This window comes from Miscanthus floridulus, chromosome 18, assembly GCF_019320115.1.
Source record: "Miscanthus floridulus cultivar M001 chromosome 18, ASM1932011v1, whole genome shotgun sequence".
Taxonomy (NCBI): Eukaryota; Viridiplantae; Streptophyta; class Magnoliopsida; order Poales; family Poaceae; genus Miscanthus; species Miscanthus floridulus.
Genome location: NC_089597.1, coordinates 3,425,586 through 3,497,674, shown reverse-complemented (window position 1 = coordinate 3,497,674; position 72,089 = coordinate 3,425,586). Strand labels below are relative to the sequence as shown.

At 44.5% G+C, this 72,089-nt stretch overlaps 3 protein-coding genes and 2 pseudogenes across 3 annotated transcripts; 2 read left to right on the top strand and 3 right to left on the bottom strand.

Moving 5' to 3' along the window:
- The first annotated feature begins 12,702 nt into the window (after positions 1-12,702).
- On the top strand, positions 12,703-14,732 carry LOC136523026 (putative UPF0481 protein At3g02645). Its single transcript, XM_066516808.1, has one exon. It carries the CDS (start codon positions 12,758-12,760, stop codon positions 14,525-14,527), a length of 1,770 nt encoding a protein of 589 aa, XP_066372905.1. The 5' UTR covers positions 12,703-12,757; the 3' UTR covers positions 14,528-14,732.
- A 5,503-nt stretch (positions 14,733-20,235) lies between these two features.
- LOC136522955 (putative UPF0481 protein At3g02645) lies at positions 20,236-22,301 on the top strand. The gene has a single exon (XM_066516751.1). The coding sequence runs from the start codon at positions 20,328-20,330 to the stop codon at positions 22,095-22,097; it is 1,770 nt and encodes a 589-aa protein (XP_066372848.1). The 5' UTR covers positions 20,236-20,327; the 3' UTR covers positions 22,098-22,301.
- A 13,901-nt stretch (positions 22,302-36,202) lies between these two features.
- LOC136522868 (probable protein phosphatase 2C 54) lies at positions 36,203-46,601 on the bottom strand (annotated as a pseudogene).
- A 7,013-nt stretch (positions 46,602-53,614) lies between these two features.
- LOC136522073 (putative glycerol-3-phosphate transporter 5) lies at positions 53,615-56,255 on the bottom strand (annotated as a pseudogene).
- Positions 56,256-56,681: 426 nt separating this feature from the next.
- LOC136522514 (hydroxyproline O-arabinosyltransferase 1-like) lies at positions 56,682-60,264 on the bottom strand. Its single transcript, XM_066516325.1, has 8 exons — positions 59,821-60,264; positions 58,601-58,668; positions 58,312-58,513; positions 58,129-58,226; positions 57,927-57,996; positions 57,757-57,828; positions 57,562-57,675; positions 56,682-57,107 (listed from the first exon to the last, which is right to left on the bottom strand). The coding sequence occupies exons 1-8, from the start codon at positions 60,205-60,207 to the stop codon at positions 57,036-57,038; spliced, it is 1,083 nt and encodes a 360-aa protein (XP_066372422.1). The 5' UTR covers positions 60,208-60,264; the 3' UTR covers positions 56,682-57,035.
- Positions 60,265-72,089: the final 11,825 nt, after the last annotated feature.

Sequence of the window (72,089 nt, the reverse complement as noted above, 5' to 3'; positions counted from 1 at the left end):
ATATGGCGAGATGTGTATGGGCATTGGAGAGCGAGGAAATCGTCGAACACCTCAGCGAGATGCATGAGGAAAACTCAAGTGGTTGGTTGGCGAACCTGTTTGAAACAATGTCCCATGCCGATCTTATTCAGGTGTTGGTAACTATGTGGGCAATTTGGTATGCAATAAGGAAGGTAAAGGCCTCGAAAATGAAGGCCTTGCACATCGAGATGGTCCTAGAGATGAAGACCTGCGCGCCGAGAGAAGCCGATGAACCATGTTACAGATGGCAGCAGGAGCCAAAGCCCAAAGATGAAGATGTCCGAAAGATTAAGGTGCTTGGAGCTAGAATTGAAGCCTTAGGAATTGGAACATATATAGGTTAGAGTCGTGCGCAGTGCTCTTTTCTCCATGCCCTTTTTCCCACAGGGTTTTTGGGATGGAGTTTTAGTGAGCCGCGCACGTGCAAGTTGTGAAGGGCGATCTTGCAACCAAGGTTTGAGTTGTATTGTGCCTCTTCTTGCATGAGTATCTACTATGTCATGTGGTATCGGCCATAACCTAGTAGCTAAGGGGCAACTGTTGGGGGAGCCCATATTCATATGGGCCAACTCCCCCTTAAGAGGCCCAATATGGGTTGATGTAGTGTCTTATGAATTCCATCCTCACCATGAAGACGATTGTAAAATGTCATTGCCTATATATAATGCTAAGAGCATGAGGGAAAGGAACTCTCCCCTCTCACTCATTTGCAAATCCTAATTGCCAACTCTCCTCTCTCTCTACCCTCTTAACATGTTCAAAACTATGTTAGTTTCAGTAAATAATTGTTTAATTCCTCATGTAATCAAGAAATTTGTCTCAAGAGAAATTAAATGGTTCACGACTTTATGCATTGAGGAGCAACTTTATTCAATCTCATATGCATAATAAATTAGTTTATAAAAATTCTTTTGTATATTTTTCATATATTTCTTGGTAACATTATTATATAAATATGAGTATTATTGATATGATACTTATAATAAGGGTCTCGATTTTATAGTGTCGCTCAAGGTCCTAGAGAACTCAGGACTAGGACTATGAGCTACTGGCAGTGGCGCGCGCGAGCATTGACGTCATTGGTGCCATGGTAAACAGAGACAAGGAGTGGAAACAAACAAAAAATTAGAGGAGAGAAATCTTCTCATGCATCTCACTAGTGCATTGACACCACGTCAAGGCGGGGCATCAATCTCAAGCCGACGGCGAGCGCAAACAAGTCAGTTGCGCTCGTTCAGCTGATAAGTGGGGCGACCGCTATAGCCACATGATGGGCCATGGCGCAACTCCACCAGCACCAGCGTACCCACGGCTGCGATCGATGGGAGCCCAGGGAATACTCTATGGTCTCTGCACAGAAGATGGGCCGGTGCGTGATGTGGGCCTAGGCCCACCTAATGGCCCCGTCTACATTTTTCGTGCATTTCATAGGAGACGTGTGGTGTGGCCACGTGGGCCATATGATGCAAGGCTACGATGCATAGCAATGACTAATTGTTCAATAGGATCTTCTAAAAAACGTTCAATAGGTAAAGTCTCTATATACAACTAAAAGTTACGGATGGGAATCGTTCACCCGGCTTTCACTTCATCTCCCCTCACGAAAGTCCACCCAGCTTATGATCGCCATTAGCTATGTAATGCTCGCCCAGCGTCGCGGGGTTCTCCGATTTTTCTTCCCCACCCAGCATGCGTCACGCAGTTCTCCCCCTCCCTCTTTGGTTTCCTTTCTCTCACAAAAGGAAGTTACGATCGCCAGATCAGGGAAAAAAAGAAAGTCATGATCACCCTACAACAATCACTAGTCTCAACTCGACAAGGCTGCGTGATTGCCTCACCATGCCTAGGAGCAATGTTGTTTCATTACACAGGACAAGATAGAGGTATAGAGAGGAAAAATAGTGAAACTACCACCACAATGACGGTCACGACCCTCTCACCCACCGCCGCCGTTGATACCGACGCTCACCTAATGGTCCGACGCTCCTAGAATTGCAATGGCTAGTTTCAACGGTAACCTACAGAAAGCGTCAAACTCTGAAGCAATGGTCCGACGGTCCATCAAAGTATGGTCCGACGGTTCATAGAAAGGGTGACCTTGTCCCCAACGGCCATATCTTTGCTTGGGCTATAAATAGGACCCAAACCGGCCAAATGAGGGGTGGAGGAGCAAGGAAACATATGAGGGGTGTTGCTACACCATTTTAGTGCTCTCTAATTGCATAGTGCTTAGTGATACACATGGTGATTAGTGTAGGTGCTTTGCGAAGTGCTTAGTCTAGTTAGACCCCCGCTTATGTGGTTGCTCTAGGCTTAGGCTTAGTTGCTAGTGAGGTTTGCATACATCTTGATCAAAGATGCTTGCGAGCACCATGTTTGTACTCAGCGGGGCTTGTAGTCTTGTGAGATCACACTAACTGCGTTTGTGGTGTGGCCACCACCGTGTACCGGAGGGAACAAGGGCCACGGTGTTTCGGCCGAAAGCTTGATAGTAAAAATGGCGGGGAGTGGTCCAGGAAAGGCTTGCCGGAAGACACACCGAAGACCCACTTGCACGTGGGGAAGGCCTAGGGATATCCATGGAGTTACCCAACTAGGAGCTTAGCCCTTGTGAGGGATTCCTTGCGAGGGGCTCTAATGAGGACTAGGGGGAAGCTTGAGCGTTTCTCGATACATTGGTAAAAATACCGGAGTCATCGACAGGAGTTTGCTTCTCTATCTCATCTTTACCTTCCGCATATATGTTGCTACCTTGGTTGTGTGCTTTACTTTCCTCACTTAGTTGATAGGATTATAACCTAGATTGCATAACTCTTTTGCGGTAGAGATAGCTACACACTTAGCAAAACCATAGTTGCACATTTAGATAGATTACTTTCTTGCATATATTTTGCTAAGGTGAAAATTAACGGCCATAGTTAGAAGTAGAATTTTAAGTTGCCTAATTCAACACCCCCTTCTTAGGCGTCACAGTCCCTTACAAGTGGTATCAAAGCTGGTTGGCTTTGTTTGGACCTTTGGCTTCACCGTCATTGAGCCGACGCTATTTAGAGTGGTTGGGATAGATACCTCTAGGCCTCCGCACTTTGACGGCACTAATTTTCCCTACTATAAAGCTAGAATGGCTTGTCACCTTGAGGCGGTAGACTTGAGAGTCACTCGTGACAGGATAAACCCACTAAGAGTGAAGCAAAAAGAAATTCATTTCAATGCTAGAGCTAAAATTGCTTGTTTGAATCATTTAGCATGGATATGTTTAACCAAGTGTTCACTTTAAATACGGCACATGAAACTTGGTTAAAACTTCAAGAGCTCCATGACAGCACAAGTAATGCCCATGAGAAAAAACATCACCTAGCTAAAGAAAGTTATGATTCCTTTAAAATGAATTATGATGAACTTGTTCGTGATATGTATTCTCATTTGAATCTAATTATCAATGAGCTCTATTCAATAGGAATAACAAAGCTAGATGATGCGGACATTGTGAGGAAGATCATCTCCGTGCTACAACAAAAGAAATATGCAAGCATCATCACCATCCTCCACAACATGGAAGACTTAAGCAACATGACCCTAGCCATAGTCATTGGCAAAATAGTAGGCATTTGAAATGTCACACAAGATTGGTCAAGAAGAAGCCTCTTCATCAAGCAAAGGCGAAGCTCTCACATGTGATGAGCATAAAAAGAAGATGAAGGGCAAGCAAGCTGAGACAAGCTCAAGCTCAAGCTCCTTAAGTGAAGATGAAGAAGATGATGATAAATAATCAAGTGATGATCAATCGTCCTCCTCCACCTCTAGCATTGATGAAGAATCACTCAAGCTCATAAAGAAGGTGGAGAAGATGATCCAATTGCTCAATGTCAAGGGTGTGCCCATCCAAATTCAAGATTGCATCTTCACCAATCAAAGAAGAGAGCAAAGAAAGAAGGATGTTATGGATGCGGCAAGAAAGGGCACTTTGTTGAAGTTTGTCCGAACAAGCCCACTCCCAAGGCAAAGAAGAAGGCAAGAAAAGAGAAGCACCAAACCCTCACCACAATCAAGACGTGGGATGATTCATCATGTGAAGATGAAGCCCAACACAAGAGGAACGGTCGCAAGCACTCATCATCAAGCACTTCACATGTGTGCCTTCATGGCATGAGGTAACTAAAGTTCTAGCTCAAGTGATAATGATAGTGATGATGAGCTACCGTTCTTATGATCAACTTCTGCAACAAAATCTTAATTATGCTAAAAGTTGTACTAGCCAACAAAAGAAGCTAAAAGTGTTAAAAGAAAAATTAGATAGCTCACAACAAGCATATAAGGCTTTACTTGAACAACATGAAACTTTTGTCAATCTTAATGTGGAGCTATCTACTAAAATTGAGCAACTTGAGGCTAGTGCAAACATAAATGAATGCACAATCAATGACGAGCAATTTGTAAAGAAAAATGAAAAATTAAAGGAAAAGTTAGCTAGCTCACAAGATGCTTATAAAAGATTGCTTGCTAAAATGGAAACCATGTGCAAACAATGTGATGAGCTAACTAATAAAGTTGCTAATCTTGAAGCCATCGGTACAACCCCCACCGAAGCACCTAAAAAGAAAATTTCAATCTTTAACATGCCTAAAAAGGATGCCTCTACTTCTTGCATTGATTTATGTTTAGACTCACCCTTTTGCGACCAAGTTCATTTTGAGAAAGTTGTTGTAGAAACTTGCACACAAGAGGTCGCAATGGAGAATCAGCAACTCAAGCAAGAAGTGGCTTGACTCACCAAGGACTTGACTCAAGTGAAATGCAAAATGGAGCAAGCCCTAACTTCATCAAGATAACACCAGTCAAGGGAGTGAAGAATCTTGATGAAGGACAAACCATGGTTTGCTACATATGCCACAAGGAAGGCCACAAGTCCTATGAGTGCAAGGAGAAGAATGGGGGAGGAGCAAAGAAGAAAGAGAAAAACAAAAAGCAAGCAAGCAAGCTTTCCAACACATACACCAACAAGGTGGACAAGAAGGCCTTCACACCTTATCTCTCTTGAAGAAGAAAAATGACAAGGTGGTGACCATCAAGGTGAACAAGCAAGCCAACAATAGGGACCAAATGCATTTGGGTGCCAAAGGAAATTATTTCAAACATGAAGAGCACCAAGAAGGTTTGGATCCCGAAGGGGAAGTGAGAAGTCCAATGGACTTCGGAGAATTTAGGAGACTTGGCAAAGTTTGGGTGCATTTCTTGGGGTGCATCACATCGGAACAAGGCCATTGCCAAGTGGGTTAGTGAATACTATAGACCCAAATTCCCCTTCCCATGTTAGGTAACTAGATTTAATTTCTTGTAATTTCAATTAGCATCTAGTTCCTTCTCATGCCTAGGTTTGCATTTGCACGTCTAATCTTTTGTCATACATAGACTAGGTAAACCATATGGTAGGATTGCTCGGTATCACTCTTACCCTTGGAGCAAACCTACAAGGATTTAATTGTTTAGGAGCACGACACATAGCTCATTTTACAAATATATCAAATATGTGCCAAAGTCCAAATTATAGATAATTTCCCCCAAATGTCATCTTTCAAAGTGACATTTTGATTTTAAAATCAATGTGCATGTCTCCTACAAGTATTCTATGCTTATATGCACAATTTTAGGGGGAGGTTATTTTACAAGTTGGATGCTTTGAGACTAACACCATGTTTCAAGTTTATCATGTGTGCAGTAGTCTCATTGCAAGGAAAATGGAGTCCTCAGAGATAAGCATCATGCTTTCAAAATCCACCACCCATTACAAGTGGTGATAATCCAATTGGTTTCTACATGTAGTATTCCTAAACGATATCATCATGTTGATTTCAATTTCGTATTTATATGCTTTCTCCATGCATTATATAGATTAAACTTCCTTGTGCATTAATTTGCCGATTATGCATATGCTTTTCATCCACCATATGTATGCATATATTTAGGGGGAGTTAGTCTTAATGTGAGAGTCAAGTTTTGTGATCTATTCCACTCCACATACAAAGGATCACAAAATTTGACCCTCCCTTGTGCTACTAATGTCTTCATTTTCGTTGTTTGATTCCGAAGGGCGAGAAATTGTAGGACCAAAAGCAAGCCCAATCCATAGATCAAAGAGGAGAACGCTTTTTGAGAATGGTCTAGAAAGGAGAGAATATTGGATTATGGAGTTAGGGGGAGGCTTAAGTCCATAATGCCACTTCAGGGACATTTGCAAGGGCAAGATAAGTTTTCAAAGATTCATACAAGTGTTATCTTTAGCATCAATTAAACTTGCCTTTGCATTGCATCCTAGCAAGTAGATAGTTTTTAAATTCCGCATTTATTATTTTCTTGTTTTGGTCATGTTGTCATCAATCACCAAAAGAGGAGATTGCAAGGAAAACGGACCCTTGGCCCATTTAGTTTGTATTTCGGTGTTTGATGAACCACATGACCATTTGGACTAATGTTATTTGCTAGTATAAAAGGTGTAGTTCAAATGTATGCAAGGTGGACTTTGACTTAAGGCAACGAGGTGATCTGGATGATCAACACCTCAAACAAGATATTAAAAGCTTTTTTGAAGACCTGCAAGACATGCTAGAAGTCAAAGACGCCAAGAAGTAGAAGCGCGGACACAAATACACAAACAAAGTTGAAGCCACTCAAGCCGAGACAAAGAGGTGAATGAATTGGAATTGTCTCATGATTTTGGATCTGCTCAAATTGACATGACACCAGATCAAATCTGTAGAGATTTTCATTAGCTTTCCAAAAAGTCCAAGATCACCAAAATTGGAGTTCGGAGCTAAAAGTTATGCTCAAAATACAGAAGTGTGTCTATGCTGAAAATGGAGCATCGGATGGTCCGACGCCTCTATCTTTGGTCCGCCGCTCCCTGAACCAAAGTGAACAGTGGCACCATATAGTCTGGCGCTAATGGTCCGACACTCACCTAATGGTCCGACGCTCCTAGAATTGCAATGGCTAGTTTCAATGGTAACCTGCAGAAAGCGTTGGACTCTAAAGCAATGGTCCGATGGTCCGTAGAAAGGGTGATCTTGCCCACAACGGCCATATCTTTGCTTGGGCTATAAATAGGACCTCAAACCGGCCAAATGAGGGGTGGAGGAGCAAGGAAACATATGAGGGGTGTTGCTACACCATTTTAGTGCTCTCCAATTGTATAGTGCTTAGTGATACACATGGCGATTAGTGTAGGTGCTTTGCGAAGTGTTTAGGCTAGTTAGACCACCGCTTATACGCTTGCTCTAGGCTTAGGCTTAGTTGCTAGTGAGGTTTGCATATCTCTTGATCAAAGGTGCTTGTGCGCATCGTGTTTGTACTCGGTGGGGCTTGTAGTCTTGCGAGACCACACCAACCGCGTTTGTGGTGTGGCCGTCACCATGTACCGGAGGGAAGAAGGCCCGCGACGTTTCGGCCGGAAGCTTGATAGTGAAGACGGCGGGGAGCGGTCCGGAAGAGGCTCGCCGGAAGGCACACCGGAAATCCACTTGCACGTGGGGAAGGCCCGGGGCTATCCATGGAGTTACCCGACTGAAAGCTTGACCCTTACGAGGAATTCCTTGCGAGGGGCTCTACCGAGAACTAAGGGGAAACTTGAGCGCTTCTCAAAACCTTGGTAAGAATATCAGAGTCGTCGACGGCAATTTACATCTCTATCTTCCGCATCTACGTTGCTACCTTAGTTGTGTGCTTTATTTTCCTAGCTTAGTTGATAGGCTAGTTGATAGGATTGGAACCTAGGTTGCATAACTCTTTTACGGTAGAGATAGTTACACACTTAGCAAAACCATAGTTGCACATTTAGATAGATTACTTTCTTGCATATATTTTGCTAAGGTGAAAATTAGAGGCCATAGTTAGAAGTAGAATTTTAAATTACCTAATTCAACCTCTCTCTTAGGCGTCACGGTCCTTTACATTCACCATCAACTTGTTGTCTTGCTTGTGTTTCATAATTTGGCAGCCTGACTAAATGGAGAAAAGGTTTGTTTTTACCCGCCAAAAAATACCTTTATGTTGTATAGTTGCATCAAACATTTTTTTTTCTTCTTTCCAGATTCTTGTTTCATTTGGCCGTACGCTCACCGGTGATATATCTTTTCAATTCATGGCTATCTATTTGCTCTTCTTTTTGTTTTGGTGTACAGATCATGTCGTGTTCTTAATCATTCATTCTACTGCAAATTACAATTGTTTACTCAAGATAAGATGCACCTGTCTAGCTATAAAACACTCCAGTTCATCTTTATTTTCCTAAGACCAAAAGCTCATGGAAGGTAGTATCTTTGTTATTCGTGCACATACAGCTTTGAGTTATGCAGACTCTGCTCTTACTACTTCATGTGTTCAGTTTCCTACTATCTTTTCTTTTTAAGAAAACACTGCAGCGGACATGCAGCTGCTATCAGATCTGAAAATGCGCAAGTACTATACCTTGGGCTGCAGAGGGTGATAACAAATGGACAGGCTGACAGGGCCGGACTGGCTACTCGTTCTCTTGTCTAACTATACAGAGGAGATAAAAGCAAATTTCTTAATGCTCATTTGGAGGATATGTTTTGTTAGGAAATAATGTTGTAAAAGCTAATGGCAATGATATCCATCCGTGGTTCAGTTGTTTTCCTAACCCGGTACATGGACTCTCTGTCTCTCTATCACTCGTCCAACAACAGAGGCAGCAGGTTGATTACGAAAGTTTGTAGTTACATCATTGTGTCATTATCTTTTCCGATTGCTTGACTTGCGTTTATGTGGTCGCTTGATTCAAAATGTTGTATGTAGATAGGCAGACAGGAGTGTTCACTTTGATATAACGGACCTAAAACAAAAGGTGTGCATGTTTTTTTAGAAAATTCCCAACCAATTGACCAATACAAAAAGCCTTGCATGTCAAGATGTATTTTACCACATGCAGTCATACCTCCTGTGAATTATGAATGATATTTAATTACCAAGAAATAGAGTTAGCCACATACAGTCACACCTACTGTGCGTGCTACCATGTTCGCTGTAACAGCTAATCAATGGACCAGGTTGCATATATTATATTCTTTTTTGATGAATTGCTTGATATGCTTTGTCCTGCTACAGGTTGCCAGGCTTTCCATGCAGTGGATAAAAGAGTTATTCTCTGCACATAATTAGTGGATGAATCCTATCTATACTAAGTGGGTACTTTGCATAGGCGTGGATGAATTCTATCTATTTTTAGTAGTTTAGCATTAGCATTTAGAACGAAACAATGACAAACTGAGAAAATTCAGTAGTTACGAATATATTTGTAGAGCTATGGCAGAAATGTTATATCCTGTGTTTTGAAAAGGCATTAGAAAAGCAAGATGCAGATGAACAATTTACAGTGACAGATCACTGAGAAGTAGGATATTGCAATGCTTTTCTGCTTTCCTCTCAGTCTTATGCCAATACGTCATGCCTTAGGTAGAATCAGGATTTATGTCGACCTTTCTATAATACTTGTAATTCTGCATTGATTTCAGGAAATGTGTTGTGAAGGAATCAATGCAAATCCAAGGTAACTGAATAACTGCCCTGACCTCTCTTTCTTCCTGTTTGATGTATATATGGCATAAGACTAATTCCAATGAATAAAAGTTTAATATCTGAAATATAAAATATTTGACAGGCTCTACAGAATTATTATCCAGGTTAATCATGGACTTGGATGGCATTAGATCGTTTTCTCTTGCTTCTGGAACAGTTACATAGTGTAAACGCGTGATGAACTGTTGTGTACTCTTGAAGGTTGATCTTGATATATGCTTCAGTTGGAGGTTAATCTTGATATATGCTTCAGTTGGAGGTCTTCTTGCCTTCAGTGCTCATGAGAATTTGAGCCGTTATTTTTTCTGTAACTTTCGCATCATCTGATACACCATGTCACTTGCATCTCTTGGATTTACAATTCAGGTGATAAACTACCGGGCATTGACATCATCATAGTTGGATGTAGGATTATAAAGGCAAGCGATCCTTTGAAGACTGCATGGGAGTATGTACCGCTTGCAAGGGTTAGGACTCAACTGCGGAGGAGACTTCCACTGCATGCACCATCACCATTTGTGTTAAATCACTCTGTTCTTGTTGCTTGAGTTGGGCATTGTGATACCGGTGTTGGGTTATATTGTATTATTGCCACTTGAGATCCATCACGCTCGAAGTATTATTCTTTGAAACATTCATATTCGTATTATCATGATATTACTCTTTCCCGTTGCAACGTACAGGCATTTACGTGTAAAACATGCCGTAGATATGTAACCAATTGGAGCGCAGGCTGTTTTCTCCGGCGATCTGGAATCATGCCGCACGCTGGACACGACGGTCCGATCATTGCGATTGCCCATAGGCCATATTCCCCAAATACCGCTCCAAACGGAAAAGGCGGCCGATCTTGCGCCCACTTGAGCATACATTAACAGGAACCGGTAGGTAGGTCGATCGGTCGATGAGGCCAAAGCATGTCTCACGATTATATCAATCGGCTGTGCATCGCCGGATAAGTACGCATGCAGCACAGCTGCATAAGCAAACTCCATGCAAAAGCAGGGGAGTGCCAGGGGAGATAACAATCAAGTGCTTGCATTGCAGGTTACTGTTCTTAACTTTCCAGTCTGGTGTGTGAAGGATGCCTGCAGATTTGTTATTGCCATATTCCTATTGGGAGGTCGTTGCGTTGCTCGCGCCTGATCTCATCTGATGGCCAGTATTTTATGCCCCAGTTGACCATTGTCATTACCCTCGACAGTGTCACTCTCTGTTGCCGGTAGTTCAATGTACTGTTTTAACGGGATTTTTCATAAAATAATCCAAATGTTCAGAAGTCCCTTTTGCCGAATTTTCTAAAAAAATGCCAAAATTGAGGGAGCCAATAAGTTTGTATGGACTATATATGGACGCAGCATGGCACTGTCCAAAAGTGTCCACCTTTAACAGTTAGGACCTGATGCAAATCATGTAGCAAACTGGGGGCTCCGTACCAACAGGTGGCGGAGATTCTTCAGCGCCCGGAACGAATCGGTCCAAAAAGAATGCCAATCGCTTTTCTTTTCCTGTCTGGTGCAATGTGCGCAGGCAGCTGATGCTGATCGTTTCCAACTTTCCTGTTGGCCTACTTCGCTACGGTATTTATGCTGGTCAAATTTCTTAAGTTTGAACGGATTTGTAAAAGAACATTAGCAACATTTCATATCAAAATAAATTTATTTTGAAAATAGATTCAATGATCTATCTAATGATGCTAATTATATACCCTCTCTATCCCTGAATAAATAGATTACTATAATTTTCTTAAGTCAAAATTTTTTAAACTTTGATCGAAATTTTAGAAAAAAAAAGTTATTAAGACTTATGTATCAAATTAGTATCGTTAGATTTACTATAAAATATATTTTCATAAGGTGCTCATTTTATAACATAGATGTTGTTACTCTTTTCTATAAAGTTAGTCAAATTTAAAAAAAAAATTGACTAGCACGGATTGTAGGAATTGATTTATTTGGAGACGGAGGGAGCACCATAACTATTAATATTTCTTCGTAATTATTTGGTCAAAGTTAAGAATGTTTGACTTCTCAAAAAAAAAAAAAGGACAGAGGGTTGATGTGATAGCCGGATCTAGAGCTCCTGGCTCCGTGCATCCTAGCACGGATTTTTTTTTTTTTTTGTCTGAAGCTTGCAAGTTTGGGCTGTTCTCATCTCACAATTCGAATGTTGATTTAATTTGTGATCTGTTCCTAGTGTTTAGACTGATAGTAACCACAACAAGCACTATCCCTGCCGCTAACCCCCTTTAATTTGGTAGCCAGGAGCATAGTGGGAAGTTCAAAATCCACTCCGAGTCTCAGACTCTATAAAAAGGAATTCCGCTCTGTCTGATAATTATATATATATATATATATATATATATATATATATATATATATATATATATATATATATATATATATATATATATATATATATATATATATGTTGTCTTCTCTGCATAAACAAAACGTGTGAAATATCAAAGTAGGAGACACGGTCAGTTCGACAAGGTGGGAAAATATGAGACGTGGTGATGATACTGGTAGCTAGCTTAGGCCCTGTTTGGTTCTCTAGTCCATGGACTAAAAGTTTTAGTCCACTTTAGTCCACTAAAAGTGGACTAAAGTGATGTTTGGTTCCTTGAACTAAAATGGACTAAAGTGGAGAGAGAAGATAATAAATGAGAGGCATGAGTGTCTCCAACACCTTTTAGTCCATTTTAGTCCAGTTTTGTGGACTAAAGGACTAAAGGATTTTAGTCCACTTTTAGTCCAAGTGTTTGGCTATTTAGTCCAACTAAAGTGCAGATTTTAGTCCAAAATGCTTTAGTCCATGGGAACCAAACACCCCCTAAGAATGGACACCCAAATTTTACATGTGAAAAATGAAGCCTGGCGTTTCAAAAACTCAAATCAAAAGCACTGTGCCACCAACTTACACTTTATTCCTTATTATTTTTTTAACGAAATTAAGTAATCGCAAAATCACTGCTGCTGTGCTGCACAGCCGTATATATTCCAACCAGTGGTCCAATCGATAAGCAACAAACCTGCAGCTAAGCTAAGCGCTTCTCTCGTAAGTGAGCTTAGTCAGTGATCGTGATCGGCCCGCAGCACCTACGTACGTGGCGAGTACGTGCAGGGCCGGCGAAGGACGACTAGCAATGGCTTCCTCCGATCATCCAGACACCAGCCGTCACGGGCCGCCGCCACTGGTGTTCGACGAGGTCCGGTGGGTGGTCCAGATCCGGCAGTCCCTGGAGGAGGACGCCCCCGGGGACGACGACGACGACACGGGCATCCCGGTGTCCGTCTTCAACGTGCCGAAGCCGCTGCAGGTGCATAAGCCGGAGGCCTACACGCCGCAGTTCATTGCGCTGGGGCCCTACCACCACTGGCGGCCCGAGCTGTACGAGATGGAGCGCTACAAGCTCGCCGCCACGCGCCGCGCGCAGAAGCGGCTCCGGGACGGCGGGGTCAGGCTCGACGCGCTCGTCGACCAGTTCAAGCGCCTCGAGCGCAAGGTCCGCGCCTACTACCACCGCTACCTCGACTTCAGCGGCGAGACGCTCGCGTGGATGATGCTCGTCGACGGCGCGTTCCTGCTCGAGTTCCTGCAGGTCTACGCGGTCGCCGCGGCCAACGACGGCGACGTCGCCACCGACGGCAAGGCACTGCGGAGGGTGTCGTCGAGGATGCAGCACCTCGTCGACTTCGCCGGGAGGAAGTCAGCGCACAGCCTCATCCTCCGCGACATGCTCATGCTCGAGAACCAGGTCCCGCTCTTCCTCCTCCGCAGGATCCTCGAGCCGCAGTGCGCGTCGCCCGCCGAGGCCGGCGAGCTGCTCCCGCGGATGGTCACCGGGCTCATGAAGGAACTCTGCCCGTTCAAGATGCTGGACAAGTTCCCCGCGATTGACGTCACCAAGAACGCGCACCTGCTCGAGGTGCTCTACTATCTGCTTGTGCCGAAGCCAGCCGATGGCGGCGCGGCGGAGGCCGACGCCCACGGTAGTCGCCGCGAAGCCGTCTACGACATCGAGGAGCAGCCGGTGGACGGTGGCGGCGGCGATGAAGAGCAGAAACCAGCCGCCGGCTGCGAATACGTGAAGCAGCTGCTGCTCACCGTGTCGAGCATGGCGTCGGGGCTCAACAGCGGCCGGATGCGCTACGTGACGAGGCCGATCGCGTTCGCCGTCAAGGCGCCGTGGAAGATGCTCACCGTCGTGCCGGGGTTCTCGGCGATGAAGCAACCCGTCGAGGCCTTCTTCATGTCCGGCGCCGACGGGAGCACGCACCACGCCCACGACCCGAACGGCGCGGGGTACCTCACCCGGCCGCCTCTGATCGAGGAGATCATGATCCCCTCGGTTTCCGAGCTCGCCAACGTGGGCATCCAGTTCTGCCCCACCTCCGGCGACCTGTCCACCATCGCGTTCGACGCCAGGACGGTGACGTTCCACCTGCCCGTGGTGACCCTAGACTCCAACACGGAGGTGGTGCTCCGGAACCTGGTCGCCTACGAGGCGTCGGCGGCGTCGGGCCCGCTGGTGCTGGCGCGATACACGGAGCTGATGAACGGCATCATCGACACCGACGAGGACGTGGCGCTGCTGCGGCGGCGCGGGGTGGTGCTGAACCGGATGAAGAGCGACGGCGAGGTCGCCAAGCTGTGGAACGGGATGACGCGGTCGGTGCGGCTCACCAAGGTGGCGTTCATGGACAGGACGATCGAGGAGGTGAACCGCTACTACAACTCGCGGTGGCGCGTGAAGACGAAGCGGTTCATGCGCAAGTACGTGTTCAGCTCGTGGCAGCTGCTCACCTTCCTCGCCGCCATCATGATGCTGCTGCTCACCACGCTGCAGGCCTTCTGCTCCGTCTACACCTGCTCCCGGTGGTTCGGCACGGCGACTGTCGCGACGGCGGAGTGATTACTGATCAGATTGTTGCGCCTTTCTTGATCTGGCTACGCGACATGATGTGGGTGGCTGGAAATAGTACAGTACAGGGTTCATGGATAATGTGGTTGGGCATGCTCTTTTGTGTTGGTTGCTATTTGTTCTGATGTGTAGAGGGATTCCTTGCTTGTGATTGGTGACTGGTGAGATTAATAAAATTTGCGCATTGGCGCCATTTGTTTGAGGTTGTCATTATTGTTGTGTCCATGTAAATCTTATGATAATCAAAAAACATCTTCTGCACTACAGGTACTTGAAATCAGGCGTTGCTATCCTCGGGAAGACAATGGGTTTGGGCTCACAGGTGGTTGTGCCCTGCGGCCTTAGAAAGGGTCTTGGCTTAGAAAGGGTCTTGCTCCTCGCCTCTCGCGTCCGGGGCGACATGACTAGCTCCCAGTAACAGAACAGTTACGATCTCTTCCCTCTTAATAAAAAACACGTCTAAGTGCGTGTTTAAGAGAAAAAAAGGAGGCTTGGCCACTTGGGAGGTAGGCTGCCTAGGCAGAGACGGCGGGAGCAGAGAATCAGAGCGGCGAGGCCACCGTCAGCCATGGGTGGAGGAGGACAGTGGCGGACGCAAGATGGGAACAAAGGGAGGGCTAAATAACGAAGATTTAGGGCTAGAGCTAGAGATTAATGGTGATTTGAGGCTAAGTAACCGTGATCTAATGAATAAATCAGGCTCACTAGAGGGGGTGTGGCCCCGGCAGCCCCCCCTTTGGATCCACCCCTGGAGGAGGATGATGGTTGGCCAGAGAGGGCTGAGGGAGTTATGGAGATGGCCCAGCGAAGTCGGTTAGTACGGTGGGACACAGCGGAGGTAGACTCGGCAATGAGGTCGCCGCTATGGATAGGAGACGGTCGGCGGCATGGTAAGGAGCCAGAATTCGGAGTAGGTTCGCTGCGAGGAAGAAGAAATGGAGATTGAAGAAAAATAACACCACCTAAGCTAGGAACTGTTGGACTGACACCCAATACGACCTCCTGTTCATAGCCTGAAAAAATAAATGAACAAGCGCCTATAGTATACTAATCTCCTAATCAAAATTAGGGTAAGTAGTCCTCCATTGATCGGTGCTCAGTACGGGCTAAAATCGTATATAAGGTAATAATTTGGTAATTTAAAAGTTCATTTGAGGTATATCTTAGTTTATTTTTAATAATGGCATGACTCTTTAATTTATATACAAATTTAGGTGCTTACACTCACTTTAATGTTGATAACTTCATCCAAATGTCCAATCAGAAACAATGATAGCCAACCTAACAATAGGAAACAGATTAGTCTCGTCTAGTTGATTTGATAAGGGTTTGCTTACGATGATTCAAGATGCTTAGCTAGGTAGCTAGCAATTCATCATGACATGGACAATTTGATCAGAGAAAAGTTGCCACAGAGCTATTCCCTTCAGGGTTGAGATAATGTGCTCCTCATCAAATAATTGTCCACGCTGTAAAGAAGCAATAAGAAATTTTTGTAACTACTACCCATTCTTTGCTTCGAACATGAGCATCACCCGTCAAGTAGGAATCCCTATCAAATTAAAATAGTCTTCGGTATAAATAAGTCCGTGCTTTGATACATTAAAATGCATAAATGGGAACAAAGTGTATGAACAACTCAACTAACGATGCTTGCTATACAAGAAGATGTCTCAAGAAGAAGGAAACTCTATTGCTGAAGAACAAGGTAGCAGATGCTGATCCCACCAGCATTTTTTTCTTTCAAACACAGTATAATGTAGATGTTTACATACAAGCATGAAGCATGCATATATACTAACTTTTTTTTTCTTTTCCAAGTGGCTTAACCCCATTTCCATTAGAATATGGAAATCGCTTACGGAAAGAGAGAGAAAAAAAGGTCCGAAAAGAGAAAGAAGCCAGAGTCACTTATCTACTAAAAACTGGACCTGCGAGGGTATGACTACCACCAGGCATTGCATTAAGAAAAAGACCTTCTCACGTAGGCGTGGGACAGACGAGGGGATTTTTTTTAACCCCAGCCTGAAATTCGCTTTCACGGGAAGTCGAACCCAGGACCTGAGGAGTGCTGCAGGGACGCTCTAACCAGTTGGACTAGAGGCCCTTTGGCAGTCGCTTATCTACTAGTGTATACGCATAGATCAAAGTGCCTATTGTTAAATAAGTACGCAATTTCATAATTAATTTCAAAACATAAGCCATAGCGAAAACATATACTATTATTTAAATCTCTAACATACTAGTTAAACCGAACAACATCAACATAAATAGCAACATGATAGAAACATCATGAATATGGAAATAATAGATCATATTATGGTGTACGTATACTTCTCGTTTGCAAATGAAGATGAAATGAAGATGACGTGGCTAGTGGTGGAAGAATCATCACAAGTGGAGTGACGATATTGTTGTAAAGACTAATCGAAGCAGCCGACGGCAGAGAGATGGTATGCGACACCGCCTGACTTGAATGGAAGACGAGTTGTCATGAAAGCCGTGAGAAGTTGTGCAAATGTGCTTCCTAAGAGCATCTCCACCAGATTCAGGAAAACTAATCCCCTTTCCCTATAACCAGCAATAAAGGGGATTAAAGAAAAAACCATGTTGCGGCAGATCCTCTTTCCCTATTTTTTTTCTCAATCCCTCAAAAACTCGCATCAATCCCTCAAATAGAGGGGAGCAAGCAACCTTTTCCTCAATCCTCTTTCCTCCCCCTTTTGTCACTGGCATCTCGAGCCCACACTAGTTGCGCCGCGCGCACTGCAGGCATGTGCTGGGCCATACTGTCATCCAGTGTGTAGCCGCACTAGACGAGCAGCGAGAGGAAAGAGAATAGAAGAGAAAATGATGTTGACATGTGGGTCCACATAATAAAGGGGACTGGGACGATTCTAGAGACCTGCTCTCCCAATCGCCGCTTCCACATGGTCATGGGAGAAATTTTAGACGATTCATGCATAGTTGCCACGTGCCCACACCCCATCCCACCCTGTGCCTCGACGAGGCGAGGCGAGCAAGCAAGCAAGCACGTTGTGGGTTTTCCTTCTCTCTCCGCACTAGACTTAGAGAAGTAGAGAGGGCTCCGTAATTAAGTATGGCAATCTCTACTTCAACTAGTAAAGTGGGACTAAAGTTCCCCACTTCCCCATGTGCACATATGAATGGGCCTTTAGAGATTGACGAAGGCACCATAGATACCTCATTATTAAGGCACATTGTCTATTGTTCAAAAAATAGTGTTGATAAATTGCAACTTTAATATTAAGATAGTCTAATTTCCACTCATCTACTTAGTGAATCCATGTTTTCCGTATGTCACCTCCATCTTCGATTTCAATTTAGGAAACCTCATATTTAAAACACGAAGTTTCAAGATGAGAATTCAACTTCCAACGACCTTTTTTAGGCAGGATAGCCAAAACCATCTTGTTGTTTAAAATTTTTCCTCTTCTTCTTAGACATAAACTTTTAACTGTGAAACCATAAATTTCAAAAGCATTCGTTTTCTAACTCTGGGACTTTTCCACATGGGGCTTGCTACTTTTGCTTTCCTTTCGCACTTGTCTAAACTCACTTTCAAAGAATTTTTTGTCCCAAACCCCAACCAAATTCCTTGCCCATCCAAGCGGAATGAGCCAGAATTGGGGCATCCATTGGGCCCCAGGCAATCTCGATGGTGACAACGGGGCTTGGGCTGGTTTGGATTAGAAGGACACATGCATGCTAGAGTTACAACGCTCAGGGAGAATTTTGAGTTCCCAAAGTATACTAGTATAATGCCCGTGCTAAAGTCATGGTTTTATTTTAGAGATGCACGTGAAAACAACGAACGACGATATTTTTTCTATAGTTTAAGTTTGATGCAATTGTATATAATCATATATATAATCCGGAAAACACTCATACAAAGGCACTCATCGCCTAGCTTTTGAAAACTACAACATACAAAAGTACTATTTGTTGCTAATTGAGTCATTCATGCAACTATACTAATTGCCTACAGTATTGACAGCCTTGATTCTTACTTTCAAGTTCTCCAATTTGCTGCAGAGAATTAGCCCTTGAAACCTGCAGGGAAATATTAAAGTAGCATCTTGAAGTTAATGTGAACATATTCAAAGATATTTCAAAGAGAAATTTACCATACAACAGAAATTACAAATCATGAATGCTTCAAGGCAATTACCTCAAAATTCTTTAACCTAAGTGACACATCTTAATATTGCCCGTGCTAACGCTATAGTGATATCTGGCAGTACAAATCAAGCAATAAAAAAACATACAAAGTTGAAATGATTGTTCACACAACACAGTCAAAGAGCTGGAGAATTTTGAGTTCTCAAAGTATATATATACATGGCTAATCGAATGGCACAACCCTACACGGAATAGGTCTGATATGGGGCACGACACGGGCATGCACGATTATCTAACTATGCCATGTTGTGCCAACACGCGGTAGGAACCTAAGCACGGCATAGTCGTAAGGACCATGTACCTGATCATATCTCTTCGTTTTAGTGATTAAGATGGTAACACAAGTTTTAGATTAGCATGTGTGTTAAAGATGTGTTAAACAGGTCAACAGGTCCTAGAGATACAAGAAAAAGTGGCACAAAAGACCGGCGAAGAAATTGAGCTAAAAGGACTTAGTGTGTAGAAGCTGCACTCGCTGAACGATATTGTGTCGACAAAAGTGCACGCCCCGGATAATTTGGAGGAGGTGTCCAGGACTCAACTGACCGGGTGGTTCGGTGAGAAGAAAAGAAAAGCGTCCAACAATTAAAGAACAGAAGTGCCTAAGGGAATATTTCGTGGTGGGATATACATTGGAGCATTCAACAGATGGTCTGGCGTGACGCGTGAGGACTTATGTCCAACGTATCACCCAATGATGATCAGAGACTTGGCCTGGGTGCAGAACTACTTGACAGAGAATAGTAGAAGATCTAGCATAGGAAATGCGAAGGTGGCGTATTATCTGGTGTTGTCCAAACAGGTGGCCAAAGAACACATGCACCGGCGGTCTAGCAGAGAAGAGGCTGGCAGGGGCTAAGGCTAGGAGGTGGGCTCTTAATGGGCTGACCATTTAATCATCTTGTGCTGATGCTGGGGAGCGATCCAAACATGGCTCTAATAATCGAACCCGTCTGACCACAATGTTGGACCATATGCTCTACATAAATCACTACATTTGGACATCACTACTATACTCGCACCTTTCATGGGCGCGTCGTAACCCACATCACCGTCCAATTTCGTCCTCAGGAAGCTATCGACAGTGATGATCATAGCCTTCACCGTCGGTATCTGGGACCGACTGCGGTGTATACTAACACCGCCGATTGGCTTATGATCCGTCCGTGATTAGGTTCTTACTTCAGTCGCATTGGAGCAAGACCCGGCTGTGGATGTATACTAACACCCAAGGTGGGAAAATATGAGACGTGGTGATGGTACTGGTAGCTAGCTAAGAATGGACACCCAAATTTTACATGTGAAAAATGAAGCCTGGCGTTTCAAAAACTCAAATCAAAAGCACACTGTGCCACCAACTTACACTTTATTCCTTATTATTTTTTTAACGAAATTAAGTAATCGCAAAATCACTGCTGCTGTGCTGCACAGCCGTATATATTCCAACCAGTGGTCCAATCGATAAGCAACAAACCTGCAGCTAAGCTAAGCGCTTCTCTCGTAAGTGAGCTTAGTCAGTGATCGTGATCGGCCCGCCGCACCTACGTACGTGGCGAGTACGTGCAGGGCCGGCGAAGGACGACTAGCAATGGCTTCCTCCGATCATCCAGACACCAGCCGTCACGGGCCGCCGCCGCTGGTGTTCGACGAGGTCCGGTGGGTGGTCCAGATCCGGCAGTCCCTGGAGGAGGACGCCCCCGGGGACGACGACGACGACACGGGCATCCCGGTGTCCGTCTTCAACGTGCCCAAGCCGCTGCAGGTGCATAAGCCGGAGGCCTACACGCCGCAGTTCATTGCGCTGGGGCCCTACCACCACTGGCGGCCCGAGCTGTACGAGATGGAGCGCTACAAGCTCGCCGCCACGCGCCGCGCGCAGAAGCGGCTCCGGGACGGCGGGGTCAGGCTCGACGCGCTCGTCGACCAGTTCAAGCGCCTCGAGCGCAAGGTCCGCGCCTACTACCACCGCTACCTCGACTTCAGCGGCGAGACGCTCGCGTGGATGATGCTCGTCGACGGCGCGTTCCTGCTCGAGTTCCTGCAGGTCTACGCGGTCGCCGCGGCCAACGACGGCGACGTCGCCACCGACGGCAAGGCACTGCGGAGGGTGTCGTCGAGGATGCAGCACCTCGTCGACTTCGCCGGGAGGAAGTCAGCGCACAGCCTCATCCTCCGCGACATGCTCATGCTCGAGAACCAGGTCCCGCTCTTCCTCCTCCGCAGGATCCTCGAGCCGCAGTGCGCGTCGCCCGCCGAGGCCGGCGAGCTGCTCCCGCGGATGGTCACCGGGCTCATGAAGGAACTCTGCCCGTTCAAGATGCTGGACAAGTTCCCCGCGATTGACGTCACCAAGAACGCGCACCTGCTCGAGGTGCTCTACTATCTGCTTGTGCCGAAGCCAGCCGATGGCGGCGCGGCGGAGGCCGACGCCCACGGTAGTCGCCGCGAAGCCGTCTACGACATCGAGGAGCAGCCGGTGGACGGTGGCGGCGGCGATGAAGAGCAGAAACCAGCCGCCGGCTGCGAATACGTGAAGCAGCTGCTGCTCACCGTGTCGAGCATGGCGTCGGGGCTCAACAGCGGCCGGATGCGCTACGTGACGAGGCCGATCGCGTTCGCCGTCAAGGCGCCGTGGAAGATGCTCACCATCGTGCCGGGGTTCTCGGCGATGAAGCAACCCGTCGAGGCCTTCTTCATGTCCGGCGCCGACGGGAGCACGCACCACGCCCACGACCCGAACGGCGCGGGGTACCTCACCCGGCCGCCTCTGATCGAGGAGATCATGATCCCCTCGGTTTCCGAGCTCGCCAACGTGGGCATCCAGTTCTGCCCCACCTCCGGCGACCTGTCCACCATCGCGTTCGACGCCAGGACGGTGACGTTCCACCTGCCCGTGGTGACCCTAGACTCCAACACGGAGGTGGTGCTCCGGAACCTGGTCGCCTACGAGGCGTCGGCGGCGTCGGGCCCGCTGGTGCTGGCGCGATACACGGAGCTGATGAACGGCATCATCGACACCGACGAGGACGTGGCGCTGCTGCGGCGGCGCGGGGTGGTGCTGAACCGGATGAAGAGCGACGGCGAGGTCGCCAAGCTGTGGAACGGGATGACGCGGTCGGTGCGGCTCACCAAGGTGGCGTTCATGGACAGGACGATCGAGGAGGTGAACCGCTACTACAACTCGCGGTGGCGCGTGAAGACGAAGCGGTTCATGCGCAAGTACGTGTTCAGCTCGTGGCAGCTGCTCACCTTCCTCGCCGCCATCATGATGCTGCTGCTCACCACGCTGCAGGCCTTCTGCTCCGTCTACACCTGCTCCCGGTGGTTCGGCACGGCGACTGTCGCGACGGCGGAGTGATTACTGATCAGATTGTTGCGCCTTTCTTGATCTGGCTACGCGACATGATGTGGGTGGCTGGAAATAGTACAGTACAGGGTTCATGGATAATGTGGTTGGGCATGCTCTTTTGTGTTGGTTGCTATTTGTTCTGATGTGTAGAGGGATTCCTTGCTTGTGATTGGTGACTGGTGAGATTAATAAAATTTGCGCATTGGCGCCATTTGTTTGAGGTTGTCATTATTGTTGTGTCCATGTAAATCTTATGATAATCAAAAAACATCTTCTGCACTACAGGTACTTGAAATCAGGCGTTGCTATCCTCGGGAAGACAATGGGTTTGGGCTCACAGGTGGTTGTGCCCTGCGGCCTTAGAAAGGGTCTTGGCTTAGAAAGGGTCTTGCTCCTCGCCTCTCGCGTCCGGGGCGACATGACTAGCTCCCAGTAACAGAACAGTTACGATCTCTTCCCTCTTAATAAAAAACACGTCTAAGTGCGTGTTTAAGAGAAAAAAAGGAGGCTTGGCCACTTGGGAGGTAGGCTGCCTAGGCAGAGACGGCGGGAGCAGAGAATCAGAGCGGCGAGGCCACCGTCAGCCATGGGTGGAGGAGGACAGTGGCGGACGCAAGATGGGAACAAAGGGAGGGCTAAATAACGAAGATTTAGGGCTAGAGCTAGAGATTAATGGTGATTTGAGGCTAAGTAACCGTGATCTAATGAATAAATCAGGCTCACTAGAGGGGGTGTGGCCCCGGCAGCCCCCCCTTTGGATCCACCCCTGGAGGAGGATGATGGTTGGCCAGAGAGGGCTGAGGGAGTTATGGAGATGGCCCAGCGAAGTCGGTTAGTACGGTGGGACACAGCGGAGGTAGACTCGGCAATGAGGTCGCCGCTATGGATAGGAGACGGTCGGCGGCATGGTAAGGAGCCAGAATTCGGAGTAGGTTCGCTGCGAGGAAGAAGAAATGGAGATTGAAGAAAAATAACACCACCTAAGCTAGGAACTGTTGGACTGACACCCAATACGACCTCCTGTTCATAGCCTGAAAAAATAAATGAACAAGCGCCTATAGTATACTAATCTCCTAATCAAAATTAGGGTAAGTAGTCCTCCATTGATCGGTGCTCAGTACGGGCTAAAATCGTATATAAGGTAATAATTTGGTAATTTAAAAGTTCATGTGAGGTATATCTTAGTTTATTTTTAATAATGGCATGACTCTTTAATTTATATACAAATTTAGGTGCTTACACTCACTTTAATGTTGATAACTTCATCCAAATGTCCAATCAGAAACAATGATAGCCAACCTAACAATAGGAAACAGATTAGTCTCGTCTAGTTGATTTGATAAGGGTTTGCTTACGATGATTCAAGATGCTTAGCTAGGTAGCTAGCAATTCATCATGACATGGACAATTTGATCAGAGAAAAGTTGCCACAGAGCTATTCCCTTCAGGGTTGAGATAATGTGCTCCTCATCAAATAATTGTCCACGCTGTAAAGAAGCAATAAGAATTTTTGTAACTACTACCCATTCTTTGCTTCGAACATGAGCATCACCCGTCAAGTAGGAATCCCTATCAAATTAAAATAGTCTTCGGTATAAATAAGTCCGTGCTTTGATACATTAAAATGCATAAATGGGAACAAAGTGTATGAACAACTCAACTAACGATGCTTGCTATACAAGAAGATGTCTCAAGAAGAAGGAAACTCTATTGCTGAAGAACAAGGTAGCAGATGCTGATCCCACCAGCATTTTTTTTTCTTTCAAACACAGTATAATGTAGATGTTTACATACAAGCATGAAGCATGCATATATACTAACTTTTTTATCTTTTCCAAGTGGCTTAACCCCATTTCCATTAGAATATGGAAATCGCTTACGGAAAGAGAGAGAAAAAAGGTCCGAAAAGAGAAAGAAGCCAGAGTCACTTATCTACTAAAAACTGGACCTGCGAGGGTATAGCCACCCCCAGGCATTGCATTAAGAAAAAGACCTTCTCACGTAGGCGTGGGACAGACGAGGGGATTTTTTTTTAACCCCAGCCTGAAATTCGTTTTCACGGAGAGTCGAACCCAGGACCTGAGGAGTGCTGCAGGGACGCTCTAACCAGTTGGACTAGAGGCCCTTTGGCAGTCGCTTATCTACTAATGTATACGCATAGATCAAAGTGCCTATTGTTAAATAAGTACGCAATTTCATAATTAATTTCAAAACATAAGCCATAGCGAAAACATATACTAGTATTTAAATCTCTAACATACTAGTTAAACCGAACAACATCAACATAAATAGCAACATGATAGAAACATCATGAATATGGAAATAATAGATCATATTATGGTGTACGTATACTTCTCGTTTGCAAATGAAGATGACGTGGCTAGTGGTGGAAGAATCATCACAAGTGGAGTGACGATATTGTTGTAAAGACTAATCGAAGCAGCCGACGGCAGAGAGATGGTATGCGACACCGCCTGACTTGAATGGAAGACGAGTTGTCATGAAAGCCGTGAGAAGTTGTGCAAATGTGCTTCCTAAGAGCATCTCCACCAGATTCAGGAAAACTAATCCCCTTTCCCTGTAACCAGCAATAAAGGGGATTAAAGAAAAAACCATGTTGCGGCAGATCCTCTTTCCCTATTTTTTTTCTCAATCCCTCAAAAACTCGCATCAATCCCTCAAATAGAGGGGAGCAAGCAACCTTTTCCTCAATCCTCTTTCCTCCCCCTTTTGTCACTGGCATCTCGAGCCCACACTAGTTGCGCCACGCGCACTGCAGGCATGTGCTGGGCCATACTGTCATCCAGTGTGTAGCCGCACTAGACGAGCAGCGAGAGGAAAGAGAATAGAAGAGAAAATGATGTTGACATGTGGGTCCACATAATAAAGGGGACTGGGACGATTCTAGAGACCTGCTCTCCCAATCGCCGCTTCCACATGGTCATGGGAGAAATTTTAGACGATTCATGCATAGTTGCCACGTGCCCACGCCCCATCCCACCCTATGCCTCGGCGAGGCGAGGCGAGCAAGCAAGCAAGCACGTTGTGGGTTTTCCTTCTCTCTCCGCACTAGACTTAGAGAAGTAGAGAGGGCTCCGTAATTAAGTATGGCAATCTCTACTTCAACTAGTAAAGTGGGACTAAAGTTCCCCACTTCCCCATGTGCACATATGAATGGGCCTTTAGAGATTGACGAAGGCACCATAGATACCTCATTATTAAGGCACATTGTCTATTGTTCAAAAAATAGTGTTGATAAATTGCAACTTTAATATTAAGATAGTCTAATTTCCACTCATCTACTTAGTGAATCCATGTTTTCCGTATGTCACCTCCATCTTCGATTTCAATTTAGGAAACCTCATATTTAAAACACGAAGTTTCAAGATGAGAATTCAACTTCCAACGACCTTTTTTAGGCAGGATAGCCAAAACCATCTTGTTGTTTAAAATTTTTCCTCTTCTTCTTAGACATAAACTTTTAACTGTGAAACCATAAATTTCAAAAGCATTCGTTTTCTAACTCTGGGACTTTTCCACATGGGGCTTGCTACTTTTGCTTTCCTTTCGCACTTGTCTAAACTCACTTTCAAAGAATTTTTTGTCCCAAACCCCAACCAAATTCCTTGCCCATCCAAGCGGAATGAGCCAGAATTGGGGCATCCATTGGGCCCCAGGCAATCTCGATGGTGACAACGGGGCTTGGGCTGGTTTGGATTAGAAGGACACATGCATGCTAGAGTTACAACGCTCAGGGAGAATTTTGAGTTCCCAAAGTATACTAGTATAATGCCCGTGCTAAAGTCATGGTTTTATTTTAGGGATGCACGTGAAAACAACGAACGACGATATTTTTTCTATAGTTTAAGTTTGATGCAATTGTATATAATCATATATATAATCCGGAAAACACTCATACAAAGGCACTCGTCGCCTAGCTTTTGAAAACTACTACATACAAAAGTACTATTTGTTGCTAATTGAGTCATTCATGCAACTATACTAATTGCCTACAGTATTGATAGCCTTGATTCTTACTTTCAAGTTCTCCAATTTGCTGCAGAGAATTAGCCCTTGAAACCTGCAGGGAAATATTAAAGTAGCATCTTGAAGTTAATGTGAACATATTCAAAGATACTTCAAAGAGAAATTTACCATACAACAGAAATTACAAATCATGAATGCTTCAAGGCAATTACCTCAAAATTCTTTAAGCTAAGTGACACATCTTAATATTGCCCGTGCTAACGCTATAGTGATATCTGGCAGTACAAATCAAGCAATAAAAAAACATACAAAGTTGAAATGATTGTTCACACAACACAGTCAAAGAGCTGGAGAATTTTGAGTTCTCAAAGTATATATATACATGGCTAATCGAATGGCACAACCCTACACGGAATAGGTCTGATATGGGGCACGACACGGGCATGCACGATTATCTAACTATGCCATGTTGTGCCAACACGCGGTAGGAACCTAAGCACGGCATAGTCGTAAGGACCATGTACCTGATCATATCTCTTCGTTTTAGTGATTAAGATGGTAACACAAGTTTTAGATTAGCATGTGTGTTAAAGATGTGTTAAACAGGTCAACAGGTCCTAGAGATACAAGAAAAAGTGGCACAAAAGACCGGCGAAGAAATTGAGCTAAAAGGACTTAGTGTGTAGAAGCTGCACTCGCTGAACGATATTGTGTCGACAAAAGTGCATGCCCCGGATAATTTGGAGGAGGTGTCCAGGACTCAACTGACCGGGTGGTTCGGTGAGAAGAAAAGAAAAGCGTCCAACAATTAAAGAACAGAAGTGCCTAAGGGAATATTTCGTGGTGGGATATACATTGGAGCATTCAACAGATGGTCTGGCGTGACGCGTGAGGACTTATGTCCAACGTATCACCCAATGATGATCAGAGACTTGGCCTGGGTGCAGAACTACTTGACAGAGAATAGTAGAAGATCTAGCATAGGAAATGCGAAGGTGGCGTATTATCTGGTGTTGTCCAAAGAGGTGGCCAAAGAACACATGCACCGGCGGTCTAGCAGAGAAGAGGCTGGCAGGGGCTAAGGCTAGGAGGTGGGCTCTTAATGGGCTGACCATTTAACCATCTTGTGCTGATGCTGGGGAGCGATCCAAACATGGCTCTAATAATCGAACCCGTCTGACCACAATGTTGGACCATATGCTCTACATAAATCACTACATCTGGGCATCACTACTATTCTCGCACCTTTCACGGGCACGTCGTAACCCACATCACCGTCCAATTTCGTCCTCAGGAAGCTATCGACAGTGATGATCATAGCCTTCACCATCGGTATCTGGGACCGACTGCGGTGTATACTAACACCGCCGATTGGCTTATGATCCGTCCGTGATTAGGTCCTTACTTCAGTCGCATTGGATCACGACCCGGCTGTGGATGTATACTAACACCGCCGCATTGGCAAATGATCCGACTATGTCGAGGCTATCAAAACCGTCGTGTGGGCACATCAACCGCCTATGTAGTGGTCACCAGCACCGTCGCCTTGTACTTCGACCCAACTGTCAGCGGTGCGGGTTCAATGTCGGTTTGACGGCCGAGACGCCTGTGCAGAGGTTAACACCACCGTCGCTTCACCATATGATCCGCCAGTATAAAGGTCATGGTCACCGTCGCCTTGCACCATGATCCGCCTTTGATGATCGTTTAGTCGGTGTCGGGTTACTAAAGGATTCTACAGTGATATACTTTTGATCCCTACCGCATGATACGTATAGCGACGGTGACAAAATTTCATTCGATTTCACAATAGTTACTAATTCAGCTGGGCCCTTAATAGCTTCATGAACACAAAGCATACACATATATAATCATTATATCCATAAATTATGTTCATAAACATGAGTACTTTTTAAAATAACAATGGACGCTACCATAACATCTTTCTCAACTGATGTTCTAACACAAGCAGTACATAGAGCATACTAAAGGTACTGATCTATACAGACTTACATAACGAAACGACGTAGCTATGCTCCTTCTATGTGGCACTCGTGCTGGCAAGGTAAAATGAATATAATTAGTGCATCTTTCGGATTGGTAGCCAATGTACCATGAAACCCCTCTTATTCATCTTTGATCCACAACCTGAACAAAGCAGCAGAACTAATAATATTGAACATACCATTCCTTTAGTTAACAAGCTAGAATTGGCCTATACATAGATAGAATGAAAATAACTCACTACCTGAACAAAGATTGTCGTGACGATGAAAATTAGGAAATGCACCTTTACTGCTCTGCTAAAGACTCCATGAACAAGGGAACATAAGGAAGATAGTAAGGCCTATTCATATAGAAATGCCCTCTTGATCTACAAAAGTGGATGACACGGACATGGATGACATGAACCAATCTATGGTCCATGTCATATCCAATCAATGTTCTATCCTTTCCAACAAGGAAAATGAAATTCCATTTTAGGTGAACTGTAATCACTCTGTACTCCTCATCACAAAGATCAAAACAAACTTTAATATTCATACATCCAAACAGTTCCTCTGTGTCCACAACATGCTTCAAAATCCAGTTATCAATACCATAGTCTTCAAGTATCCACACTAAAAGCCAACACCTATTGCGAAAATCAGCACCGCACACACATAGGTGATCCTGAGCTTGATGGATGGATATTTTAGCACCACCTAGTTTATGAATTGTCCTCCATGTCTTTCCCTCTATATCCACATCAACTATCATAGAGTACTCAACCATGTGCATAAAACCATTAAGAAAAACACTTCTCGATTTTGAAACGTAGAACAATACTACCCTCGTCCCATTCAGATTCCTTAAAAATTCATGCTGTAGTTTTAGATGAGTAGATCTCCACACCTACGCATGCACCCTCCACCTCAACAAATCCAATCACATGGAAGTGCAAGGACATTGGGTCAAAACCTAAGCGAGCCTGACCAACAGAACGGATGCTATGCGGCAGTACATGCCATTTGTCGATCGTCGGATTGTAGACAACATAGCGACGTAATCCATCAGGCCTAGCACACCAGCAAAGGATGAGGCCGCTGCAATAATCTGAGACTAGGACTTTTTTAAGGGGGAAGGGCAAGAAGGACAAGGAGGGCCATTCACTAGTGATGTTGGTGAAGTGGCGATTGCCCTTCCACCAGCTACCATAGAAGAAGCTAACAACAGTCTGTGAAAGCTTCTTATATTGATAGGAGTCGAAGATGACGTGCCTCTAGGAGCAACAGACAGACTTGCAGCAGCACAAGGACCGAGCGGGGAGGTAGCGGAAGATGTTGGCAAGCACATTTTCTGAAAGGCTATCCACTATGTTCCTCATGTTGGGGGCCTCCTTCATTTGGAAGGACACCACCAGCCGAAGAGATGAGGCCGTCCTGCCAGTGGAATTGCATCAATAAACATTAGTAAGGAGATGAGTTTCGAGGAGAACAGACGGTGATGCAAGTAAGGCCATATTACACTTGCCTTTGGATCTGACTGGCGATGAGCACAAGTGGCAACACCAGTGATAGCAACAGCTCGTTCACCAGTGGATCTACGCGGGCAATACGGTGATGTGCACCGGCGCGGTGCAAGGGCTGAGCAGTGCTGATGAGCAGGAGCGGCGATGATGAACAACAGCAATGAGGAAAAGAAAAGCTATGTGTGGGGGGAGGGAGGGCGGTGGTGGGGTGGGGGTGCAGGGGGGTTAGGGGGGATGTTGGAATAGGTTGCTTGCTCTCTGCGTAACTTTATGGCACACGGGAATCAAACTTTCATTAGTTCCGCGCGAGAGGGTTCAAACGCAGGATTAAAAATTTTGCAACTAAGCGGTGGTGAATACACAATACCATCACCGGCGGCTAGGTCCTATTACCATCCGGAGACCTCCGTATGATACGGTGATGAACACTAAGGCACACAATCCCGCACTTAGAAAACTAAGAAAAGCATAATTCTAGTACTCAGATTGAAAGGAAGCCAACTTGAGTTCGATGGTGTATAATAAGGCACATAGATTTATATTGAGGCGAAGGCCAAAATACGCACTTAGAAAACATAAGGAAAGCACAATGTCCAGTACTCTCGGATTGAAAGGAATCCAACTTGAAATATTGTGTCTATGCTTTTGCCTCCCACCAAGGCGCCAAAACGTCCTTCAAAACCCTTGCACTCCCGCCAAGATGAAATGTTGTGTCACCGCCGGTTTAGGGTACTATCCGCTTATAGAAGAAGGTCTGTTTTGGATCCTCTATGCTTACATAGAGGTGTACACGTGGACCACAATTAAGACCAACTGATTTAATTAACAGTTCAACCGAAGTAATAGTTTCAACGATTATGCAGTACTCATACATACTAATTCAGAGGTTTCATCAGTACATATAAACTTCATTAACATAAAAGTTTCACAAATTCTAAGACTTAATGTCGGATGGATAGGCAGTTGCTAAGGTACTTAATTGGTTGATGCGGTACCAAAAACTAGAGGTAGTGAACCATAGTGAAGATGACAACATCTCCATCCACGAACACATTGTATCTATAAAATATGTCTACTTCCTGTCCAGTCCTGCAAAGCACAAAAATCTCTCCACAAATAGGGTATTGAACGATTCTTGTTAAATTTTGTGGTCTGAGAAGGTGATGAACAGCGGCTTCAATAATCAACAGTCGGTCCGGGTGAATGAATGCTCCGTCCCTGAGTAGCAAACAACATCATCTGGGGTCCTGGTGGCACCCCTAGCAGCCAAAACGCAAGGTTGCTCGCATTGAAATGGCTTCTTCTGAAGTAAGACATCTGTTGCAATGAAGAAATTCTTAATATGACCAAAACTGATTCTGAACCCAAAACCAATTGGAACCAAATGCAAATAGGGGGTGATCAAATCCATCTAACCTTCACTGGGGCGTTGTCCACGATGACAATGCAAGATGCTCAAGGCAGGGCAAGTACAGGCGATGGTTCAAAATAAAGATGAAGCAACAGGTGGGGAGAATGAAGATGAAGCAACAATAGGTGGGGAGAACTAATTCGTATTGGGGTTTTTTAGTTGGTCGAACCGCCGCCAAGGCACCGACCGAGGGGAGTTGGGAATGGGTCGGGCGCTTCTAGGTTTATTGCCAAACGAACAGTCTAGATTGATTGGCGGCGAGAACGGACTGACATAGGATAAGTTAAACAGTGTCCGTATTAAGTCAACCATTGCCACACTAATCCAATGCTATAATACGGTGATTGTCAGCAGTTAAACTGCTTTTAGATGCTCCTAGAAACAACCGCAACCGTACATGACAGCTTTTTTCTTTTTTATTCACAAATATACAAAAAAATTAAAAAAACATTTGACGAGAGATCAAATCCGTGCACTGGCATTTGGAAGTAGTATTGGAAAGAACTTGCTTTGCATTGCATTAAAAAAGGTGGCATTGAAGAGATCAAATCTGCGTGAATAGAATTTTTTTCATTAATTGATTATATATATCTAACATATAGATACAATTTGGACGAGTATAAGATTGTACTCGTTTGGAAGCATAATAACTAACCTAAACTATTAAAACTACTTATACTAATTATAAACTACTTAATCCTCGCTCGCTTGGGAGGAGGCGAGGCAAAGTTAGAGTCGGAGTTGGAGTCGTCGTCGGAGTCATCGGAGTCATCTTCGGCGTCGTCCTCATCCTCGTCCTCCTCGTCGTCCTCCTCCGGGTCCTCCTTCTCGGAGCTCCACGGAGGACTATAATCAGACATCCCGTCGGAGGAGTGGTGGGAAGGCAATTCGTCATCGCTGGACGACGGGATGTATGGAAACTTGATGGGGTTGTCAGACATTTTCTTTGTAGATTGGAAGAGAAGGGGGTGATGGATGAACAAGAGGGGTCGTTTCAGAGGGCACCAGGCCTGAAGTATATGTAGAGCAGTGGGTACGTGGCTCTTAGTCTTCAGGCGGCGGAAGTAACTGTGATTTGACACCCTTAGAAGTTGAGGCAATTCAACACTCACGCTGAATTTACCGCCGGTTGACCAAACACTACTTTAGGGCCTGGAGGGCAAAATGCATATCCCAGTCGGCCCAACTTTTCATGCGACAGGAGGAAATGCAACCTCAATACCACTACCGCATCTATCGTTAACCAGTCGGTGGTAGAAGTATAAACTGCCGGTTTTAGTCCTAGGAGGCCTCGCTATCGTTCCAACCGATGGTGCAAGTATCACACCATCGCTTCTATCGCTACGGCAGTGAAAGTGACGATAGTGATAAGTTAATATGTAGTAGTGCATGCTAGTGCTGACTTATATGGGCCATGCTAGTCACTACATTTTTGTCTCTACATAAGTCATACACTTAATCATTCATCATATAGTTCCAACCTTTGGCTAATTAAAGTAAGATATAAAAAATGACCAAAGAAAATGATAAAAAAAATGCAAACTCAAACAACAAGTTAAGCCCAAAACCTATTAAAAGACAATCATCCATACTTGACGAAAAATCTTCATTGTTAGGGTTTCCAGCATATAACATGCACACTTCAATCTTGGTTTGTTATTATCCTTTTGAAGGATGGATCAAAAGTGTGTGCACTATGTATTCAAAGCTACACTATTTCAACTTAACAAAATACACCAAATGATTGCACTTGCTCCCACGTAAACTTGAGTGTGCAAATCTGAATCAACTTCTTGTTGCTAAAGCCCAAGAAATAAGTAGCGTCCCTTGGTGATCCTAAACCACATGCAACTTGAACCACTCTCCAAATAAAGTGTGTGACATGACAGTAAAAGTAAGTGTTGAATAGTTTCCTTGCTATTACAAAAGTAACAAATTTCAATACCCTCTAACTTTTAGCCCCTCCCTGGTGAATGAAACACCATGATATCAAATTGGTGGTAAGTCAATGCATGACTCCACCCCACTAAGCCACAAACCGTGGTGTCCACACTATTTGGGTGTTTGTAAAATTAATGGCTATATGCGCCGTGGCTAGATATGTTCATTTAGTCAGGCTGATTATCCCATTTAAATGACCATTTAGCTCAAATGAATGGCCAAATGATAGTATTGTTTAGTGTTTATATGAACATAAGCTACATGCTACTACATCTCTAGTCAGTGCAAAGGCAGAAGATCATATTTGGTTCGATGGTGACTACAAAGTATGGTGAAATACAAAAGGTGATAAATGTCTAGTTTATTTGTAAAGTGCAAAGCATAAAAATAGTAGGAAATGATATGGAATCTAGAGTAAGGCAACTTATGGTGTAGTATGTTCGATCTATGGTCACACAATCCTGGCATGGGAAATAAAGGGTGCATATCTTGTGCAGATGGAGCAAATACACCATTTGACCCTAGGCCTTGGAAAAAATTGAAACTTAGCCATGCCCATCCATAGTTCATCTAGTGTACTTTGTTACAAAGTTGAGATTTAAAGCCATTTTTTCATGTACCACATTTGTCCTGAACTTTGCCATTTTCATGATATATTTTAATCTTTGCCAAAGTACATATATATATATGGATGAGCTATATGTATGTGCCAAGTTTCAAAATTGTTTGAAGTTTTGAAGTACGAATTCTTTGGTGTATTTGCCCTGTTTGCAACATGAGTTGCATTTGGCAAGATATGTGCCCACTTGGGGAAACAAAGAGATGGATGATTGAGATGTGTGATAAATTTCATTGCAAAAACCGCTTGGTTCTCATCTTCCTTTTTTTTTGTGAGACGGGGTTCATCTTCCGGTTTTATGTACACATCTAATTGGCATGTCAAGCATCAACAATCAAAGAGCTAATGACTAGCTACAGTCAATAGCTTTGAAAAGTATGTCTCGTCATTAACACATAAAGAAGACTAATAGAATGTACTTTGGCGAGGAACACTGCAGCATATCCGGCAATGCTCAGCCATACGTGACGCCATCAACTGAATCTATGCATACAGTGTTGGAGTAAGTACAGGACGCCACACATATTCTTCTGCTCCATAAAGCCGGACAAAAACTACCAGTATCTTTTATCTTTTTGCCCCAATATAGAAGTGGGATATTTTTGCATTTAAAGAAACTGCTAAGTAAACTTACGAAGTGTTTGGTCTAAAGAATCACCTTATCTAGAATGAAATGGTCCATCATGGAGTCATTGCATCAGGATAAATCCATTTCTCGTTATTAAGCTAACTTGTGAGGGATTATGTGGCAACAGACTAATAGATTTCATTCCTCGAACCAAACAAAAATATAAGGAATGAGAAGCCCTATTCCTTAAACTAAACACGTCCTTGGTGAACCAAATCCACTTGGAGAGTAACAGTAGTTACCCCTGGTGAACTTAGTAATACCACAGTTGGAACCTGGACACCCAGCTGCAGTTCTTTAGTAATCCTGGAATTTGCTATTTCTTGATTGATTTTTCCTTCAAGAAGTTAGTACATCAGTGGTGTTTCTGTTTCTTTCTTCCCCTCTTCAGAGGGAGCAAAATAAAAGAAAGGGGGGGGGGGGGGGGGGGGGGGGGGACAATAAATGTACATCTTGGGTATTACTATCTGCTAGAGTAGGCAGGCTCAAGTGACACGCTCACTAGTTCAAGGGGGTTCATCTAAAAATAGACAGACAAAAAAAAACTGAACAGAAGAAGAAATTTTTGCTCAGTGGTGTGTAGGCTTATGACCCCTTGGACCATAGTAATCGACATGAATCTCTGGCAGACCGTGGCCAACTCGATCTTTTTCTTCAGAAATGCTTTCCTCCATTTTACCACCAGATGGCTCATTGTCAGTGGACCTCACTCCCATCTCCCCAGGTTTCTGAAATAACCAAAGAATGCACAACAGTTAGGAATTGCAGAAAGAATCACCGCACGGTGTGTATGAAATGCGCTTGCGAATAGCAGTTACTGACATGAACCATCTGGTTGTTGAATGCCTCGTGGCTCTCTGCATCGAGCCGAATACCCTGCACCCTTGCCGTCACCAGGAACAGAACAATGACAACCACCACCAACGGCAAGGAGTTCTTCATCTTATCTCCGTGACTCTGTGTGAGGATCTTGGAACAGTTCAGTAGTGAAGCTCAGTTGGAATAGTGAAGACTGAAGAGCTATGGTCTTTGTTGCTTGAAGCTGAACCATTTGACTCAGAGATGAATATATACGTCTTTGCTCTGGAACACTACCCTGGCCCCATCCAGTGATTGGTGTACTCATGTCTGCAGCAGAGGGGTTACCTGAAGTACCAATGCAAGATGTGGCCATAGTTTATGTTCTCTGTGCCGGCCTTTGCAGAGGTATGTCTGCCCAAAATATGGTCCTTGTTTAGGCCAGGCCCCTGGATTAGGTGCTAATGCCATGCTTGAAAGTACCAAAGAGAATTATAATTTTGGCAAGTACTCTGCCTGGTCTCAGGTATGACATACATCTGCCCCTAGAGGCCTAGAAACTTGTGTGTTTGTCTGTAGAGAAATGTACACGAGTGCGTATATTTGTTCGTGCATTCCTCCAATAAAGGACAAGCGAACTTGTAAATTCGATTATTTTACTGGCATATCGAAAAGGCATTATTTTGACCTTGTTGCAAACAGACAACAATAGTCAGGCGACAACGATCGGTGTTTGCGCAACCTAACCAGTTTGCTTACATTGTTCTCAACTGTGTTCAGCTTTTTTTTGTATCATGGGAGTGAGACCACACAAGTGAACAATCATGTGAGAAGAACAGGAAATTTGGCCCAGTCTTGACACATTTCAGTCAATGAATCATTTGTTACATGGCGCAAGGTCAATTTCAAGGCTAGGCAGTGACATTTTTATTTACAAAAAGGGGGCAAACATTACACAGTGAGCTAGGAACTCACAGCTTCTTTGCTAGATTTACTTTCATCTGCTTAAAATCTCTCACAAGATGGAGCTCAAATTTGTTGGTTCAATCACCAACAAGAATAATATCAAGTTTGTTGGTTCAATTACCAACAAGAATCGTAACGTGTGTCGCAGACTCGCAGCAATGGGTATCAACTAACAACAATGAGGAGCCGAGATGACTACATACAATTACAACTCGACAATGCAACACAGAGTCTAATTGTGACAAGAATTCGGTTACTGCCTTCCCAGGAGTATCCTGAGGCTATTGAGCCCTTCAGCTGATATGCTCCATGCCACCCTACCGGGACGCTCCACTTTGACCTGAGGAGGGGCCTCTGGGTGGAACAAGACCAACACTGCAGTTAAGTTGCCAGTGGCCCCTCGCCTTATTGCCTCCTCAACGATTTCCTTGCAGCATAATTTCACATCGTTGTGCTCTTGGAGGCGCTTCCGTGCAAAGTCCACGGAGTTTTGATTTGAGAAGACATCCCAGATTCCGTCACTGCCAATTATCAAGAACTCATCGTCCTTTGTTAGTGTGATCATCTTGAGCTCTGGGTCAGCACTCAGGGGACCTCCTGGCTCGCCAACTTCTTTCATGCCCTCAAGATGCCAGTCACCAAGCGCTCTAGTGACTCCTAGCAGACCATTCAGATAGCCATCATCCACATAGCCACCAAGCGATTCTATGCGCAATTTTTCACTGAGGCTACAAGGCCTGTGGTCCATGGACATTTCAATTGCAGTGCCACACCGGGAAAGAACTGCCCTGCAATCACCAGCATTATCGACCAGAAGAGACCTGCACGAATCATGCGAATTTTTAGCATTGGCCATAAAAGTTCAACAGATAACAAGTGCAAATAAATTTAAATGTATAAATATAGTATAAAGTTAGAGAGTGACGCATCATAAATGGTGTGTGCCTTGGCAATTCTAAAACAAGATTACAAATCTGAAAAATTCTAAAAGAAAGTAGCAGATATTGGGTAAGCTGCAAACCTGTACCAACATATGACTATATGAGGATCCATCAATGGTCTAAAGTTTAAACCATGGGCCTCTAAGACTGGCCACAGCGTTGCTTTTTACCGGTGCCCAAACACTCTCTCTCCTATTTTGAGCACCGATGCTCACATTGTAGCCGGTGCTGAGATGAAAAAAAAGTGGGCACCGATGCATGTTCGTTCACCGGTGCTTCAAACGTTAAAAAATATTATTGCTCGTTCGCCTCTGCCTCCGCAGCCGCTACGACGAGGTCCACAAGCACAGTAAAGCACCGGTGCCCACGCTGTGAGAATTGGAGAGCTGAAGCGTCGATGCTCTGTGTCAGACTGAAATTTTTTTCAGCTCATTAAATGGACGCAATAATGATTGAAGGTTCTCAAGGAGAACAAACCGTGATTTATGTGTTTTTTTTTTGGAACTCAACCGTGATTTATGTTGACGACAATCAGTTCAATTTATATATGAACAGGTGATCGAGTCTAAAAGTCAAATCATCTTTTCCAGTTCACAATACCGTACCTCACCTAATATTAACTACTTTGCCTAAATATTTGCACACTTTTCAAAAAAGAAGAGTAAGCACATACCATCTCCCACGTTGGATAATTTTTACAATTTGATTTAGAATTGTGTTACTTGGCATAAATAGAAGTCAACATTCAAATGTTTGCGATAAAGATTAGGACGCGTTGAAGACTAGACCTAGTACAACACAGTTGCTGAACAGCCATGGTACTAGCGCTATACAACATTAAAAGGCAAAACTTAGGGCCTATTTGGATCACTAGGGCTAGTTACTAGTTAGGGCTAAAAATTAGCCCAAATTAGCCAGAGCCAGCTAGCTAGTTGGCTAACAACTAGTAGAAAACCTATTAGCCCTCCTGCTAAGCTAATAATTAGCCCTTGTATCCAAACATGCCCTTGAAATGAGATGAAATATTGTGCAGACATGATTGAACACTGTAGCTTTAGTTCTAAAAGATACTTGATACATTTTCACCAGATGTCCACTAAAATATTTCTTATGTAATCCATATGGTAGACGTTGAACAAGAAGGATTTGAGGAAACCGATTATATACATATACAGCTCATGATATTAATAAAGAACTCTTAAATATACTATGAAAAGCTGGGGATCATCATACTTATGACAGGAAAGTACCTTCCAAAAATCATTGCTGTAAGTGCAGTTGTGCCGGAGGATGTTGCTCTATGGAGAGAGCATGTCTCAGCAAACTGGCAATCAATCTGCATAAAGGACCTCCTCACAACCTTTTCAAGCTGAAGAGGGAAATCTGAATCTTCCACAATCACCCTTGGTAAATTATCACGAACAAAATTTTTCAGCATCTTTTCCACCGTGACCATCAAAGACCTGATTATTGAAATGGAGAAAATAGATACCTAAGAGAAATATCAAGTTTTTGTGAATCGTGCATGCAGAATGATAACGTGGTTATCTAGATGAGCAAGTGTGCAACTCAATGAAATTATCTGAGAGCACAGATCTGTATATTACTAGCTGTACATATGTAGAATAAGTTTACTAAGACATGAATTTGTTCCATTGAACTTAAATAACTAACCAAGGAAAACAACTGCATACATCAAAAGAGGCAGACTCATTTTCTGGAAGGAGAAAAAAAACTATAAGCCTATTTTTAGCTTCTGATATTGCAATGAACTACACATATGATATACTTGACTCGATGAGCGACCTCAACGTTCTACTGCTAGGCTGGTGGCCTGGTGCAGTGCGGACCAAATTTGTTATTAAGTCCTCTTCTTTATATGGGGTATTCTAGTGATGTACTCAGAATTGCTAATGTTCATTATCTAACGATGGGAAGCCAAAGTTCTTAGCAAGGTCTGGAATGCACACGTGGGTATCTTCCATGTATTGGCGACCTCCAATATCAGACCAATCCCCCGATCGGATTACTGGAACAAAATTGCTTAACTTCTGCCTGAAATCAGCAGAAGTTGTGTTTTTGCAAACTCTCTCCATCTGCATGTAAACAGGATCAGTGCACAAGAATGCAATACAGGAAGCACTGAATGTGAATATACTAAATTACATGAAATCACAAAGTCAAGTTAGCGCAAGTAGCATTGAACATACTAATATAAGGAAACTCCATTACTTCAATTAATCATAAACCCAAATCCAAATGGCTATCAATTCTACTTCGGTGCTTGCACTCAAACAAATTCAGAAGTTACCGTCAGAAAGAATCACATTAAGCTATAGGAGACATTAACTCATCTATTTTAATGAATTAGTTTTCCACCTTAGTTGGAACAGTAATTTTTTTAGAAATAATTGTCCTTGATATGCAGAGCATCAGTGGCTAATATGATACAACAAGCAGAGCCTGAGTTCGTAAATTGATAAAAAACATCTGAAACTACAAGCTTCAGTACTATTTGGTTATTCCTTGGCACAAATTAATGCTGGCAATCAACATTACCAGTCTATAAAAGGACAATCCACCCATGACAGCAACACCCAAAATCCAATTACAGTAGCTCACAAGCCATGGAAGAAAAATCTAGCAGTTTCTATCACGATGTGGGTAGCAAGCCTTCAGGAAAATGATGCCTTGACTGTTATCAGCACGGAAAAAACACGTTTTGTTTCATTACATTTCAGTCTTGATAGAGAAATCAAGTACATGTGCCGTTGGCAAGTACGTACTACTCTGAAGAAATTTCAGCTACAGTCAGAAATACAGGAAAAATATGCTGTCCTTCAAATATCCTGACATTTCCTGTTTGCTACGTACTATAGTCAGAAATTAGTTGTACCTCTCCGTCACAGCACCTCAGAATGAGCAAGCAAATGATCGGACAGTTTGCCCTTGTTTGGTTCCACCCTAACTTCTAAAAAGTTGCTACAGTATCTGTCACATCGAATGTTTGCGGCCCGTGCATGGAGCATTAAATGTAGACGAAAAGAAAAACTAATTGCACAGTTTGGTGGGAAATTGCGAGACGAACGTTTTGAGCCTAATTAGTCCATGTTTGAATACTATTTGCCAAATAAAAACGAACGTGCTACAGTAGCCCCAAAATCCAAATTCCTACAACTAAACAAGGGCTTTGACAAATTTAGTATACAGTACAAAATCCAAGCAACTTGAGAAATGATGAAAAGCGTGGGCCAGCCGCAAACAACAACTGCCTCCGTTCACCAGGAAACAGCTACCGAACATTCCAGCCACAATGCAAGATTAACTGTACAATGCAAGAAACCTAACTCTTGCCTTATTGAACAGTTCAAATCACCTTCTGATCTACACCTTCATTAGCGCCAACTAAACACGAAATCGCCGACATTCTTGCAGAATTCAAGGAAAAAAGAGACAGATGGATGAACAGAGGCGTGTACTCGAAGCAAAGACAATCATTGTTTCCTTTTGAATCCATCCTTTATACCAGGATCAATCACTCAAACGAACCGACAGAAAAGGGATACCAGATTCACAGATATACATCGAAAGTTTCATCCACGTACGCAACCAAATAACTACCCAAAATCGAATCTTTAATTTTGCACCGAGCATTCGACACGAACCTGAGCCAAGGGAAACTTAGCGGGCTCCTCGTGTTAGTTGATCTCCACCACGGCCTATTGGGTCCTTGGGATCTGCGTCCTGATCGGGGACGCCCGACACTAATATGGTTGGTGGATCCCTGTCGCACAGCACTATAAAAAGAGAGGTGGGGATCAGGGCTCGAACAACAAGGTTGACCGGAGCCGCCGTGACCCACCAACAGAAAATCTAACCCGATCTAAAGAGGGTGCTGCTAGCAACGGGAAGACCCACTGACTTCGCCGCCACCAACCGGACTCGCCTCTTCATCCACTGGACCTCGCCACCACTACGCTGGACTCCACTGCGCCGAGCTACCACGACACCGGCGTCCGCGCGACTGCGGCGCAACTGCGCCAGAGCGAAGTAGAGGAACGCTAAGTAAGATGTTTACCCCGATCTACGGTTCAGAGGTACTATATTTCTTACAATGGTATCAGAGACAAGGTTGCCAGTGTGTTGATCTAGTATGGAGTAGAGAATTGAAAAGAAATTAAAGAGTAACAGTAGGTTCGATCCGGTTCGGATTGAAACCCTAACCCTAACCGGGTAAAAGAAAATAAAAAGAGACCGGGGGGTGGCAGACGTCACTCAACTCCTGGTCACCACCGCCACCGAGCGGGGAAAGATGCTGCACCGCCGTCTTTGCCGGCGCACGGCAAGAAAAGAACTGACCCCGTTCAGATATGAGAAGATGAGAGAAATGGGTCTCGACACGCGAAGCCGAACCCTAACAGACAAAGCACTCATTGGGGAAGGAGAAAAGTGACTCCAGTGAGTCGAACCCTAACCCGTGGGGAAGAAGAACAGTAATTCCTAACCCTAACCCTAACTGGGTGAAGAAAAAAACAAAAGAAGAGAGGATTCGGCCCTAGAAGAGAATCCAAGCCGAAGCCGTAAACCCGTGAAGACCCTCTGGGGAAGAAGAACAGTGGGTCGGATTCCGAACCCTAACCCTAGATCTAAACCCTAATCCCCAACACTAGTTCGGATAAGAGAAGTAGAATCCAAATCCAAAAGAAGAAGGGGACGGGGAAGAAGAGGAAAGGGACCTACCTCGCCGTGCGATCGGGCTGACCCTTCGTCCGGTGTGGGAGAAGAAGGCCGAGCCGGGGGAGCTGTTTTGCCCGGGCTCGGCCAAAGGGGCGCCGCGGCTAGGCCGCTCGACGGCGGCGCGCTCACCCACTGGGGAGCGCACACGCTGGTGAGGGGGCTGGCGACGGCGCCATGGCTCTGCCGTCATCGCTTGCTCTCGCTCGGTGTCGACTCGGCATGAGAGAGCGAAGAGAGAGAGGCAGAGAATGAGAATGAGTTAGGGTTTGGAGGGCGCGGGCCGGCCGGGGGTTTTGATCTCCCGAAGACGACGCCTGGCCATCGGATCTGGATGGACGGCTAAGAGCGTGTCGGACCAGAATCGGCCTAGGCGGGGAGGCACTTTCCTCCCGGCCCAGGCCTAGGTTGCGCCCTGGGCGCGGGGGAGGCGCCGCGAGCGGACCCGCGCGCGAATTGGCCTGGGCTACGCTGGCGCGTTGTTGGGCCGCGCTGCGCAAATGGGCCGCGCGCACTGGTACGCGTTGCTGCTGCGCCGCTGGGCCGGGCACTGCGCTGGCTTGCTAGGTCGTCTTACTGTTGCAGCAGGCCAGGGCCAGAATGAATAACATGAAAAGATTTGAAGTTTATTTAATTTTCAGAAGCAGATTTCGATGAATTGTCTAGTTTAATATCTCTGTTAAAATTTGAACCAATGGGATAATTTTTCAGAGAATATTTGAGAAAAGATTAATGCTTCTGAAACATAGATAATGAATTTTTTATGTTTCCGCTGCTAAAGAAATTGTTTATTCTCCAGTTATTTTGAACCAACGTGATATTTAATTCGAGAAAAAGAGATTTTGACATGATTATGATGTTGTTATTTTCTGACCGATATTGTTATTTAATAACAATATCGTAATTTTAATGATTTTATGCATTAATTTTATTTCTGCCCAACGGTGATGTAGAATTAGTGATTTTGACATGATTATGATGTTGTTATTTTCTGACCAATGTTGTTAATAATAATATCATAATTTTAATGATTTTATGCATTAATTCTATTTCTGCCCAATGATGATGTAGAATTAGTGTATAAGAACACTTGTATGTTTTAATTTTGACCCACATTGGAATCAAGACATGCAATTGTTAGAGATCCCACTCTCAAAGGTGACAACTACACGGAGTGGAAGAAAAGATTGATCTGGCCTTCATCTTGGCTGAGATGGACTGGGTAGTCACTTCACCGTGTTCCACTGAGCCTGTGGCACTGGTGAGGGAGACAAACAAGGCTGATGCCGCTTGGATAACTAAAGAGAGGGATTTTGAATCCCAAAAGATGTCCTATAACCATGAGCATAGGAAGTGGGTCACTGCTAATAAAAAATATTTGGCTGTGATAAAGAACACGATTGAGCATGCAATTGTGGACTCAATCCCAGAGAGTGACACGGTCACCGAGTATCTCGATTGAATAAAGAGTTAGTTCACTGGCTCTTCAAAGGCATATGATACCCAACTGATAAAGCAGCTGGTGACAGAGAGTTACTCAGGAAATGGTGACATAAGAGAGCTCACGATGCATCGTCGAAATTATGGCACTGTCGTTTAGGCCATATTTCGAGAGGGAGAATAGAAAGACTAGTGAAGAATAATATTCTTTCTCCATTAGAGCTCTCAGATTTAGAACAATGCAGAGAATGTATAAAAGGAAAGTATGTAAAGAAAATTAAGAAAATATCAAACGAAGCGCAGGAATTTTATAGATTATTCACATAGACATCTGTGGTCCGTTTCCTGTAAAGAGTGTGGATGGTTATGATTCGTTCATAATATTCACAGATGATTACTCCCATTATGGCTACATTTATCCAATCAAAGAAAGAACAGAAGCATTGGATAAATTTAAGATATTTAAGGCAGAAGTTGAAAACCAACACGATTTAAAGATTAAGATGGTCAGGTCCGACCGTGGGGGGTACTACGGTCGACATACCCCATATGGCTAAGTTCCTGGACTTTTTACAAGGTTCCTACAGGAGAATGGCACAGTAGCCTAGTATTCTATACCGAGCGAACCTCAGCAGAATGGAGTAGCTAAAAGACGCAATCGTACCCTGATGGGCATGGTGCGCAGTATGATAAGTTACTCCACCTTACTGTTGAGCCTATGGATGGAGGCGTTAAAAACCGCCATTCATATTCTCAATAAAGTACTAAGTAAGTCGGTACCCAAAACATTATATGAGTTGTGGACATGAAGAGTACCCGCACTAAACCACTTACGGGTGTGGGGGAGTCCCGCTGAGGCAAAAGTATTTAACCCAAACATTGGAAATCTAGATCCCAAAACAGTAAGTTGCCATTTCATTGGCTACCCAGAAAAGTCAAAATGTTTTCGTTTCTACTGTCCAGACAGACATACAAAGTTATGAAAACGAGACACGCTGCCTTCCTAGAGGATAAAATGATGAGGGGGAGCATGGTAGCTCGAGAAATTGACCTTGAAGAGAAGCGGGTGTATACGCCCACTCCGATGATTCATGATCCATTTTTCTCACTACCTGCTGTTGTTGCACCGACAGTGTAAGATACAGTGGTGCCAGCACCTATTGTTATTCCGCCTATGGCAATAATGAATGACGATGAGGAACCTGTTCTTCAGGATCCTGTAGAACCTATTGCCACACATGAGGGGGAGAAACAACAGCCTCAACACAGAAGATGTGCCAAATGTGGAGGCCCCTAGAAGGTCTCAAAGAGTTAGAAAATCAGCTATTCCTACTGACTATGAAGTATACAATATTGAGGAATTTCAAATGGATGATGATCCCACCTCATTTGAATGAGAAGTGATTATTCATCAAAGTGGCTTGAGGCCATGGATGATGAAATGAAATCTATGAATATCAATAAAGTTTGAGGCTTGAAAATAATTCCTAAATGAGTCAAAACAGTAGGCTGTAAATGGATCTACAAAACAAAACTTGACTCTCAAGGAAATATATAGAGATATAAAGCGTGACTTGTGGCAAAAGGCTTTACGCAAAGAGAAGGCATTGATTACAATGAGACATTTTTTCAGTCTCATATAAGGATTCCTTCAGAATCATAATGGCATTAGTAGCATATTACGGTTTAGAATCACATCAGATGGATGTAAAGACGACATTTCTCAATGGGGATTTGGATAAAAATGTTTACATGGCACAACCGAAACATTTTGTCTTGGAAGGAAAAGAACGAATGGGATGCCGCCTAAAGAAATCTATTTATAGATTGAAACAAGCTTCAAGATAGTGGTACTTGAAGTTTAATTAAACAATAAAAAATTTTAGGTTTAAAGAGAATATAGAGGACAATTGTGTCTATGCAAAGTTTAAGAATGTGAAGTTTATCTTCCTTGTCCTATATGTGGATGATATCTTACTTACTAGTAGTGATGTTAGTCTACTACTGGAGACAAAGAAGTTTTTGTCCTCAAAATTTGATATGAAAGATCTTGGTGAAGCTTAATTCGTTCTAGGGATCGAGATTCACCGAGATAGAAGTAAAGGGGCATGAGAACTGTCATAAAAGGCATACATAGGAAAGATCTTAAAGAAATTCCGTATGCACAAATGTAGTCTCTCGCTTGCTCCTATAATCAAGGGCGACAGATATGGGGATTTTCATTGCCCCACGAACCAGTATGAGATCGATCAAATGAAAACGATTCCATATGCTTCAACTGGAGGAAGCTTGCAATATGTTCAAGTATGTATGCGCCCTGACTTTACATTTGTTACCGGGTTACTTGGCAGATTCCAAAGCAATCCTGTAACAGAACACTGGAAATTAGTAAAGAAAGTCTTGCGATATTTGCAAGGAACAAAAGGCCTCATAATGACGTATAGAAGATCTGATTCACTTCATATAGTGGGATATTCAGATTCTGATTATGCGGGAGATGATAGAAAATCCACGTCTAGATATGTATTCACTCTCGCAAGGGGAGTAATTTCATGGAAAAGCTCAAAGCAAACCGTCACTACATCGTTCACAATGTATGCTGAGTTTGTAGCGGGTTATGAGACAACGGGGCAGGTGAATTGGCTAAAGAAGTTCATACCCGGTTTGAAGGTGGTTGACGATATCTATAGACCACTTAAGTTATACTGCGATAATAATCCGGCAGTACAGTATGCTCACAATAATAAATCAAGTGGTGCTACCAAACACATTGACATAAAGTATTATGTTGTGAAAGATAAAGTCCGGGATCATGTCATAAGTTTTGAGCATATAAGTACCGAAAAGATGCTCGCGGATCCGCTTATAAAAGGCTTACCACCCAACGGGTTCAGAAAAATATGTAGTTAGCATGGGTTTAAGGGGAAGTCTAAAATTCCTGGACAAAAGAAGGCTCAAAGTTAAGTATCTATTTCAGAACAGAGTGGTGTGTTGTAGCTGTTAAATCTATCGGCAATTGGCCGTGATGATGAAACATGCTCTATGCGCTAATCTGTAATGGAATGAACAAAAGTAAATGATATGAAATTGAAAGATGATAGTGAGATTAAGGGGGAGAATGTTAGTTGATCTCCACCACCCTTGGATCTACGTCCTGATCGGGGGCGTCCAACCCTAATATGGTTGGTGGGCCCCTGTTACACAGCACTATAAGAAGAGATATAGGGATCAGGGCTCGAACAACGAGGTTGACCGGAGCCGCTGTGACCCACCAACAAAAAAAACCTAACCTGATCTAAAGAGAGTGTTGCCAGCGACAGAAAGACCCACTGACTTCGTCGTCACCAACCGGACTCAGCTTCTGCATCGTCACTGGACCTCTCCACTACTATGCTGGACTCCACTGCGCCAGGAAGAAATAGAGGAACGCTGATGTTTACCCCGATCTACGGTTCAGACGCAACATGTTTCTTACACCTCGACCCCTGCGTCACCAAAACCAAGTCTTTCCGCGTCCTCCGGCTCCTTCAGGCACATGGCACCGCCGTCAGGAAAGCTCTGCCTACTGCGGGCGTTCCTCTAGGCACGAGGCACAGCGCGCAGCTGGCGCTCCGCTGGTAGGAAGAAGAAACACGAGGTGGGAGGAGAGGACAGAGAACTGAGAAGCAAAGCAAGTCAGTAGGGAGAGGAATAATTGGAGTGGGAGGCGAGGAGGGGAAGAGGAATCCGAGGAAGAGAGCAACACAGAAGATTCTTTGGGAATATCTGTGGCCTGTGGGGAAAGAAAGAAATCCTGCAGTGAAAAGGAGATGGTGTGTGGGGGAAGGCAAGGGGATGGAGCTTGCGGTGGTTGTTTGTTGGAGCTCGGATTTTTTATGGAGGCAGTCAGGTGGGGACTGTGGCCACTGGCGACTGGCGAGGAGAGGAGAGAGAAACGGAGGTGCGGTGCGCTCCGGTCCGGCAGCAGCAGAGTGAAGACCGAGGAAGAAAGGCACGTGGTGAACAAGCATCAGATCTGACGTGTTTATTCAAGGATGTCACAACTCACAGTTCTCGTCCAGAGTATCTTCCTGAGTTTTAATAGATTCTAATGACAGCTCGATCTTTAAGCAAAATTCACAATCGGGTAAAAGTCTGAGAAAGATGAATTTGGATTGTTGTAACCTAGACTAGAAAACCTTGTCACAAGTTACTTCGTTGGATCGCCTAGAGCTTTTAAAAGTTTTATTAGTTGGTTCAAACAATACATAAACTAAAATGATTACCAAACATCGTATATTTTTTATGAGAATAAAGTTTTCATTCTTAGGTCTTTGCACAGTGAAAATCTTCTAGCACTCCCTCTATCCACAAAAGAATACAACTACGGGTTACGCGCCGGCAAGAGTAGTCCATGTTTAACCAAGTTTTTAGTAAATACTATTCGCATTTATGACTCTATATTAACTTATTATGAAAGTACATTTCATAATTAATCTAATAGTATTTATTTGATATCATAAATATTAATACCTTTTTATCTATAATTAGACAAATTTAAGATTCTAAAACGTGACAATGTGCTAGAATTGTATTCTTTTCTGGACGGAGTAAGGAGTAGATAGTTTGTTTCTAGAATCTTATTCTAGAATCCAATGGATCCCATTTTTATTTTTCTAGTCATTCTCATTTTTAGGGGTCTAAATAGAATTTTACTCACGGACGATCTAGATTAGTGTATATGCATTGAGATAGAGTATGTTAGTAGTTGAAATAGAGTCATCTCACTGACGATCTAGATTAGTGTGTATACCTTGAGATTACAAGTTTACGACAAATATCCAAATTTTCGAACTTTTCTCTTCTATGGGTGTGAGGTGATAGGATGGGAATGGTCACGATGGGTTGTGTCCTCTGAGGATGTGTTTGGTGGTTGGTAGACAGGAGTTGCCTCGTATAATCTACATGAGTGGACGCGGACTAGGTAGAACTGTATTTACAAGAAGAAGAAAAACGTTTTGTGAGGTTGCATGAGATGATGCAAATAATTTGAGATGTTTAGTTGCTTACAGAGCAGATATAACTTATCTAAAAGGTGAGGTTGACGTGTCACATGTGGGTCCATCCTCTATAACCTGCATCCATCGAGCCATGCTTCGTAGTGAACCTTGTTTCGGTCGGTCTCCATCGAACCAGATTCAGACCCATATACCTCTGCATGGGTGGAGTCAAGTTAGAATAGTGGAGGGATGCAACCAAACAGGCTTTGTTTTGCACGTACAGATGAGGTGAGTTAGGACAGGGTAAAAGTGCAAACAGACCTTTAGGGCACCAGCAGTGTATAGGAGCGCCCTTGGTTCTATAGAAGCATGCGGCTTGTTCGGTTGGCTGGTTCGTATCGTTGCTGGTTCGTTTACGTGAGAGAGTGGTACTACTGGCTGGTTCGCTGCTACAGTGCTCATGGGAGGGGGCTGGCCAGCCAGCCCAGCCAGCCCCAGCTTACTTTGTTCAAAATGTCACAATGTATAGGAACGGCATCATCATTGAGGTGTGGACCCATAACAAGAAAAAAGTTGCAATGTCTGAGAGGGAGTAGATAAGATTGGGAGAGAGAATAATATATTTTATTGGATGGGAGCAGGTTCGATCTATATGCTCCGTTCGGCTTACCCTATATTCGGCTTATTTGGCTTCTTTTTTCAGCCGAAACAGTATTTTTCTCTCATAATATTTCAGCCAGAACAGTATTTTTCAGCTAATTTCAGTCAAGTTTCAGACCAGCGAACTGGGCCTAGACCTAATTCTTTGTTTTGGAGTATAGGAGCGACGTGCGCAATGTATAGGACCGGGTCGTCCTGTTACAGAACCGGGGCAAACCCTCTTAGGACCTATATTTGATAAAGGACAAAAGGATTAATTATTAATTAGCTAAAAATTATTCAAAATTAGCTTAGGACATCCAAATAGGAGAACCCATAGGTTTGCTATTTTTTAGCCAACTCCTCAATAGTTAGTCAACTAGAAATAACTAGCTAACCCTAACTAATTAAGATTAAGGGCGTGTTTGGATCGCGTCCGCAGTTTGCCACAATGTGCCACAGTTTCCGTGTCGAAGTTTCGCGGGCGTTTGGTGCATGGCCGGGCTTGCGGCATGCCACACCTCTTGCCACAAGCACTCAGTTGATTTTTGATGCCGTAATCTGTCTAACATGCGACGGACAAATCAGCCGCCGAACTTTTGGCATGGCCGCATGTGGCGTGGCAAACTGCGGACGCGATCCAAACGCGCCCTAATTTTTAGTCACAACTGTTAACTAGCTCTAGCATGCCCCTCAATAATGTGTCGTCCGGATCCGCGCCGCCTTCCATCACGCCACACCCACACCGCACGGGTCCCCCTTGGAAGGTAAAAATCGGCACCAAGATCGTATCAACATTCAACAACCAAGTTCGCGCAAGGCGTGATGCCGCTGAAGCGGTCACGATCTAGGTCAAGTGAGCCACCTGCACCGCCGGCGAAGCGCCAGCTCCCGTGGCCGACGGGGAGATCGCCTTCCGTGCCCAAGGTTGGCCTTATCGGCGTTATCGCTGCCAGGCGGTCCGGTAGGCTGCGCGGCCAGGCGGCCTCACGGTGGTCTTCGGTGGTCCCGCGGCCCGGGACACCACCACCGTCTCAGCCGACCTTGTTCCGGTCGAGTACGTCGCCGGAGCCGGCCGACGAACCCCCATCGCCTACGGAGCGCGTCCGCGACGACGGTGGCCGCAAGAGGAAGAAGGCGCTTTATCTAGTCATGCAGGAGCACGGCCAAGGCCACGGCCACGGCGTTGTCTCCGCGTACGCCATGCACCGCGTCGACTTGGCGCGCTCCCAGCACGGCATCTCGGTCTCCAGCGAGGAATTCGAAGAACCGCCCGTTTTGCGCTTCAAGGCGGCTCCGGGCATGGCTTTTCTCAAGGCCAGATCGACGGTCGTGGGCGTCACTGACAGGAACGCCGGCGTCGTCGAAGCCGAGAGCGTCATCATCGACGCGAGCACGTGGGAAGTGTCCACCGGCCCTCCGCCGCCATCGACCGAGTACGGCCTCGTCGAGGTCTCCGGCAAGATCTACGCCGCTGACATGCTCACCGAGGATCCGCGGTGCGTCGTCCTTCGCTCGGCGGCGGCGGCGGCGAGAGACGCGCGCGTCGGGTGGACATCCCTGCCGCGGCCTCCGTTCCGCGACCGCATCCTGACGCTCGCCGCGTACCCGCTGCGCCGCGGCCTCCTAGCCTCGACGGAGAGAGGCGAGACGTTCCTCCTCGACGGCCGCCGCTTGGGCGGAGCGGCGTGAATCGCGCTGCCCGGGTCGGCGCGGCTGCCGTGGGAAGAGCGCGCCGTGTACGCCAAGGACCACGACCTGTGGTTCGAGGTGTCGCCGAACGACGGGCGTCTGCGCGCGCACGAACTCGACGTCGTCCTGGGCTCGGGCGTTGCTCCCAGACTGGAGCAGAAGACGCACCGGGTGTCGGACCCCATACCGGTGATCACGCCGCGCGCGCGCGGCGGGGCGACGCGGAGCGCCAAGCTAGTCTACCTCGGGAGAAGCATGTTCTGCGTCGTGCAAGCCGACGGCATAGGAGCTGACGGCTGCCCTGTCATCGTGACGGTGTTCAGGGTGATCGACTCCGAGATGCCGGTGACACTGGTGGAGAGGAGGCGTCGTCGTCGGCGCCGGGAACGCGGGATGAACGCGAGATGGGTGGCCACCGCGCTGGAGCGCGCGTGCGCGGACAAGGCGTCCGGATCTGGTCGGAGGAGGAAGCTGTGCAGGGTGAACCTGTGGAGTCGCACGTACATTGCGCGCGGAGGCACCGATCGCTGTCCATCTCTTCCTGGGGTGCTTTGGATGTGAAGCTCCTCAGTGTTTTAGTGGTCGTTTGGGTTCAACGTTAAACATGGGACCTGCTGGTTATTCATAATCAAAGAAAACTTCTACAGTGAAATATCTTGGGCACTTGAGTTCTAGTAAAACTATCTTTCAAAGTTTTGAAAGAAGTGATACTCTGTTATTTTGGGGTTTTGAAATCTTGTAACTTTTAATTCATTGAAAAATAGTTTTGCAATCTCAGTTTTACCCTGATGCCTGATCCAGTTCAACAAGTTCACCCTTGTGGTCTGGTTGGTTTGCACTACCAGTGATCCATAAATAGTAATCCAGAGTAAAGCAAGATGCACAACACAGCAAACAACTTTCTCAATTGTGTTCATTGATCTCTAAATATATTTATACATATGAATGTGTCTTGAACAGACACCTATTGGGAAGAGAATAGTTTGGGAAGAGACAACAGTTAAATGAATGGACATGTCCCAGTTAACTAACTAATCCTATCTCTAACTGCTTCGATCTGTGAATGGATGAGATCATCACTTGAAAAGGTGCCTGTTGGCAACAGGCGCCATTTCACAACAAATTGCATCTAACATCTATTTTCCGTGTTGCGAATTATATGCTACTTTAGATTTGTTCTAAGTCAAAGTTTTAATCGTGTTAAAAAATTAACATATATAATACCAAATTAATACACTTTCAAAATATATTTATGGTGGTTATGGAATTAATTTTATGTTTAGATGTTATGTACTTTTTTTTTGATAAATTCGGTCAAAATTAAAAACATTTGACTAGTGAAAAGGCAAAGTGACATATTTTGCTCGACCAATCTGCATCCACCTATAAAGTAGAAATACTTATGACATTTTTATTCATTACTTTGCCATGAATAAAGCATGGCATGAAAGCAAACAAAGTACAGGGTTATTTTTTTTATTCTTCCTTGGGTTTCTGTATCATGAAGTCCCACAGATCTCTGCCCTTGGTAGTGAGGGATATATAGTCAATGTCCAACGGTTTGAGCTGAGGAAAAAAAATCATATCAGATTTCACATCTATATTGTACTAAACATTTTTGTAACAATAAGAACATGGATACTATCAAATACTTAAATCCACATTTACTTCCCGCTGGCGGCACTGGTCTGTTGTACTCCCCTGCAAGACGAAGAAGCTTACGTACGCTTATTTCGCTCTCGTCTGCAGCGGTGAGAATATGGCAAATGCAAACAATGTCAGATAGCTTGATGTCACGAACGCACTCAGGGGTTGGAGGGTTGTAGGGCTGATTAATTAGGATGGTTTTGATGCACTCATGCTTAACCAAATCCCTCTCATGATAACAGTCTTTCTCACCCAAAGCTCGATGAGCCGTAAACATGGTAAAGACTAAAGAAAAAACCAGGAGTTGAAGCATTACTTTTGGAGACATCATGTACAGCCGGCGGATCCAGAAAATATTTTAGGGGGGACTGAACAACACTACTGCTCGATCTTAAGTCTCAGCCCCCCTACACTATAGAACTTTGCCTAAAAATTCATAGGGGTTCTACAGTAATTTGCACTGATTCGGTTTGGGTAGGGGGGGCTTGAGCCCCCCCGCCCCACTGCTGGATCCGCCCCTGATCATGTACCACTACAGCTAGCGTTGATGATATAAGGACCAATTATAACTTCTTTTCTAGCACATATATAGCTTATGTTGTGAGTCATGTTTGCACTGTGCACTTCTATTTATAGGACGCATGATGTAGAGCCGGAGTGCATATTAATGTCAAGTATCCTCAATCAAATCCATAGTATTGCATTAAAACAAGGAAAAAGTCCATATTACTCCCTCCAAGTCTAGCCTATGTCCAAATAATCCCCTAAACTAACATTTGATTCAATTTACTCCCTCCAACTATTTAAGTTGGTCCAACCAACACCTTAAAGAGATTTTTCTTTTTTGTTTCTCTATGTACAAATTATATTTTAGTTTCAAATTTTGTGAGGTGATAGAGGACATTGTATTTTGTGTTAGAAAAATGGACTATGAATTTTTCATCATTATGTTTTATACGATATTGTATCTCTAGTGTTAATTTATTATTAAATGTCCTAAGCTATCAAAATAGTGGCAAAAAGTTAAGATATATTTTTCTAACATAACTTATGATGTTCTCTATCATATCATAAAAGTTGATATTAAGACTCAACTAATACGTGGAAAAACAAAAATAACAAATCATGTTAAGGGGTAAACTAGACCAACTGAAATAGTTGGAGGGAGTAAATTGAACTAAATGTAAGTTTAGGGGTAATATGGACATATGCCAAACTTGAGGGGAGTGATTTAGACTTTTTCCTTAAAACAGAGTTGTACATAGCAAAAATAAATGCTTAGAAATCTTGAATAAACTATGAATAATGCATCAAACTTGAGCTATGAAGAAAATTAATAATCGGGAATCGTTGAACCAACATGCAGGCAACATGGATATGACTAAATTAATTTTGATATCTTAGGAACAGGCCCTCAACTAACAAATTCATGGGTCATTCATTTTTTATATCTATGGAGTATCTCTTTACTTCTCAATTCATAATCTAGCACTAATAATGCAAAATATTGCAATAATCTAGCACTAATGGCTCCAAAATAAAGTCTTTCGTAGTTGTAGTGTAATTGTCAGAGGACTTGATTGCCGTCAAAATCCATGGGTTTGATGTATTTCACATGATCCAACGAGTAAGTTTCCTTATTAGTTACAGAAGTGACATGACATTATAAATGTCAATACTTTGTTTCGGCAGAAATTGTGGTTTGGTAGGAATCCACATATCAATGAAGGTCAGCAATAAAAGAACAAACGAGGATTTTTATCCTGGTTCAGCCCCCTGTTCGGATAATAGCCCCACGTATCAGTGAATGGCAATGCTTATTTCTTGTATTATCTTGAAGGAACCGTTCGGCTTACCCCATATTCGGTTTATCCGAACAGGGGGCAATGCTATTATCCGAACAGGGGGCAATGCTATTATCCGAACAGCCGTATCAAAAACAGGATGGCAAGTGATATGGAAACAATCAACATGAAAAATACACTATTCCATCCTCTAGTTGAGATGTAACCCGTAAGCAAGGGGCCCAGAGCTGCACCAACAGAACCAGTGCCATCAATTATCGCAGAAACTGTCGCCAGCGCCCGTGAATTTCCCTTGATAGCGTCTTGGGTGCCAAGATCAGTTGCTACAGCTGTGGTGATGAGAGAGTATGGACCATTCACAAAGTAACCAGAGAGGAACATGAGACCAATGTTGTGCTGCATGGATATGCTTCCATATGTCCGGTACACAATGAGTGCTGGGATTGACAGAAAGAGGAACAGAACTGATGTTATTGCACGGGCACCTATGGCATCTGAGAGAAAACCAGCCGAAATCCCTCCTAAGACACCTCCAATATCGAATACAATTGATAAAATTCCTGAAGCCTTGTGTGACAAGAGCTGACCTGCTACGGCTGCAAAATCAAAAATAGGTTGGCGTCAAGCAAAAGTAACGACTCCCTGACGTTTCATGCTAAATTGAAAATGACTGATACTCCACAAATGAATTCTACAGAAGCAACACATCCAAGCAAAAGCAATCCTCTAATTTCAGAAATTACACATTTCAAGGTTTAACCTTGGAATGGAAGGACAGGTATGTTGAAAGCTATTTGTGTCAAACTCTACTATCTCTACCAAGAAAATTAGGTACCCATCATAATAGATGTACACAAGTACAATTCATTTGAAATTTCGATCACCAATTAAAACAGTTCAACATGCAAGCAAAAGAATGTCATCAACAATAATGGGGTGTTTGGTTTGTGGAACCACCTCATTCTAGTCTCTAGATGAGGTAATGCATCATGAGTTCATTCCTATGATTTTAGTGGAATCACCCTATTATTATCTTGTCCATTCCTCAAACCAAACACCCCTCTAGGTTGGCATCTTACTATAAACTTAAGAACAAGCTAAAGCTGGTTCATAATATCAACAGATTTGCTATGCTTAAAAAAAGGGAGCCCAAGAAATAACTTAAGGTGACGCTGTTCCAACTCACAATATATAAAACAAGGTTTTGTAGAAAAACAAATTCAGACTGTTTGGTGATTGTATCTACCAATTCAACTGATTGAAACTATAAGAATCATCTATCTAGTCTGAAACATGAAACTGCAATTGCTGGCAAGAACAGAATTCATTGACTGATACTTGAACAGCCCAATCCTTGGAAATACAGTACAATCAGATTTGAGTGCGGACTATGATCAAGTAACAAGCACATACACTATCATTGTTAATGCGATAAATACAAAAATAAATGTATGAACAAATGAGCACATACCATTGTTCCTGATATAGAACGGCAACCAGTAGAGGAAGGTGTAGGCAACGAGCTTGGAGAAAAATAGACAGAATGCATATGGCGCCACACCAGGCAGTCTCCATGCCTCCACGAACCCGATTGCCCTTGGCAATTGTGATCCCATTTCCAGTTCGAACTCATCATCCTCATTAACATCTTTCTTATCCTCCCCAAGGAGCCCTACCTCCTCCCCACCATCCCCATTCATCTCAACCTCCATTATCTCCACCTCCAAGCCAGCCTCGCTCGGGCGTGCGACCAAGAACACCAGCACGACAACTCCGAGGGCGGCGATGACGACCGCAGGAACCAAGAAGGACCAACCCCATCCGAACTCGAGCACGGCCGCGGCGAGGACCGAGCCGGCGATGTTCCCGACGGAGGTGTGCGAGTTCCACACCCCCATGATGGCGCCGCGCTTGGAGGCGTGGCCGAACCAGTTCCCCACGATGGCGACGACGCAGGGCCACCCGGCGGACTGGACGACGCCGCTGGCCACCTGCGCGGCCGCGAAGAAGGCGAGCGCGTGGACGTCGAGGAAGTAGGCGGCGCCGAGCGCGGCGCACGCGGCGCCGGACGCGAGCATGGCCGCGCCGAGGAGGCGGCGGAGGTCGGCGAGGTGGCCCGCGGCGAACATGGCGAGCGCGTAGGAGGAGAGGAAGGCGACGTCGAGCTCGCCGAGGCGGTGCGGGCCCCGGGCGCCGAGAAGGGCGCCCAGTCCGCGGAGAGCACGGCCTTGACGATGCTCGGCGGCTTGCGGGAGGCGTGGAACGACGCGTAGGACGCGAAGGTGAGCGCCAGCACCGCGTACTCGTGCCGCCCGAGGCCCCGCGCGGGCGCGGCCGCGGCGGCTTCCATCGGAGGGGGCGGATGCTAGTGTGGAGAGAGAATTGAGGGCATGGGAGGAAAGGGGGAGGTGAGATCTGGCATCGAGGGAGACGAGTAGAGACGACGACGACCCTGGTGGGACAAGCAAGGAGCTTTGACACCGTTGCACTTCTTTGAAACCTGAATTTTTCCTGCCTTTTTCCTGAGAAGAGACTACTCCTGATTAGCTGTTCTAATTTTCTGAAGTCTGAAGAACAGGAGGCAAAGGATGTTCAGATTCAGACTTCGCACTTCCAAATTCAATTTTCCAACCCAAGAGCACACTGTTTCTGAAGCCGGACGCATATTCACTTAATTTTGCATTAGAGCAAATAGACAAATAATTGCATAACAACAAATAAGTATCTCACAAATCGTGTTGGTACCTTCAAAGCGCAAGCAGCTTACATTGCATATTGAGTTTGATTAACACAACTTTCAACAGTTTCATTCCAAATAGATAACTGAGCAAACTATGCATTCAAGAAAAGGTTTGTGTCTGACATTTTTTCCCCCCCTAAAGCACGTTCAGAACCAGATAAGAACACACGCATCTCTCAGTCATCTAAATTGCAACTTTCACCAAAGGTGCATGTTTGACTTACAAAGTAGTGTGTAATGTGCCGATGTGCATGTGTTTGACAAAACTAAGAAAAAAGAGTGGCATTTCTCCAGACATTCTCAGGAAAATTCAAGCAGAAAAGGTAAGGAGCCCGCAGCCTTGGGTAAAACCTGTATGCATTCCACGGTATCATCCACTCGTCTTCTATGTTTGGCAATTATCATGTATCAAAGTCAGCTGGAATGGAAATATCTGGCAAACTAAATTATGAGCCAGATTTGTACAAGGTTAACTAGCGGCGTAAGAGTCCCAGTTTGGTATGTTGTCTGTTGCTTCATTGACCATTTTCACAAGTGTCACCTGTGCACAACACAAAAATCCATCGCATGGGTTAATAACTATTACAAGAGTTGAAGAGTATAGCAAACTGGGACAGAAGCAAAGAATCATAGCCATGTTCTATATCACTGAAATATCTCAACAATAGAAGAAAATTGTTGGGATTTATGGACAAACAACTTTTTATCATAAGTAAATGCCTTATATAATTCTGTGATAAAGCATACAGAATGTTTAGTTATCTCATAGTAGCCTTAAGTGCTTCAATGATCCTCCTTGTCTTGCAACTTCAATGGCTAATTGGCTGTAATAATACTTTTTTCCTCTCATTTTTTATGTACCGAATATACTAACAATTTCATACTAGCACTCAAAAGACTAGATTGCCAAGGAACATTGTTTCACATCCGAATGAAATGGTACACAAATATTGAAACAAAAAAGTCAAATATTTGCAAACAGAGCAGAACCATACCACACTTTGAGGCACACCATTTGGCGGTAATGGCAAATTTCTAGGCGGAGGTTTATCCTCGTAAGATCTCTTGTCAAATCTCCATTCTCCAATTTTGCCATAAGTCGACTTACCCTAGTGCAAAAGAACATGCTATAAGAACAGAATCACGAGTCAGATTCCCTGAAGTTCTGCATCACAATATGAATCACATACCGTCATGTCATAATCACACCCATAAGTATAATGTATAATAAAAGCATCACCAACTTCCAAGTCCCAAGGTGGCTGAAAAGTGAAAACAGAATCAAATTATCATCTAAGAACAGAACCGCACAACTTCCTGATATGGATGGCCACATGATATAATTAACCGAACTCCAAACCTGAATCATAAAGTCCTTGTGTAAGATGTTGCCCACTCCATGGAGAGCAGATGCCACGGCATAGGCATACCTATTTCCCAGAAACATAATACAACAAATAATTAGATACCTACTCACATTACGAATGAAATAGCACAGAACTTGGGATGCATAAACAGACCAAAAGCTTTAGACAATAAGAAATTGATTGGCAGGACATTACATTTCAAGAACCCAGCCAAAAGATTTATCAGCGTCAGGATCTTTTTTCATTGCTATTGAAACATTCATCCATGTCGGGGCAATCCTTCCAAGAGATTCCTAGCAAAAGAAGCAGAAAGTAATAGGATTAGTTCTGTAATTTCAAGTAGATGCTTTGGGTACATTCAAGAAGAAAATAGCTCACCTTCTCAATAATGACAGGAGAATTTCCTATAGGATCAATCTTAGTGATTGCCCCCTTGTCTTCAGGGAAGAACTTACGCAACACATTCTCATATTTTTTTGGCTCAATATAAAAGAAATGGAAAGCTGCTGCCTGACCATCTCTCGACAAGTTTGGGATAGGCTTGACAATTATATGATCTGGCTCTGCCATCAAGATATAGCTGCACATAGTATGAAATTAACTAGATCATGAGTCTGGACTCTGGAGGGTGATTATTGCTTCTCAAATAAACTTACTGTAAACTTACTCTTCCTTTATGTCTGCCTTCTGGAGCCACTGAACAAATGCCCATGGCCTATTGAGAACGATGTATCCCTGAGATTTAAGATGAACACTGTTTAGGAGAAAATTCCAGCAGCATCTAGTTTCTAGTAGTAAAATTGAGCCATAAATTCCTGTATGCTCTCGAATTGTTAATTCTTTTTTAACAAAACTCGAATTGGTAATTAATCAAATTACTTTGCAACAACGAAAAATGAGCAATGGACAGGGTACAGAGAAGCAGAAATGGTTGCAGTTCACAAATCACAATAGGCCGCCATGATGACATGGCTACAGCTGACCATTAGTACTAGCAACTGGCATACTACACCAATGATGATTTTTAACTTTCTTCAGACGCAATATGATGAAAAGCTGGTATCAGCAGGGTCCAGCCATGTTTACAAGGCTGACATTACAAGCCTTTTCACCATATGATATCCTAGCTGCCAATCTGTTTTTTCCCTATCAACTTGGCCCTCACTACTTTCTCATTTCATTTGTCCACATTCTTTTACAAAAACAAAGTAGCACAGTTGTTATTTGTCCAGATGTTTTATGTTTTCATGATTTTTCAGTGTTTCCAGAACCTGTGTCCAAAATATATTTGCCTAATCAGATACCCACACGTGTTGGAACACATATGTCACATTCCAAGTGGTATGTGGCGCATCCCAAAAGAAATCGGGACACCTCCGTCCAAGTCGGTCAGTGACGCCCACACCCGTGTCCATATGTAGCAATGGATTTCTTGCCTCAAATTTTCCAGTGAAGCAGGAGCAGGACTGCAGGACTTTGCCAGGACCTTGGATTTGTACATAATGTGATATGCTGAAGCCATACAGCCAGACAAAGGAAACCACTTCCCAAAAATTAAAAAAAAGGAGGGGGGAGGGGGACCACGCTGCTACTCAGTTATCAACCTTTTTTTTTCTTTTTGCGAGGGTACTGATATCATGAAAAACTGAAATGTCTTGCGTGTACGGTGTAGCTTTTGAAAATAGAAATATCAACTAAATCACGGAATTCCACCTTGACTCCTTGAGAAACAGAGGAGTAGACATTTTCTCGATTTCGTATAATCTGAATAGTTGCATATGTCCACAATTCCAACTAACCAGCAACAGCAAACCAGACAGAGCCAACGAAGAAAGCAATGAAATATGACGAACTTTGCCGTTTCGTGAAGCAAAAAAGCAACAATACCTGATCCCCATCGGGGAGTGGGTCGGCGACGAATGTGGGGATCTCGTCGACGAACTCGTCGGGTTTCCCGGAGTGCAGGACCCTGGTGAACCCACCCATCTCGCGGCCGCCGGGAGCCCGGCGCGCCTCCTTGAACCAGTGGTACATGACGCGGCATTGCCACGTGTTGTACGCGTTCCCCGACGAGGTCACCGCGGTGTGGAACGCCCTCCGCTTGGCGCCGAAGCGGCGGGGGGAGGAGTCGGCGGTGGCGGCGGGGAAGGAGGAAGGGAGGGGCTGGAGGGAGGGGCGGAAGGAGACGAGCACGTTGTAGGTGAGGAACGCCGCGGAGAGGGCCACGAGCACCAGCGTCAGCGTGCCGCCGCCGCGGCCGCACGGCGCGGCCATGGCGGGGCGCGCGGGCACGCGGCGAAGGGACGGGCGCTCTTGATGGAGGGAGAAGGCGGCGAGAGTGAGACGTCCCGAGTACCGAGTGTGCGAGTGTTTGGCAGTTTTTTGAGATTTTTATTTAATTTGATTTGGTTCAGATATGCATTGAATTCTCTTATATATTTAAATAATAAAAACCCATTAGTCCATAGAGAACAAACATATGTTCATTCTCTTTTTTTCAGCAAAAAAACGTGTTATTCGAGTGTGTTAATAATCCTATATTAACGAGCGAATTGTATTTTGTTTATCTTTCATGTAAGTTAATTATTATTACTTTCGATCTAGATCCAACTATATTCCTTTTTTAAATTTTACTGATATCAGTGTGTTGTAATATAAACTTATACTAGCTTGTTGCACGGTTATTTGGACGATTTGCGGCTCAGAAATTTATTGCCCCGTTCGCTGGTCTGAAAAAAGAAGCTAAAACACTGTTCCCGCTGGTTTGTTGTGAGAGGAAAATACTGTTTGACTAGTTTGGTGAACAGTAAATTAAGAGGGGGAGCAGCCGGTTGGCTGGTCTTTCCAGACCAGCGAACGGCCCCATTCAATGATCGTCATATATTTTGGTACATTTTGTAATCGAGCTCTGGTGTTCCTTGGAATCAGACTTTATACTGTTGTTGGACGTGGGTTGTTCTAAGTAGAATAAGCATGGGCCATGAGTCTGGGTCAGATATAGATAGATAGAAAAATTGATTATATATATACATATATATATATATATATATATAGATTTTATCCCTAACCCATCCATATCTCATGCTCTAAATCCTATTCTAAGGGTATGTTTTGAACGGTTCTAGATCCAAGTTAAATATATAGGCCCCGTTCGGCTGGCAGAATCTTGGCTGGTTTTGTGAGAGGAAACACTGTTTGGCTGGTTTGATGAACAGTGCAATGAGTGGAGAACCAGCCGGCTGGTCTGAAAAGTTCAGATCAGCGAACGGGCTCATAATTTGTAAAATAAAATTAAAACTCTTTAAATATTTATATTTGATCTAAAATATGAACAAAATTGTTTGTTTTAGATACTCCCTCCATATTCAAAAGTTTTTAGAGTCGGAGTTCTACCAACAAGGCATAAGCATCATCTTAAACAAACTCTTTTGTTCAACAACATTGTTTGCACAGTGCCTACCTATAATCACCTCAATGGTGCAAGTGAAGTCCATTGGCAGCCTCTTCCCTCCACAACCTTATTCCATGATGTTAGCTTTTAGTTGTTATTTACTCTCCCCTCTAGCGCTTCATTGGCCACCCTGCTACGCCGCCATCAAACGCTAATCCTCACATGGATGCCATTATCGTACAATCACTACAACACATTTGGTGTTATGTGATGTTCAGAAATTGCCATGAATAGTTTTTCATCAGACACTTCCATGACAAAAACTCTGTCGTCATCACAGGTGTGTCAGTAAACCCCTTCTGTGGCAAACTAGTGTCACAAACATTTATGATGCTTCAAAACGGCCTAACCCGTTGCACATGTCTTTGACATGTAGATGATGACATGTCAGGTGACGTTGCAGATGAGGTCCATCTGCATGCTGGGCCTAGGTTGTCACTAAACCCAGCAATGCGGGCTTAGCCCAGTTTTTAGGCCCAATTTTCTAGCTCCACTAATCCTATTTTAGTGCCCAATTCAGTTCAACCTGACCCCATTTAGGAGGCCCAAATGCCCAATGATAATTGATAGTGACACCAATTTTTTTCTAAGATATTATTTCAAGCCAAAAGGTTCATTGTTCAAGAGATACACAATGAAGAGCAGAGGAGCCAATGCTTGGTTGTGTTATGCAAGTGATTGTGTAATGATGCACACAAAGGAGAGGGAGCCAACCCCCCTACAACATGGCTCTCTGCTCTCTGTGGCTAAGGACAGGGGCGTACGTCCAAAGACTCCAATTACACGCGTTGGTAGTACGTTCGTAGACGGACAGCTGCAGCCGCGTACGGAACTACGGACCGAAGGCAACTTTCAGGCATTCAGGCAACACAGGACGGGAAGCTCTCGCTGTCTCGCAGGTCGCAGCAGCAGAGGCCCAGCTCGACATCACACCAGCGGCGGCGGGGGCGCGGACATCGTCCTGGGCCTGTTCCACAGCGGCGACGGCAGCGAAGACCACGGCGACCTGTCACCCAAAGACCGCCTGTTCCAGATCTCCCTCTGGCCACGGGAGGCCCCGCCGCTGCCGGCCGCCGCGACGGCACCGCCCGCGGCGCATGGCTCGTCGTCCCTCGCATCCCCATCCGCAGCAGCTACATTTCAGACATGATGCATTAGTGGACGCCGTCGCCTAGAGAAATCCAAAACGAAACTTGATTAGCCGCCGGAATATACCGAGAGGACGCGAGGAGCAGACTGCTCTGGCGGTGCAAGACCACACGAGGATGGCGGCCACGAGCATCCAAGCAAAGAACCTGCTGCGACTCATGGCGGCCAGGTCGTCGTGAGCGTCTGCGTCTCAGCTGGGAGCCTAGGACTGGGGAGCCTCGTCAGCTAGCTTGGCCTGTTAATGTACTTGCCGATCGGATTCGGATCGATGCGAGAGGGTGTCGACCACCGAACTGCCGAAGCCGATCGATCTGGAGCTAAGCAGGCTGGCTAGTAGGTGATGGTAGCGTATATATTTGTAAATTCTGTATAATACCCCTGTTGTTGATATATGGGGCTGGTGAAACGGATTAGACAATAATTGTAGCTCGTGCGCGGGTTTTTAATTGAGATTAGCTAATGGTGTTACATTCATCAGTTGACCCCTGAACTGCAGGCCGCGAACGAGGGTAAAATATAGTACAAAACAACGGCTGCCAATGAGTCTCAGGTTCATGAAAATAGAAAAGAACTAAAGGAGAATACTTAATAATACGGCAAAAACATTGGCAATTTTCATGAAACGCTTGCACTTTGCCATTTTCACTAAACTTCATGAAAATTGCCAAAATGCCTGTTTCAACAAACTTCATGAAAATTGCCAAAATGCCTGTTTGGACAAAAGCGAGGCCTGTTTAGCAGAACTTCGATTTCTCGAAATATGTAAGGCACGTTCGGTTATCCCGGAACGGGCCGTTCTGCGCAAGGAACCATTCCGCGCCAATAAAATTAGTGAAGAAACTGTTCAGCTGTGAATCATTCTCATGCAACTGAACGAGGCCTAAACCAACTCTAATTCTCTCCTCGGGAGAAACAGGGTTTTCTGGTTTCTAGTTTACATTATAGGAGAATAAGGGGAAGTTTCTGATTTCTGACTCTCAATCCTAAAACTGTTGCTGCTTGGGATTCCTCTGGTTTTCATTTCATAGGATTCTCATATTCTATTTTGAGAGGAACGGCTTGAATTATACCTACCAAACGCACCCTTAGAAGTTAGAACGTCAGGGGATTTTAAGAGAATAGTACCTTGCATGCATTTGGAATGAAGCACCAGATGATTACTGTCAGTTATCTAGACTATAGTGTGATAATGGTGACTAATCATTTGTGGATTCGAGAAACCTGAAAGCCATTTGCCCCCACTGGCTATTATAACACCTGGAGTATAATTGAAACCTTTTTGCAGGAATGGTCACCCGCCATACTCGTATATAGCGACAAAATTCGTGGAAAGCTACCTATCATCCGTCGGCTGGTCATAACGTACGCAAGCAAGTGCTCGTTTTTTTTATAATTAAGCTTCCTCGCAATCGCAAGTGATCGATAATATCATAATAGTCTATTACATGGTGGACTTCGCTGCATGACGATGATCATGCATTGCTAATGTCGGTTTGTCGTCTAGGACCCTAGATATACTTGGCTAAATATTTTAAAGATTACTAACACATGATGAGTTGTTGAGAACATGGAGAAAGAGGTATCAAAGGAGCAACGGCGCTCATTAAATACATCTACAATTTTTGTTATGTCAACATATATGGGAGAGAAATCAATGAATCCTCAAAAAGGAAGCTTGATATCCTTTAGAAGTCGCCGGATCATGCACTAAGAACATCAACTAAAGACAAGAGGGCTCATGTCACCCTAAGGGTTAGTTTGGCAGAGCTTCATTTCATCTACTAAAAGGGCTTAGATTCTAGCATCTCTCATAGAGCAGCTTCTCTAGTGAAGTTGAAGCCGTTTGAAAAACGTTTGGCAAAAATGGCTCCGGTGGCAGTTTTATTATAAGTCATGCTAAATCTATAAGGAGGAACTGAGAGAAACCACATTTACGCCACTCCATCCGTTAATTCACTTGATATTGAAGATTAGAAGTGCCTTTCTGATGTTATTTCACTTTGGTTATCGATGAACTTAGTAGTAAAATTGTATTTGAATTTAATAATATGCATTTTAAGTTGAATTTAACAAGTATCCGAATAGAAATCCAACTCCAAGACATCCTTTTGTACCTGTATTCGAATTCGAAGTAAAATATGGTAAAAGATGATATTCAGGTATGATTCTACGAGCTAGCTAGCATCCGGATGTCCAGACGCCCGCGCCTGCAGTATTTTTCCACGTCGTTTCGTGCGCCGACACGGGGCCCACGCCGCCTCGAACGTCACCAGCATCGAGAAGAGAGGGAGGGGGCGACGGATGCCGAGCCAGCGCCAGGAGGAGGAGGAGACACCGAGACAAGGCAGCAAAAGGCGAGGAGGGAGATACAACACCCGATTTGAAAAAATTCAGATGCAACACTTGCAACATACGTCTCAAGACAAATGAAACACTTGAAACATGCATCTGAAACACTTGCAAAAACACTTAAAACTATTGCAAAAACATACGCAATATCTAGATAAAACACTTCCACATATGTGTGAAATATATGCAACATCCAAATAAACGCACTTGCAACATATGTCTAGAAACAAATGAAACATTGGAAACAGAAGCTTGCAACATACGTGTACAACCGTGTATCACTGTTGCCTTCGTCCATCGGCGCCAAGTCTTGCCCAAGCTTCACCACCACGCGGTCCATCGCTCCAAAGCTCCAACTTTCCCTTCACGCTTGCAACCAGTCCATCAAGCCAAGTCTTGTCTTGATCTTCTCCACCTTTGTCACATGACTCAATGTCATGTCTCATATGCAATAAGCTCCTTCATCATCACATGTGTGAGCTTTGCAATGTCTCCGAGCCATTTCCACCTCCATGATATATGTTGCTCACACACATGTACATGTGGACTAATCACCAGTGTATCTCACATAAACACAATTAGTCCACCTAGGTTGTCACTCAACTACCAAAACCAAACAAGGATCTTTCACTCGCACTACTACAAAAACAATTTACGAAGAAGTTTGGTTTTTTCAGCAAGAGTGGCTCTATCACTAGCCATCCCTACAGTGCTGATACTCGGGTCCCACTGAATTAGCCGCCTATGGGTTGGTAGAGGCGGCGGGTATTATCAGCCACCCCTGAAAATCGACCTATTTTTAGAATTAGTTGGCTATTGAGCCGACCCTACTAATGTTCCAGAATGGTAACGATAAAGTTGGTGCCAATGACCGTGGAGGATGTGTCGAGGACAAGGAAGATGGTGATTATTTGGAGGAAATGCTTCGGGTTATTGGACCGGTGGTGAAACTAAAGAGCGCAAAAGGTCTAGAAATTTTGGAAAGGGTGGAAAAAGTAGTGAAGTAGAGTTTGTATGGTGTCGTAAAGGGTTGTCTGACACACCGGACGGATATACTTTTTTGGGCTTGAGCTGCTCATCCTAAAGGCTAAGTATAGTTTGTCGGATTGCAGTTTCAGTGATCTATTTCGTCTCTTGTCATGGTTGCTTCCGCAACCAAACTCTATTCCCGCCAATACTAATCCTAATATTGTTTTCTTACAGTGGCCTGAACACAACTATATTAGTAACAAACCACTCGGCGATTATGATCTCCTAGGGACCTTTGCAAAAGTTCCTTATCGAAGAGATTGTACACAAGGATGTGGCACGTACCACGAACCAATGTCCACAATAGGACGTCAACCTAAGCGTCAAGCTCTTCATGAGTCGAAAGGATTAAGCATATGTTGTTGATGATGACAATGTGTATGAAATATGACATTAGTCTCATTTGACGTGTCCTTTGGATTTGATCAGACATATGGATGGTACATTATATTAGTGGTGAATGTACTAGCGAATGCGTTATATTATTGAATGTGTTATATACATTATGTCGAAGAGTGTAATCGTGTGGTGTTTGGTGGATCTGAATATATACGTGTGTCTATATATATATATATATATATATATATATATATATATATATATATATATATATATATATATATATATGTTTTGGTGACATTTTGTATTTAAAGTTTGAATTTAAAATTTGGTGAGAAAATGGATTGTAGGACAGCTAGAAAGTCAAACCGCCTCTACAAATATCTCTCTATATAGACAGCCACTCTTGGAAAACATATTTGTAGATATGGCTTTTCACTTTTTTTTATCGGGTACAACTTGGATGCACATAACCCATACACTCCACTCACACCACACGGACACGCACCGCTTCACCTTTTTTTTTGATCGGGTACAACTTGGACACACACAACCCACACACTTCACACTCACACTCACACCACATGCGTGCGTGTTCATACACACGCAAAGAAGAGATTGGAAGGCGTCGCCGCCTCCAGTGCGTGGAAAACGCACAGTACCGCTGAACACGTACGTGTGCGTATACCCTAAAATTTTTGGAAAATTATGCAGGAAACATGCAGTATCACCGAACGCGCACGCGTGCGTGCGTAAAATTTCTGAAAAAAAATCCAAAAAAAAGAGAGTACGATCCAGGATTTGAACTCTGGCACTGTACCGCAGGTCCATTTCGCGGTGGCTTTTCACTTTCGTGTGACAGAAACACTTTCACGTAGCTGACGTTACAGACGCACGGAACGTGTCTGTACGTTACACGTGTAATAAGTGTAGCAGTACCCAAATAGTAGCAGCATCGTTATTACAGAAGAAACATTTTCACATAGGCTGACAGTTACAGACGCACGAACGTCCAGATTAGACGTGTGTAGGGCTGTAGGCACAGATGGACAACGCCGAGCAACCTGGAGGTGCATGGAACGCTGCAGATCGAGCAGAGCACGTCCAAGGGATATGGGAAGACACGCACGCACGCGAGCAGTATGGCTGGGTCCGCGGCGTCACTGGAGGGGCGGCGGCGGGGGCGCGATCACCGTAGCCTTAGGCTTGTTCGGCAGCGGCGGCGGTGGCAGCAGCCCCGTCGTCGTCCTCGTCCCCAACAATCGTCTGTTATTAATCGGAGGCCTCCTTTTGGTAGGAATCCCGTAGCGGCTGGCCGTCGCAAAGCCGGCGCCAGCCAGTACCCGCCTCGTATCACCGTCCTCTTCAGCTGCATTCCACATGATATGTTATCATCAAGCAATCGATCAGTTAGCGCGTCTCAGCCTCTCAGGACTCTCAAGGGAAAAATAAAAATAAGCACGCGCAAGTCGAAGTGAAACGTACCGGTAGGGCGCGAGGAGAAGCGGACGTGGACAGCGCAGGAACACAGGAGGAGGAGGACGACGACAACGAACAGCCAGGTGACGAGCCAGCCGGTGCGGCGACGGCGAGCTCTTGCATGCAAATGAAGCTGCTAGCTGCCGCGCGCGCGCGGAATAATGGACTGCGGGTACCCTCGTCAGCTCGTGCTGTATCTATACAGGCCGATGGATCGATGCATGATCGATCGGATGAGGCTGTCTGCTGGAACCATGCAGCTGCCGATCGTAGCTGATCTGGAGCTACGCAGGATTTAGGTGGTAAGCAAACTAATCCTGCTTTCTAACGCGGCTGGTGCGATGTACTATCGAGAGTGCAATAATTGTCGTAGCTCGTGCAGAGTAGACTACTTATTTTTCGTCGGAGTTTGGGACTGGCTTATGTTAGAATTTAGATTCATCGGACAGACGGCCGGCCGGACGGTCTCCTGATGCTGCGCGCATATAATTGGAGACATCGACTGTGTTTTCCTTGTTCTAGAAATTCATTCCATGTAAATTTGAAGCCGAAGCCGAAGCCGACTTCGATGCATGGATGGATAGATAGATTTGTAGCCGTAGTAGCGCTCAGTAGCTGGAATAGTCCTGAAGCAGCGACAGATCCATGGAGAACTACGTGGCCTCCGTCGGCGGTTGACGACAGGTCCATGGAACAAATAATACGCTGCTAGCTGGTAGTACTAGTTAATCGCTGTTTATTGATGCATGAGAGTGGACTTTGCTTCACGATGATCATGCATTATTTAGGTCGCCTGGCGATCCAGAGTAAATTTGCTTCGTAAACAGGTAAAATATATGTACTAATTCGCGGATCTCGAGCAGTGCTAGCTGTCTCCTGCTACCGAACCATGAGCAACGGCAGTCAGGCAGAGCAAGTGCCTATCAGCCTATGATGAGCATCGCGGCAGCAGGTGCAGCACATTGGTAGCACAACGGATAATTGAGGAGAGGGAAGCAACTCCTGCCTGCGTGCGTGGAGAATGTCACTTTTCCTGAACAGTTCTTTTCAGCAGATCAATCAAATAGCAACCTTTTGTGATTCATGCATGGATATGGATGAATCCTTTGACTTTGGGCTCCTGAATTATGTTACTGGCCGGTGGTCCTGATTGCAATCAGACCCACCTAGCAGTAGCACAGTTGCATCTGTTGCATGGAGATGGAGACAGTCAGAAGAGAGCCGCCTCATCCTGCCTGGAATCATGTTAGGGCCGGGGCGACCTCATATTCTCCTCAACTATCGAAGTTGGGACTTGGGAGGCAATGCAAGGGCCCAAATGATGAAGATGGAGCGAGGTAATGGGGTGTTTGGGCATATAATAAGATGTATCTATAAGATTTCATTGTAAAACACTACTGTCACGGCCAACCACAGGCAAGCTTTACATATAGAGAGATTTGTACAGAATGTCCAAAGCACACGATCGAGTACATGCGCGGACTGTGACAGATTGATTCAATGCTAGCAGCAGTTTGCGTATGCATATGCATGCCCAAGGAATTGGACACGCATCAGGAGAAGTCGACGGCATCATCACGCTCCCGTCGGCGACGATGGTGGCCCAGGCATCGCCGCGGACTTCATCTTGTTCGGCACCGGCGGTGGCGGCAGCTTCGGCTTCGCCGCCCCCAAGGAGCGCCTGTTCCAGATATTCCCTCCACGGTAGCCGCCGTAGGCCCTGTCGTCGTCGCTGCCCGCCGTCACGACGGTGGCGGCGGCCCAAACACTCCTCCCATCCTCTTGAGAGGAGCGGACGGGGACGGCGAAAGAACCCACGAAGACGACGACCATGAGCAGCCAAGCTAAGATTCTGCGACTCATGGTCATGGCGGCTGCTAGCGCCAGCTCAGCTCAGAAATGCTTTTGGGAGTTTGGAATGGAGTGTGTCCAAACTCATCAACTCGTGATGTATATATAGTACTGCACATGCGATTTTGCGATGGATGCGAGGGTGTCCAAAGGCTTATCGAACTGCTGATAGCCAATCTGCTAAGCAGGCTATTAGTCAGCTGTATTATTATACTGCATGCACCTACTGGCTGCTGAGATGCTGATGCAACGAATGAGTGTACTGGTACAATGCGATTGAGGCAGGCAGATACCACTATACCAGTACTAGTGTTATACCCCGCGAGCTCTCCCTTCAATTGTCTCAAAAAAACCCATTTATGATAATACTACTTCCTTCATTTCAAATTATGAGGCGTCTTTGGCTTTTCTAGATGGAGTAAAATGCACTCTGTATCCTTAAACTTTTCAAGAATTCATGAAAAGTTTAAATAGTACCCATGATGCATTTTACTCTTCTAGATGCACTTAGGTATACACTATGTCTAGATAGATAATAAAACCAATGTATCTAAAAAAAAGTCAAAACGTCTTAAAATTTGAAATAGAGGAAGTATTAGATAAGCATCGATGCTGCCATTTTGGAGCTCGCCAGGAACACGAACACCCACCGAGAAGATTTCACAATTCTGAATTCCAAGAAAAAGGGTTACTTTGCTTCTTGCAAATCCGATCCATATGAATGCCCACCGGGACACCGATGTTCTACACGGCGCGGAAGCACAGTACTTGAGACGAGTACATTGAGACTGTAATCATCGGCGTCAGCAATGACAAAGAAACGAGCGTATGCAGATAGGACAACACACATGAAGGGTGTGTTTGGTTGCAACCCTCACCTGAGGAGCGACTTTAGGCAGACACGTCTGACCTAGGCGTTCGTGTGGCATTGATGATGCCTAGCCCAGGTAGCAGGCGCGTTTCCCCGGGTGGGAACCAAACAAGCCTGGAGTCCACAGGTACCAAGGGATATCACAGGTGCTAGCCTTGCATAGTTGGATGTGGGTAGAGGATGCGGCCGAGGAGTGCTCAGCCCACAATGCACGCAAAGTTAGGTGGCACAATTGGGTCTTGAGCGGCTAGCACATGAACCTCCAGCAATGCTTTGGTGGCAGCTACAATGGAGGCGAAGAGAAGCGAGGGGGAGGAGAGAGGTGAGGAGAGTTACAATTGGAGTGAGGCCTGTCTATTATGGGGATGTAACTCTGTTTTTTAGTGAGATGAGAGAGATATTGGCGGCCATAAAAAACTTGAGAGCTATCGAGAACTGCTGGAGCAAGGAAAAAGACTCATCTCTCATAACATGACAATTTTACGGGAACAAAGAGTGGTATATTGATATCGAGGGACTATTGGAGATGCTCTAAGTAGTGTTTTACTTAGTTTTAAGTTTATTGCTACGAGAGTCGGCGAAACAAAAAATAGTGACTTTGTTATTGGCTTCTAGTTATTGAAGAGAGAAAGAGCTTTATAACAACACCACTATAGTAAGTCTTAGTCTTTTGAAGGTACTTGTGTGCGCACATGTTCATATAGGTAAGTGTGTATACATATACAAAGTCTCTGTGATTGTACCATGATTCGAAAGAAACAACTTCATAAATGAGAGCCTTGAATTCATCAGATGGCCAGCCTCTGATGCGTGCATATAATTGGAGACATCGACTGCGGTTTCCTTGTTCCATGTACTAATTTGAAACCGACTTCGCTGGATGGATAGATAGATATGCAGTAGCTGGAATCCTCTATTTTGGGTTTCTTCTAGCCAAAGATAGAGAGCGAGGATGACTTTCTAGAGTTTGCACAAGATATAGAAAAGTTGTTGAAGGGTGCAAAGATATAGAAAGCGATTTTTACTCAAATGACTCTCCAAATAATGATTTGGACAGTAAATTTTAGAAAAAAAACGCTTGGAGATGCTCCACTGATGGAGTTCCCTATCTCCAAACATATCTCCCTATTATGTCTTGTTTTGGACTGCTCTACTCCATGTCTTGTAGGTCCATTCTCAAATCCGCAAGCCAAACAATATAGCTGAAAAAGAGAATATAGGTTAGCACTACAAAAAAATGCATCTAAGCTCTAAGTGGGTTTTAGTAAATTTAATAACAACACGATTAAGTTACTAATGAATTTAATGAGAACTGCAAATGTGTTTAGTCTCAGGTATAACTTATATGTGTTTGGGCTCATATTGTGAAGCAAATGACAATTGAGAAATGAGTCCAAGTTTATTGATGAAATGCATGAATGATAATCATGTGGTGAATATGATAAAAGAGACATGGTTTGATGGATATTCATGGGGTTTCTCATATGAAGCTTGGTCATATAATGCAATTTGGAATTTGGGTTTCATGATGTGTCGGGTTCATAAACCTAGGGTCCCTCATGGACTTGCTTCCCAGCAAAAGCTCGGCCCAGCAGACAACGTTGCGAACGACGCACAACTCCTGGGCCGGCCCAAAAG

Coding starts and splice junctions, on each gene's coding strand:
- LOC136523026 (XM_066516808.1), top strand. CDS start 12,758: ATGGCTTCCTCCGATCATCCAGACACCAGCCGTCACGGGCCGCCGCCA.
- LOC136522955 (XM_066516751.1), top strand. CDS start 20,328: ATGGCTTCCTCCGATCATCCAGACACCAGCCGTCACGGGCCGCCGCCG.
- LOC136522514 (XM_066516325.1), bottom strand. CDS start 60,207: ATGGCCGCGCCGTGCGGCCGCGGCGGCGGCACGCTGACGCTGGTGCTC. Junction 57,676..57,756: donor GGTGTGATTATGACATGACG/GTATGTGATTCA, acceptor CTTTTGCACTAG/GGTAAGTCGACTTATGGCAA. Junction 57,108..57,561: donor ATGGTGTGCCTCAAAGTGTG/GTATGGTTCTGC, acceptor TGTTGTGCACAG/GTGACACTTGTGAAAATGGT.